Source organism: Phoenix dactylifera, chromosome 15, assembly GCF_051530095.1.
Source record: "Phoenix dactylifera cultivar Ajwa chromosome 15, Ajwa_hap1_PhDact_Kaust_v1.1, whole genome shotgun sequence".
In the NCBI taxonomy this organism is placed as follows: domain Eukaryota; kingdom Viridiplantae; phylum Streptophyta; class Magnoliopsida; order Arecales; family Arecaceae; genus Phoenix; species Phoenix dactylifera.
Window position 1 is genome coordinate 3,712,307 of NC_143204.1, and position 72,089 is coordinate 3,784,395.

The following is a 72,089-nucleotide window of genomic DNA, read 5'->3' on the forward strand; positions in this document are numbered from 1 at the left end:
ATTGATCATGAAGGAAAAAATCGAGAGTGCTCAGGCGCTCGATCAACTCAATCATGTACAATACATGATCAGTCACCAATGCTCCATCCTTCATCCGTGCGCTGAAAATAGCACAACTAGTCTGGTGCCTTTCAACGTCATCGGGAGTGCCAAAAGATTCGTTCAACACTTGAACAATTTCTTCGGGTTGGGCATTCTCGAACCGCGACTGAACTCGTCGCACATTCTAGCAAGTATAATGCATCAGACAGTAATACGGTCATTGAGCCACTTCTGATAAGTTTCTCTGATCGTACCCTGTGCATTACCAGCAGGCTGCTCATGTGTTGGATTCGTTATCACATAAAGGATTCGTTCATACTCTAGCATAATCGCCAGTTATTGAAATTGGGTCCAGTCAACTTGTCATTATCCAATAATGAACGAAGTGACAAACTAGTGGCCATTTCTGCACAAAAAGAAAATCGGCTATCAGTATATGAATTGACAATACCCTAAAGACTTGGACTTTAGTCTAAAGGTCCTCCCACTATTTTATACAAATTTGTAGCCTCTACCTCAAATTTGAAGAATTACACTTAAATTTTTAGTGAGCACTAGAACCCAATTGATCGCATATAGACCCGAGTGTGGCTCCGCCAACCCATATGCACCTATTGGTAGGTTCTGAACCAATTGTTTCACCAAACAATTTCTAGTGATAATTTTGCTCCAGTCTCTTTGGCAGGTGTGTGGCGCCTCCACCGAAGATTCTGGTTAGCTCCAACCATTAATGATAGGGTTCCGTATAATTAACTAATAGATGACCAAGAACGAGTGTGGCTCGGCCCATCTGACCACCTATTGAAGGTACACTCGACTCATCATATATCAAATGACAATTTCAATGGCCGATAAGCACCAGGCGTGTGGCGCCTCCAATGATTATCGAAACATTGGACTTATTATCATTTAACTTAATGGGAGGATATGACCTAGTTATCCCCATAACTATTTCATTTTAAGGACCTAATAATTTTAGAGGATTAAATTAGGATAGATAAGAAGATCCGGTTAACCTAAATTCTCTCATTGACTTCACCAAGTCAGATTATAAAGAATTAGATTCTAACCGGTTAAGGAGGCACCAAATCAGTCAAACTGATTTTCCTTACAGGCATGGGTTAACTCGAATCATTAAATGATCCAATAAAAAATGATTGACCAAATCAGCCTGGTAAGTGAGATCAGTGGAAGGGATATGCCATTAACTCGACAAAGACGCATCAGTGCGAGTAGCTCCCAATTAAAAACCACCGGTCGAGTCTGCCAAACTTACCTTAGACACCGATTGGTTAATCAATTTTGATTTTGACCATCCTAATGACTCGGGCTCAACCACGGAGCCTAAATCAAGTTCCATCTTGGTCTGATCAAAGACATGGAATTGATTAATCTACAACTATTGTATTTGACCTAGAGTTTTCTTGACCTAATCTAATTACTACTTAATTAGATTTGATCAATTAACTCTAATTGGACCATGTTTGATTCTAACCCTAGGTCTAACCCAATCTTAAGAACTTGATTTGAGCTAACCCAAATGCCCCATGAACTATGCAATGTCATTGAATTGAGTTCATAATTCTAGATCTAGGTTTTCATCATCACTTAATTCTTAATTAAGTGTAAGTTTATGAAAATTCAGATCATTGCATTATTCTTAATTACATACTAACTACAAAGTTTCAGTTCTTAAAACTTATTTTTCAAATTTGAGATTTATAATTAATCATGATTAATTCATGTTTAAATCTTAGATGATTTATGTCCATATATCACATATACAAACTCATATGAATTAAATTAAACAACATACACCATATGCATTTGTTTTCAGATTCGATTTGTCATACAAAATCAGAAAATAAATGAATTATAAATTTTACTTAGATCTAATCTAAACAAGTTTATGATTTCAGATTTATTCATATTCTTTATATCACATATATATCAACAAGAATTTATCTAGATCTCATGCATCACATGCATTCTATTTTCAGATCTAATTAATCATGTAAAAATAGCAACTAAATCAATCATAATTCTCTTTTAAATCTAATCTAAACATATCCATGATTTTAGATTTAATTATAAAGATTAAAACTACTTTTAATTTTCTTTTTGTGGTTCATCTTCAAGGATTGAATCACAATGGCAGCCTTACACGCCATAAGAGATCCCATTGAATGACAAAGAACCCTTCTTTCTCCTATGATTGGACGGCCTGGTGATCATTCCAATCAGATTACTTGACTACTAGGATTAGAAAACTTGTTTTAGATTACTTTGAACCTGGCTCTGATACCACTGTTGGAAATCGTGGTGGTTGCATGCATATATTTTTAAAAATTTTACGGTGGAAGCATGAATTAAACTATTTAATTCCTATGCATGCTAGAGATCATATCTCTACAACAAAAATAGATCCAAAACTTTAAACATTTATCCTAAACAAGTAGGCATGATTCTATGTCTAACATGTAGTCATGCAGAATTTCAGCAACCTAGTTGATTTCTAATTTTATTTTTTAATAAGATCAGATCTCATACCTTTTTGCTTTGAGAACTTTGATGATGCCTTGATCACCTTGTATAGCCGCAGACGTATCCGGCCTGTACCGATAGTCCACACGAAGCTCTAGGAAGATCCACAACGGCAGGAGTGCTAGCTCATGCAGAGGTGCTGCAGTGGCTGAACGTTTCTCCCTCGAAGCACTCAACTTTTGATTCTTCATCGAGAGGATGAAGGAAGGAGATGAAGGAGAAGAAGGAGGAGAGAAGGTGGCTGGCTCTTAGAATTTTTTCAGAATTTAGAACCCTTTCTAAAGACCATCTCAACAAACCCTAAGTGTGGGGGTCCTTTTATAGCCAAAAGACCCCCCACACCTCACACCTCTTTTGGCCAACGAATTTGGCTGATAAAATTCCCAAAAAATTCTAGTGAATCGGAAGCTAAGAGATGAACAAAGTTTTTTTTAATCTTGTTCCAAGAATCCTTAAAAATTAGGGGGTTATTGTGCCCCAAACTTCAGCTGCACGCCACCCTACTTGATGCATCATGCAGTCCCTACAAATTAGGGATTTGATTCCTATCTTTTTAGGAAGATTTGAGGAGCCATATTTTTCTGAAAAATATCCCCATGCCTCCTCTTTCCTCACACCAAAAATTGGCCAAAAATAAAAAGGATAGGCACCACTGCTTTTAGGGATAAGGTTGAGGTGTCTTTCTTCTCCAAGAAAGAAAGTTAGGGTCCTAAATTTTAGAAATTCTTCTCCATAATAAATTCTGATTATTTGGACTCTTAATCCTCATCAAATAAGGACTCTTAATTGACTTGAGTCAATCCCAATCCAATTGGGTCAAGTCCGATCAATTAGGTTATGCCCAATCGGCTCGGGTCGAACCCGATCGAATTAGGTCAAACCCTAATTGAGCCCAAATTGAATCTAATTCAATTTGGCTAAATTAAAGTCCAATAATTCAGTCAAATTGAATTTATTAGTAATCCAATTACTAATTAACCCTCCAATAATTCAATAATTATTTTAATGCAACTTTTGCTTAGGATAATTTGTTAATCGAATTGACCAAATTATCCTTGAATGATTCTTAATCATCAATCAGCTATTTGATCAACCTAGAAACTTTTATGTGTGTGACCTCATAGGTTCGAACCTAAGCTGGTAGCACAAGAACAACTTCTTGTACTAATCAAAATGACCATCTAGCAATGACACCCGACGTCCAAATAGGTCGAATGATTGCAAAGCAACATTCAAGAACCCTTGGACTATGGTTACCGTATAATTTATCCCTATGACTCCTAAATGCCAAGATGACTTCAGAGTTCTGTCAACTCTGTAATAAGTGCATCCATGATGTGATTCAACTTTAGAAATCCTGTGACTCCTCACAAGAATTATCCTGGCCAAAATTTTGCTAAATTGAACACAAGGCATTATCTTCTGTTTTCAGGAGGGGTCAATTCCATCTTGACTCACAACTGATTACGCAAGTACTTGACTGTACCCAGTGACCTTCCGTCATTGAATTAGAAATTCAGATAGTCCGGTACCAAAGTACAGTAAGTTGCTTGCTAGTCACAGGCTGCGGTCTCAGGTCAGAGGGCCAAACTTATACCCATATCCACTCGGAACATCTCTTGACAGTAGAGCGTTTCGGAATTGGTCACGTTCAGTGAAATGTACTCCTACACTTCACCTATGTGACATATCAGTGTCTCCACACTCCTTACTTAAGAGGACAACCAACGTATATGTCACACAACGACCTAATCTCGATAATACTATCGTCCTAGTAACAACATATCATTTGATCGCGAATAGTTTTAAGAACTTGAAGATAAATCCTTCTTTATCATAAAACAAGTCCTAAGGACTTCATCATATAAAAGTTCATTTGAAGATGTACAATGAAATGATGAATAATGCCAAATAACACTTTATTAATTTGTCAATTTATTTATAAAATTCAATCATGCTGACGATTGACATTTAGGATACAATTTCCAACATAATCTTCAAAGGGTCGACTCATCTTCTTCAGGAGTCGCCTCTTTAAACATAAGGATCGACTCATCTTCTTCAGGAGTCGCCTCTCTAAGCACAAGGGTCGATTCATCCAATAATTTTTCTGTATGACGTTGAGATTGAACTGGGGTTGACTCTTCAAATGCAAGAGTCGACTCTTCAATTTCGGAGGTCGACTCATTTGGAACAAGGGTTGACTCTTCAAATTTTGTCTCAGGCGGTAAAAGCTTTCTGTTTAATTTGAACTACATAAGGGTTGACGCATGTTTTGCGGGGGTCGACTCATTAACTATGCCACTTGAAGAAAACATACCAGAGTCAACTCAAACTTGTCCTTTTTGCTTAGTGATCGACTCAAGTTTTTCAAGCAGAAAACTTTAGTCTTCATCTTTGATCTCCATGGATTAGATTAAGATTATTTTTCTTTTAGAACATATCCAATGAAGTGTTTACGAAGAACTTATGATTTTGCAGTGCTTCATTTCTTCTGATTTTTCTTGACTTATAAAACTTTACAATTAAGCCAACATCATTAGTACACAACATTATCTTAAGTATTTTGTAATCATCAAAATTCATCCTTTAGGATTAATAGGGTACCATTGCTAGATTGTCACTTCGATTAGTATAGAAAGTTGTTCTTGTGCTACCGATTTAGGTTCGAACCTATGCGGTTACACGCATAGAAGTTTCTAGGTTGATCAAATGGCTGATGGATGATTAAGAATCGTCCAGAGGTGCATCAGTCAATTTGATTGACAAATTATCCTAAGCAAAAGTTGCAGTAAAATAATTATTGAAGGATTAATTAGCAATTAGATTGCTAATGAACTCAATTGATTGAATGATTGAGCTTAAGTTAAGCTAAATTGAATAAAATTCAATTTGTGCTATATCAGGATTTGACCTAATTAGATTGGGTTCGATCCGAGTTGATTAGGCTCGACCTAATTAATCGAACTTGACCTAATTGGATTGGGTTTGATCCGAGCCTGTTAAAAGTCCTTATTTAATAAGAATTCTAAGTTCAAAAATTCAAAAATTGATAAGAAGAAGAATTCCTAAATTTTAGGACCCTAACTTTTTTTCTTGGAGAAGAAAGACACCTCATCCTTATCCCTAAAAGCAGTGGTTCCTATCCTCTTTATTTTTGGCCAATTTTTGGCATGAGGAAAGAGGAGGAGTGGGGCTATTTTATAAAAAAATATGGCACCTCAAATCTTCCTCAAAAGACCCCCATGCCTAGGGTTTGCAATAGATGGTCTTCAGAAAGGGTTCTAAATTCTGAAAAAATTCTGAGAGCCAGCCGCCCTCTCTCCTCCTTCTTCTCCTTCATCTTCATCCTTCATTCTCTCGAAGAAGAATCAAACGTTGAGTGCTTCGAGGAAGAAAAACCTCTGCTCGAGCTAGCACTCCTGCAGTTGTGGATCTTCCTAGAGCTTCGCGTGGACTATCCATAGAGGCCGGAGGTGTGTGCGGCTACACAAGGTGATCAAGGCATCATCAAAGTTCTCAAAGCAAAAAGGTATGAGATCTGATCTCATTAGAAATTAGGATTAGAAATTAACTAGGTTGCCAAAATTCTGCATGACTACATGTTAGATATAGAATCATGCATACTTGTTTAGGATAAATGTTTAAAGTTCTGAATCTATTTTTGTTGTAGAGATATAATCTCTAGCATGCATAGAAATTAAATAGTTTAATTCATGCTTTGGCTGTAAAGTAATTAAAAATATATGTATGCGACCACTAGGGTTCCCAATAGTGGTATCAGAGCCATAGGTTCAAAGTAGTTTAAACATTTGTGCCTAAAACAAGTTTTCTAATCCTAGTAGTCAAGTAATCCGATTAGAATGATCACCAAGCCATCCGGTTATAGGAGAAAGAAGGGTTCATAACCCTCTTTTTCCATTCAATGGGATCTCTTATGGCGTGTAGAGGTGCCACTGTGATTGATTTAATTGCTGTTTTTACATGATTAATTAGATCTGAAAAATAGGATGCATGTGATGTATATTCATGTTAGTTTATGTGATATAGAGAACATGAATAAATCTGAAATCATAAACTTGATTAGATTAGATCTAAATAAAATTTATGACTTATTTATTTTCTAATTTTGTATAACAAATCAAATCTGAAAACAAATGCATATGGTGTATGTTGTTGAAGTTAATTCATATTAGTTTGTATATGTGATATATGAACATAAATCATCTAAGATTTAAGCATGAATTAAATCTGAATTTTACATGATTAATTGCAAATATCAGATCTGAAAATAAGTTTTAAGAATTGAAACTTTGTAATTAATATGTAATTAAGAATAATGAAATGATCTAAATTTTCATAAATTTACACTTAATTAAGAATTAAGTAATGATGAAAACTTAGATCTAGAATTGTGAACTCAATTACATGATATTGCATAATTCTTGGAATTTTGGGTTAGCTCAAGTCAAGTTCTATAATTTGGTTAGACCTAGGGTTAGAATCAAATATGGTCTAATTAGAGTTAATTGATCAAATCTAATTGAGTAGTAACTAGATTAGGTCAAGAAAACTCTAGGTTAAATACAATAGTTTGTTGTTGATCAAATTTCATGTCTTTGATTAGACCAAGATGAAACTTGATTGAGGCTCAGAAGTTGAGCCTGAGTCATTTGAGTAATCAAATTGAAATTAATTAACTAGTCGATGTCTAAGGTAAGTTTGGCAGACTTGACTGGTGGTTTTTAATTAGGAGCTACTCGCACTGATTCGTCTTTGATGAGTTAATGGCATATCCCTTCCACCGATCTCACTTACCTGACTGATATGGTTAATCATATTTTGATTGGATCACTTAATGATTCGAGTTGACCCATGTCTTTAAGGAAAATCAGTATGACTGATTTAGGTGCCTCCTTAACCGGATTGAATCCAGTTCTTATTAATCTGACTTGATGAAGTTAGTGGGAGGATCTAGATTAATCGGTTCTTCTCATCTATTCTCAATTAAATCAAATCCTCTAAAATTATTAGGTCCCTAAAATGAAATAGTTATGGAGATAACTAGATCATAGCCTTCCATTAAGTTGGGTGATAATGAGTCCAATGTTTTGATAATCATTGGAGGCACCACACGCTTGGTACTTATCAAGCATTGAAATTGTCATTCAATATATGATGAGTCGAGTGTACCTTCAATAAGTGATCAGTGGGCTGAGCCACACTCGGACTTGGTCATTTATTAGTAGATTACACGGAACCCTGTCATTTAATGGTTGGACATAACCAGATTTTTCGGTGGAGGCGCCACATGCCCGCCGAAGAGACTGGGGCAAAATTATTACTAGAAGTTGTTTGGTGAAACAATTGGTTCAGAACTTACCAATAGGTACATATGGGTTGGCCAAGCCACACTCAGGCCCATATGCGATCTATTGGGTTCTAGTGCTCACTAAAGAGTTAAGTGTAATTCTTCGAATTTGAGGTAGAGGTTATAAATTTGTATAAAATAGTGGAAGAACCTTTAGACTAAAGTTCAAGTCTTTAGGCTTTGTCAATTCATATACAAATAACCAATTTTCTTTTCATACAGAAATGACCACCAATTTGTCGCTACGTTCGTTATTGGATAACGACAAGTTGACAGGACCTAATTTTAACAACTGGCTTAGAAAACTTAAGATTGTGCTAGAGCATGAACAGATCTTTTATGTGATAACGAATCCGGCACCTAAGCAGCTCGCTGCTAACGCACGGGGTACAGTCAGAGACACTTATCAAAAGTGGCTCAGTGACCGTATCACTGTCCGTTGCATTATGCTTGCCACAATGAACGACAAGTTCAGTCACAGGTTTGAGAATGCACAGCCGAAAAAAATTATTCAAGTGTTGAATGAATCTTTTGGCATTTCCGACGACGTTGAAAGGCACAAAACTAGTTGTGCCATTTTCAGCACCCGGATGAAGGATGGGGCCTCGGTAACTGATCATGTATTGTACATGATCGAGTTGATAGAGCGCCTGGTCACTCCCGAATTTCCCCTACATAACCAATTGGGGAAAGATGCAATACTAAATTCCCTGCCAGGATCATACCGCCCATTCCTTACTCACTTTCGTATGACGAAACCTATAGTAAATTATCACCAATTGTTGGGTTTACTACAGACATTTGAGAAGGATCATCAGCTCTTAAAAAGGTCGATGAATTTAGTGGGAGGTTCTTTCGGAGGGCGTCGTCCCTTTTAGAAAAGAAAGAAAAATAAGAATCAAAAGAAAAAGATGCAGCCTGTTAAGAGATTTCTGTAGGCCTTTTAGCCATGAACGATTAAGAGATTTCAATAAAAAAAATTATTGTGATATCATTATGAATGGTGTTACTGTAATGCATGGATAATTGAGTAATGTCATTTACATATTGTCACAGCCTGTTAATATAATGTACAAGTCTAATAAGGGCTCTAGAATAGATAATGTCACAGATGTCTACCTTTGGCATCATAGGCTAGGTCATATTAACAAGAACAGGATGAACATGTTATGTAAAGAGGAAATTCTCAATGTTAATGATTGTGAATCATTGACAACATGTGAGTCATGTCTTCTTGAAAAGATGACCAAAACACCTTTTACCGGAAAAGGTGAACGAGCCAGTGATTTATTGACCCTTGTACATACTGATGTATGTGGACCAATGAGCACAAAAGCCAGAGGTGGATATTCTTATTTTATTACATTTACAGACGACCTATCTAGGTATGGATATGTCTATCTTATGTGACATAAGGCTAAATCATTTGAAATGTTCAAACTATTTCGTAATGTAGTAGAGAAACAAACTGGAAAGAGTATTAAAACTCTTCGATTAGACCGAGGAGGTGAATACCTCACCAGTGAGTTCATGACATATCTAGAAGAGAATGGTATTCTCTCTCAGTGGACTCCTCTTGGAACACCACACTACAATAGTGTGTCAGAAAGGAGGAATCGAACTTTGTTAGACATGGTTCGATCCATGATGGGCAATACTAGTCTGTCAATATCCTTCTGGGGATATACACTCGAAACGGCTTGCTATGTTCTTAATAAGGTTTCGAGTAAGTCTGTGACTAAAATACCACATGAGATGTGGACAGGGCGTAAACCAGTGCTCACTCACCTTAGGGTTTGGGGGTGTCCAGTTTATGTCAAACGTTTAAAAGTAGACAAACTCGAATCTAGGTTTGACAAATGTTTCTTTGTTGGTTATCCTAAAGAGACTAAGGGGTATTACTTCTATCTTGCTGAAGAACAAAAGTCGTTCGTCAGCAATAGAGCTGTCTTCTTAAAGAAGGAATTTCTTGAGGAAGAAAGTAATAGTTCAAATGTTGAACTTAAGAAAATTCAACATGTAGAAGAACCAACACCAACCACTGAATGTTTAGAATCTGAGTTTATTAAATCAAACCTAGAACCCATTATAGATGCTCCATTAAAGCGGTCAGAAAGAGTACCACGTCAACCGAACAGATATTATGGTTTCTTAATCCGGGATGGGGATCCTATCGAACTTGATGAAAACGATAAGGATCTGGTCACCTATATGGATGCAATGCAGAGGCATGACTCCGATAAATGGCTTGGAGCCATGTAATCCGAAATGGAGTCCATGAAGGTCAATGATGTATAGACATTAGTTGACCCACCTGAAGGAATAAAATCCATAGGGTGTAAGTGGATTTTCAAAAGAAAAAGGGGCGCAGACAGAAAGATGGAAACCTAAAAAGTCCGTTTAGTTGCCAAGGAATACCGTCGCATCATGGTATTGACTATGACTAGGCGTTTTCTTCCGTAGCAATGCTCAAGTCTATTCGGATTGTGCTTGCGGTAGCAGCATATTTAGATTATGAGATCTGGCAGATGGATGTAAAAATTGCATTTCTAAATAGAGATTTAGAAGAAGAGGTGTATATGATACAACTTGAAGGTTTTACATTTACAGATGAATCTAAAGTGTGCAAGCTTAAAAAATCTATTTATGGATTAAAACAAGCTTCTCGGAGTTGGAACATACGTTTCAATAAGATGATCAGAACGTATGGCTTCATTAAGAATGAAGAAGAACCTTGCATTTATAAATGGACAAATGGTTCAGTGATTGTATTTCTTGTTTTGTATGTGGATGATATTCTCTTAATTGGAAATGACATCCCTGCATTACAGGAAATAAAAGTTTGGTTTTCATCTCAATTTGTCATGAAGAATTTGGGAGAAGCATCTTACATCCTAAGGATGAAGATCTATAGAGATAGATCTAAAAGATTGCTTGGATTGTCCCAATCCACGTACATCGATACTGTGCTAAAAATATTCAGCATGATAATTTCAAGAAAGGCTATCTTCCGATGGGCCATGGAATTAACCTCTCTAAGAAGGATTGTTCGACAACTCCTCAAGAAAGAGAGAGTATGGATAGAATTTCATATGCTTCGGTAGTGAGATCTATAATGTACGCCATGACATGCACTAGACCAGACGTGGCATATTCACTAGGGATAGTGAGTAGATACCAGTCTGATCCTGGTAGCAACCACTGGAAGGTTGTAAAAACCATCCTTAAGTATTTGAGAAATACTAAGGATCAGTAGCTTCTCTACGGTGATACTGATTTGAAACTAGTAGAATACACTGATTCTAGTTTCAAATTAGATCGAGATGATAGTAAGAGCGTGTCGGGCTATATATTTACCCTGAAAGATGGTGTTGTCTGTTGGAAAAGTTCCAAGCAGTATACTGTGGCTGTCTCAGTGTGCGAGGCAGAGTACCTCAAAGGAAAATCTGGCCGACCCATTTACTAAAGTCCTCGGCACCAAAGAGTTCAACAATTACGAGTCGAAGATGGGTATACGATACTGTACCGATTGGCTTTAGTCCAAGTGAAAATTGTTGGAAATTGTGTCCTAAAAGTCAATCGTCAGCCTGTTAATGATTGAATTGTATATGAATTAATGGAATTAATAAAAGTTATTTGGCAATGTTTCATTACATATTTTGCATCTTAGTGAACTCAAGTAATGTAATGAAGTCCTTAGGACTCTAATAAACAATAAAGGAGGATTTATCTACGAGTTTTTAAACTAATTCGCGACCAAACGATATACTATTACTAGGACAATAGTATTATCAAGAATAGGTCATTGTGTGCCATATACATTGGTTGTCCTCTTAACCAAGGAGTGTATAGACACTGATATGTCACACAGGTGAAATGTAGGAGTACATTTTACTGAACGTGATCAATTCCGGAATGTTATGCTGTCAAGAGATATTCCGAGTGGATATGGGTATATGTGTCCCTCCGATCTGAGATCACCATGGTGACTAGCAAGCAACTCATTATACTTTAATATCGGACTATCTGAGTTTCTAGTTCAGTGACGGAAGGTTACTGGGTGTAGTCAAGTACTTGCGAAGTCAGTGTATGAGTCAAGATGGAATTGACCCCTCCTGGTGACACGAGATAATGCCCTTGTGTTCAATTTAGCAAAACCTTGGTCAGGATAATCCTCGTGAGGAGTCGCAGGATTAGTAAAGTTGAAACATATTTTTTGGATGCACTGATTAACGAGTTGACAGAACTCTGAAGTCATCCTAGGCATTTGGTGTCATAGGGATGAATTATACGGTAACCATAGTTCAAGGGTTCCAGAATATTGCTTTGCAATTATTCGGCCTATCCGGACGTCGGGTACCATTTTTAGATGGTCACTTCGATTAGTACAGAAAGTCGTTCTTGTGCTACTAGCTTAGGTTCGAGCCTATGGGGTCACACACATAGAAGTTTCTAGGTTGATCAAATGGCTAATCGACGATTAAGAATCGTCTAGGGGTACATTGGTCAATTCGAGTGACAAATTACCCTACGCAAAAGTTGCAGTAAAATAATTATTAAATTATTGAAGGATTAATTAGCAATTAGATTGCTAATGAACTCAATTGATTAAATGATTGAGCTTAGGTTAAGCCAAATTGAATAAAATTCAATTTGGGCTACATCAGGATTTGACCTAATTGGATTGGGTTCGATCCGAGTTGATTAGGCTCGACCCAATTAATCGAACTTGACCCAATTGGATTGGGCTTGACCCAAGCCTATTAAAAGTTCTTATTTGATAAGGATTCTAAGTTCAAAAATTTAAAAATTGATAAGAAGAAGAATCCCTAAATTTTAGTACCCTAGCTTTCTTTCTTAGAGTAGAAAGATACCTTATCCTTTTCCCTAAAAGAAGTGGTGCCTATCCTCTTTATTTTTGGACAATTTTTGGCATGAGGAAAGAGGAGGCGTGGGGCTATTTAACAAAAAAATATGGCACCTCAAATCTTCCTAAAAAAATAGGAATCAAATCCCTAATTTGTAGGGACTGCATGGCGCATCAAGCAGGGTGGCGTGCGGCTGAAGTTTGGGGTGCAATACCCCTCTTATTTTTAGGGATTCATGGCACAAGATTAAAAGAGAATTTATTCATCGCTTAGCTACCGAATCGCTAGAATTTTTTGGAAATTTATCAGCCAAATTTGTTGGACAAAAGAGTGTGAGGCGTGGGGGGGTCTTTTGGCTATAAAAAGACCCCCACGCCTAGGGTTTGCAAGAGATGGTCCTTAGAAAGGGTTCTAAATTCTTGAAAAATTTTCAGATCCAGCTGTCCTCTCTCCTCCTCCTTCTCCTTCATCTCCATCCTTCATCCTTTTGAAGAAGAATCAAAAGTTGAGTGCTTCGAGGTAGAAAAGTTCAACCACTGCATCACCTTTGCACGAGCTAGCACTCCTGCAGTTGTGGATCTTCCTAGAGCTTCGCGTGGACTATCCGTAGAGACTGGATGCATGTGCGGCTACACAAGATGATCAAGGCATCATCAAAGTTCTCAAAGCAAAAAGGTATGAGATCTGATCTCATTAGAAATTAGGATTAGAAATTGACTAGGTTGCTGAAATTTTGCATAACTACATGTTAGACATAGAATCATGCATACTTGTTTAGGATAAATGTTTAAAGTCCAAGATCTATTTTTGTTATAGAGATATGATCTCTAGTATACATAGGAATTAAATAGTTTAATTTATGCTTCCGCTGTAAAGTAATTAAAAATATATGTTTGCCCCCCTCGAACCTTAGAAGTTGGAGGCGAGCCGGCTAGAACTGGGAATGATCCCCATTGGGCTCCCACCTAGTGTATCCATTAGCTCCTTATGGCAAGGATGGTATTGCAGGTTCAGGCAAGGCTACCACCTTCCCTTTATCTACCACCTGTGAACTGTTCCCCTTCTCGGTCAGCGAAGAGGAAATGGTGTCCACCTTGCTGCCCAGCGCCTCTATCATCCTCATCATCTCGCCCATGCGTTGGTTGTATTTTGCATCATTCTCCTTGATTATAGACAAGAGCTCAGTGTTGGCCTCCATTGGAACGTCCTGCTCTGATACTAATGTAGAGAACCTAAATTCCCATGCAAGATATCACGTGAACAATAACAGAAAAAAGAAATGAAATGAAAGACTTGAGAAGATGGGATCTTTGAGGGTCCCGGCCTCTGGGTTTCGTCGAGGAACCACCCTCCAGGAATCTAATTCAAGGATAATAATTAGCATTGCTCATCATGGGACTATTGGTTCCTTATATATTCTCATCTCCACTAATTACGGAGATGATTACTACCCTCAACTCCTTCCTCATTAAGATAATTACAAATATCTCAACAACCTGATAACAATAAGAAAAATGAAAGGGTGCGCTTATTCAAACCCACGCAACTGCATGGTTTATTTCCAATCCTATGCCACCTGGAGAGGTTATGCAACTCGCCAGTTACGGAGAGGAAGTAGGGCAGTCACACTACACGATGAACCTCCGATCATCGCAATAAGGAGGAAGTCCCCATCACGATCAGAAGGGAGGAAGAAGACTATAGCTGGAGTCTTCCTCCCTATTGCCTCTCGTGCGTCGCACGTGAGGTTGGCCCAAATGTGGTTGGGCCGGTCTAGTGGACCAGGCTCAGTCCACCGGGTCTCACAACAATCCTATTAGTATAATATCAGAAAGATGATACTTGAAATTTAATAGTTTGAGCAATTATCTTCTTTCTAGCGGTAAAATTTTAGATGATGTAAAAGCCCATCAAGCAAGCTCGATCCAATAACAACCCTAGCCCTTGGAGATATCAATATTTGGCATTCATCAAATGCTTTTTAACAATACTTTAGATTTTAGCATTAGTTTCAATATAATACACAAAATTCTTTGGGTATGTCGGATGAAATTTTAGGATATTATTGATTTGCAATTAGTAATTATAGCACCGTATTAGTTGTTTAGATTGATTAAAAGATTAATTATACTAGCTACTGATATTGTGTAAAATCTATCAAATGTTGACCTTAAGAGAGAATAAAGAGCTCATACGGTGAAGTCACTTTGCAGTATCACAAAGTAATCCATTGGTTTAACCAAAGGATAAACATATGATGTGCAACTGGATTAGGGTATGATCTTTTCAAGTTCACCTTACATGATGGGGCTTATTATTTCATTTAATTCTAGTGGACTTAGGAATATTGTTAATTTTTCCTTAAAATTAGGAAATATCTGACTAGGAAAATTTTTATGAGTACTTAAAGAAAAAAGATTAGTATAAAAGGACTTTAAATTTGATTTTATTGCTCGCTTAGTATTTAGATGACTAACAAAGGGCATACTCCTGTATGCATATATAAAAATTCATTGGCATCTCTATTTGAATTTCAATAAACAATAGGTACATCTCAAATTTAAGTTGATTCTGGTTAATGATGTTGAGGTCACGTTAGTTTGAATATGTATTGTTTCGATTAATCTAGTCTAATGATGTGAAGGTCATTACATCATTTGGAATATATTCAGTTTAATAACGTGCATGGAAGTTAAATCTTATTGATCCTCATTTAGTTTAGTGAAATGATGGTCATATTATTTTGGATTTGTCCCAATTATTGATATGGAAATCACTTTGTTCTGAATTTGTTTGGTTTAATATAATGGTGGTCATAAAGATTTGGATGTCTAAATTAACAACATAGTGTTCCTTCTATTTTGACCCTTTTGGGTCAATAATAGATTGTATTTTTAAAAATTTATTTTGATATTCAACAAGCAATGGAGAAAGATAGTCAGACACTAGATGGATCAAATGAAAGGCTTCATATTAATTTCAAACCTCTTATCTAAAAGCCATAGTATATCATCAACTTCATATGATTTAATTTTGAACCTTTAAATAATTTTGATTTTTGAACATGTGACAAAAATCACCTTTATCTATCAAATACATTCAATGGATCATTTATTCGACTTTATGCTTTGAATTTATGTCCTTTGGGGATATAAACTTTCTAGATTCTTTGCAAAATTTAGTGTGTTTGAGTGAAATTCAAATAATTGTTGTGATCATTTCTACTTATAGATCTTCCACAAATTTGGTGATCTAGATACATTTGTTTTCTTGTTTACAAATTATTTGATGACCATTGACCAAAATGATAGATTGATGTTTATAACTCATTCACTTGATTGTGGTTCCTTAAATTTATCCAATTTGCTTGTTTAACTATTTATAAATCAAATATTTGACATTTACAAATCCACTGTTAGATCATTTTTAAATTTATTTTTCTTGAAGTGCTCTTGAAAATGTTTCATTTTCATGTCATAGAACATAGATTAGATATCATAGGAAAGAGATTCACTTGACTAATCAATCCTTAGATCAATTTGAAACTAAAAGCTTAAGTTGTCATTATTTAGTCATCAATGTTGCCCAAGGTGACAACCCAAGAGGAGGGATGAATTGGATTTTCTAAATTTTTAATCCTTTAATTAAGTTGTTGGATGTATTGGTAGTTTAGCGTGCGTTAATTATATATATGTGCAGTGGAATTAAAAAGCACACAACACAAACACACAAGAAGTATAGTGGTTCGGTGCTCTCCTAAGCACCTATGCCCACTCCCCAAGCACCCCCTTGGAAATTCACTATAATCCCGCGGATTATAGTTGGATTGTTTTCCGAGCTCACAATCCAAAAACCTCTACAATTTGGTTTTTCGGGATCACCAATAACCTATGTTGGTTTTGTAGGCTCACCAACAACCTACACCGTTGGTTTTACAAGCTCACCAACAAACCTTACAAGTAATTTGAAAAGAAAGAGTTTGTAGCTCCCAAATGAGCAAATATGACAAGTATGAACTAAAAGAAGAGATAAGAAATAGTTATCGCATTGAGGATGCTCTTCTCTTCTTTGCTCAGGTTACTTCACTTCACAAGAGGTTGTTAGAGCTGTTGAATGCACTTTCAGATTGCTCAATCACCTTCTTGGGAATTTGAATGAAGCAACTTGATAAAGAACACTTGGACTTGCTTTCTCTTGAATATGCTCTTGATTTTTGCAAAAGATGCTTTCCCCTTGAAAAATAGACCTCTTAAATACTTTTCCAACCTCAGATGATCACTCCCTAGGTGTTGGAATGGAGAAACTAGCCGTTGGAGACTCAAAAAGTACATCTGCAAAACTAGTCGTTATGCTGTAAGCCGTGCTGGGGTCGACCCAAGCTTTTCTAGGGTCGGCCCAAGTTACTGTTTATCCACCTAGGGTCGGCTTAAACTTTTCTGGGGTCAGACCCTGCTACAGTGGGATCTGGCTTCTCAGAAAATATAGAAACTTGTTTTTCTGACTCTTCTCACTAGGGTCGACTCATACTTTCTTGGGGTTGACCCATGCTACAGTGGGATCAACCCAAGCTACAGTGGGGTCGGCCCTCTCAGAGATACCAGAGACATGGTTTTTGAGTACTTATCTTAGGGTCGGCTCATGTTCTCTTGGGGTCGGCTCCACTGGGGTTGGCTCAAGACTTCCTAGGGTCGGCTCAAAGATTCTTAGGGTCGACCCTCTCAGTAATTTCCAGAGAGTTGTTTTCTTTGAGTTCACAAGTTGGGGTCGGCTTCTACTCTTCTGGGGTCGACTCCTACTCTGTGCCATATTTGCAAGGATGTGCCAGATCGTGCCAAAACGTGCCAGGGTCGACTCCAGCTCTTCTGGGGTCAACTCCTACTCTATGCCAAGTGTATTACTCCATGCCAGTGCATGCCATATATATCAGGGTCGACTCCAAACCTCTTTGGGGTCGACTCAAAATATAATTATCTACATCATAGAGTTAGACTAGTTCATAGGATTAATAAAACATATTCCAAATAAATTTGAGTGTATAGCACGATAGAGCTTCATACTCTTAATAATAAAAATTACAGTTTTGCCCTTTAGAGTATACTTAATTTGAAACTTTTGCCGAAATGAATTTAAAAGCTTTCTATCATTCTCTACTATGAATTTTATCTCGTTGTTAATCTTTGATAGTTATTTTAACCGCATTTTCTTAATGTATCGTGAACGTATCGAGATTGTGCCATTCCTTAATGATGTATCGAGTTAATTTGACTTCTTAACTTGATATGGCCTTAATTGTTGTGTTAATCATCAAAATAACATTATTATCCTCAATCTCCCTCTTTTTGATGATTACAAAATAGTGAGTATGCTTAAGTTGGCGTTTATACGTGGATTGAGGTTTAAAGTTTAGAAAATATTTTAAAAGCTGAAAATTCAGAATTTTCTAAATTAAAGAATGTGCCAACTAAAATCTCCCCCTGTCTAATCCAAATTTATGCCAATTGAAGCTTAGTTTTGCTCCCCCTTACTTTTGTATTTTATTGAAGATAAGACTTCAAGATTTTGTACCAATACAAGAGTTTCAAGTTATGTATCGAGACAAAAGAAGCATGTGCCATTAATTCAGAATCTTTGATTAAATTTCAGATTTTCTTGTTTAGAAATTTTAGGGCGCAGAATTTTTTCATTGTTATACATCTCTCCCCCTTAGGTATATATTTTCTTCCAATTTAGCTTTGTTTAAGGATGCATGTATTCCAACTTCTCTTACTTCTCTCTCTATATTGCAACTTCTCCCTTCTCTTACATCTCCCCCTTTTTGTCATCATCAAAAGAATATGTAATACAAAGATCATAAAACATAATAAGACATTGCATTTTATAAGAGCCAAAATTACAATGTTCTAATAAGCCAAATACAAGATGTAAAGATAACATCGTTTACATACAACAAAAATCAAGATGCACAGATGACTAGAGTGACTCTAGGCGCTAATCTAGATGATCTCCTGCCATGCTATCAGTAGGTCTAATGGCATCCAAAGGCTGGGATCTGGCTCTAGATCTTCTAGTGTAGGTGGCGAGAGGAGGTCTGGACTGATATGACTGTGAGAGTCTGTGAGCCCTATGAACTGGCTGGCTCTGTGCCAAGATCTTTGACTCAGCTGCTCGAACTCCCTGATGACCATGAAACTCTCTCTCTAAAGCTCTCATCCCGTCTGTGAGACTCGTCATCTGAGCAGATACTTCCCTGATCTCAGCCGTCATACTGTCCATCCTACTCATTATGCTATCGGAGAGACCCCTCACCTGAGCTAACACGATCTCAGTCATCCTACTCCAATACTCCTTCGTACATCCATTAGGTATGGATGATGAAGGTCCTGCCTCCTCATGTGTTGGAGGGTGGTCGACAGGTACCTTAGGCTCGGGAATGGATTCTCCAGGCTCTGGTACATCAGGCTCTGGTGCATGTGCCCCTGCACCTCCACGCACTCATTGACCGTCCACCTTCTCGTACCCCATTCGCACAAGTGATCATGCAGTGTAGGTGTCGGTAAATAATAAATCTCTGAAGATCTCTCCCTCTAAGCATATGTCATGATGTCTAAAAATCAGTGTGAGTACCATACCGTATGGTAAAGAGACTCTCGATCTAGATATGGCCTCACGCATCTGTCTGATCATTATGGCTGGAAGATTCAGGGTAATACCCTGAATAACATGCTCCATAATAGCCAGATCATTCTCAGACACATGGTCGAAACTTCCGCTCTTCGAAAATAGTATCCGACCAATGAAGTTATGAAGCAACCTCATCTCAACAGGAAGAGAGATAGCTACCAAATTTTCTAAGTAATCTATCTCATCTCTCTCCAAAATCAGCTGTAGAGCTCTGATCTTGTGTTTTGATTTGTTTGGTATAGCACCCTCACATGGGAGATGAAGCAATCATCCTAGGCTCTCTTCAGAAACACGGACTCAGACTTCACAAACCTTGACACAAGCCCTCTGGACCGACCCGTAGGAAAGCATAAAACTTACGAACTAATCCCGGATAGGTCATTAAATCTAGGGAGCAAAGATATTCCCATCCTTGTTGTCGGATCCAACCACCCAACCGAAACCCCTCTTGATCCAAAAACTCGGAATGAATCCTTCTACCTGTGGTAACCGGTCTCCCCGCATACCTAGCAAGTTGAACTGATGGGGAAGGAGGTGGAAGAGGCTCTACACGTGGCTCAGCTCGTGGAGGCACTGTAGATGACCCTCTAGGATGCTCCTCTACAATGGATGGGCGTGACACCCTCCCGGCTCGCTTGGCCACTGCTCGTTTGGGTCCCATTTTCACCAAACCCTTTTCTAGAACTTGATCTAACGGCTTGGGAGAGCGATCTACTACTGTTTGGAAGTGATTGGATGGGATTGGAGAGTAGAAAATAGGGTTTGTTGGAGGGTACAAGGAATAGAAATGCCCTAATATTGCTCACGACACCCCCTTAAAAATGGGGGTCCCGCCGTCCGGTCGACCCCAAGTTTTGCTTGGGTCGACTCAAGGTGGGGTCGACCCCACTCTGGGCTCAGGTCGGCCCCAATTCAGGCTTTCAATTTTTTTTTTTAATCTTCCTTCTTTCTGATCCTTACTAGATTTTTATGAGACATTGATATACATGTAGGGAATCTATAAATCAATGATTTAATCAATGTTTCATAGAATTTATGAAATGAGAGGAGCGTATCATGAGACAACTCTTCTTTCTAATCAAAGGGATCACACATTCCCAATTCTCTCCTAAGCATGCAAAATCTATCTTCACTGAGAGATTTATGCTCAATACTTACATTTTCATTTTGCATATGATCTCTAATGAAGTGATACTTAATTTCAATGTGCTTTGCCTTAGAGTGCTGAACCGGATTTTTAGTGAGATTGATGGCACTAGTGTTATCACATTTTATAGAAATTTTGTCAAGCTTGATTCCATAGTCCTCTAGTTGTTGCTTGAGCCATAGTACTTGGGCACAATAACTCCCAGCTGCGATGTATTCGGCCTCAGCCGTCGACAATGCTACTGAATTCTGTTTTTTACTAAACTATGACACTAAATTATTTTATAAGAATTGACATGTTCCACTAGTGCTCTTCCTATCTAACTTGCATCCAGCAAAATTCGCATCTGAATATGCAAGCAAATCAAGACAAGAATCTCTAGAATACCATAATCCTATGTTTGTGGTTCCTCTTGGTATCTAAGAATTCTTTTGACAACACTTAGATGTGATTCCCTAGGGTCAGATTGGTATCTAGCACATATCCCTACACTAAACACAATGTCGGGCCTACTAGCAATAAGGTAAAGCAAAGATCCAATTAAGCCTCTATAGAGTTTCATATCTATGCTCTTCCCTTTTTCATCTTTGTCTAGCTTACTAGTGTGTTCATCGGAGTACCTATTTCCTTGTGATTTTTATTTCCAAACTTCTTTAGTATTTTCTTTGTATACTTAGTTTGATGAATGAAAATCCATTTCTTAGTTTGCTTGATTTGTAATTCGAGAAAAAAATTAAGTTTTTCCATCATACTCATCTCGAATTCTTCTTTCATTAATTCAACAAATTTTTTACAAAGACTATCATTAGTGGCACCAAATATGATATCATCTACGTATATTTGTACCACTAGCAGATTTTTGTCTTTTGTCTTAATGAAAAGTGTTTTATCTACGTTTCCTCTACTAAAATCATTATTTAACAGAAATTTACTTAATCGATCATACCATGACCTAGCTGCTTGTTTCAATCCATATAGTGCCTTATGTAGTCTAAACACATAATCAGAAAATTCATGACTTTCAAAACTAGGAGGTTGCTCTACATAAACTTCCTTTTCTAGTAACCATTTAGGAAGGCACTTTTTACATCCATTTGATATAGTTTGAAATCCATAAAGCATGCAAATGCTAGTAGTAGTCTAATAGCCTCTAATCTAGCTACGGGAGCAAACGTTTCTTCAAAATCTATACATTCTTTCTGATTGTATCCCTTAGCTACAAGTCTAGCTTTATTTCTTGTAACTACTCCATTTTTATCTAACTTATTTCTAAAATTCTATTTTGTTCTAATTACTGAATTATGCTTTGGTATTTTAGTTAGTGTCCATACATTACTTCTTTTAAATTGGTTTAGTTCTTCTTGCATGGCATTAATCTAATTTATGTCATGTTCAGCATCTTCATAAGTTTTAGGTTCTATTTCTAAAACAAAAGTAAGATAATTATTCAAATTTCTTAGAGAGGATTCAGTTCTTACCCTTTGTGATGGATCACCAATAATTAAATATTTAGGGTGTCCATGTGCATACCTCCATTTCTTTGGCAAGTCTTGATATTGTGGTGGATTATGATCATCTTTCCAGACCAGCCATGCAGTCTAATAGATAGGTGCTCGAACTCCTTTTGATAGTCCTTCAAGGAACCCGCTTGCTTGATCTTCAAAAGAGCTTCATGGTAGTCAACATAATCAGTGGGTTCAAACCTCCTCAAGAGCTCTTTGACAAACCTCTTCCATCTCAATTCCTTCCTTTGGGTTTTGTAGATCTTTCTCATCCATGGCCACCATTGATTAGTTTCACCTTCTAGGAAGTAGGCAGCATAGGACACCTTTGCTTGACCTTCCATGGGATGGTGCTCAAAGTATTGCTTGGCTCAGCGCATGTGCTAGGATCGTCCCCATTGAACTTGGCAAAACCCATCTTAGGCATAGCTGTCCCTCCCCTTGGTCTTCTCTCATATCCTCCTCTTCTCTCCCTTTGATCCTCTTCATCTTCTTCACTCTCTTCGGAAGACTCCTCCGCTTGGCTTGAAGATGCTTCACTAGATGAACTTGAACTTTCTAACCTTTCATGACGCCTCTTGCCCCTAGATCCCTCGGATCCTCTAGGGCTTTGGTCCCCCTTGGCTCTTCTTCCTCCTTGTTTGTTCATGGACACCATGAACTGAGGGAGCACCTCTTCAACGCGGCCTAGTCTCTCATTGGCCACAACATTTTGAGACTCTAAGGTTGCTTCTAAGGCTTCAATCCGCTCCCTATGAATTGGTTGTCTTTCGGCCATGATCTTCTTCTTCTTGGCATCAATGGCTTCCTCTTCCTTGGATTGGATGTCTCTCAACAAAAGCACCAATGATGGAAGCCCTCAAACGATGGATGGTGGGTAATGTGTTGATGGTATGTTGGGTGGCTAGGATTCACTAAAGTGTTGGATGAATGCCCACGATAGAATGGCTCGTTGGAGCTTGATGGCATGATGGATGGATGGAATTAATGAACCACCTCGAGGCAGCACCAAAAATCAAAGGATGACGATCGAATTTGGAGATAAGACTAGCTCAAGCTAGCACCTATTTCCATGGATCGGTTTAGAGCTAATGTCCAGAATTTTTTATTCATTCAAAAGATCCTTTCAAATTACATGAGAGGCTTACTTATAGGACCCTTAAGAATCTCGGCCATCTTTTCAAACGAAAGACAATTCAAACTCAAATTTCAAATTCAAAACAACAACTCCAAGGCCTAAAGATCCTCATCCTTTTAAAGGATGACCAAGTCAACCTCCAAGCCCATGCACATGTCGTTAAATTCAAATGGCTCATCCGTATACCTTTTAATTTAAATTCAAATGGCTGATTGCTCCCTTTAAAATTTAGGAAGCCACACGTCATGCTCCTCCTTATATGCTATGCCACCTTGGCCTTGCACGCCTCCTTTCAATTTAGGCTCGCACCAATTGCAATTGGTCCATACAAGCCCCCTTCCAAATCTTGTACACAACCAATCACTACTTGTTTTAATTTCTTAGCTTCGGCTCGCTTTGCTTTCCTTGCTGCATTTCTTATGGCATTCCTCATGTCTTCATCACCACGCCACAAGATATTGAGACCTGAATTCTTAGATTTGCAAGTACTTTTTTAAACAACATATTTTAACCAAACTTAAAACTTTTATCTGATCAAATAACCTAAAACTATTAACTTGGATGGCCAGGATAGATTAAATGAAATCCAATAACACGTCTGATGGAAAATCCATTGGTGATTCTATTGAAAATAGGGAGTCCAAAAATAAAAAAAGAACAGGGAGAACCATTGATGCAGATTAACTTGAAAACTATAATCAGTCTCTTATTTTGTGTTGAAGTCTCATGCAATTATGCAACCTGCAATTTGCCTTCAATCTAGTACAAACTGCCTGCAACACAAAATTTGCAGCAGAGTTCAGATATCACTTTTTAAACAACTGAAGTTTAATTACAGGTTTACATACCTCAGAGAACACATGGCAGCATAAATCAATCTATTGATGAAATTCAAAATAAAGAAGTATTAAGCTCCAAAACTTTATTCTACATTTAGAATATTAAATTGATTAAAAAGAAAAAGTCAACGATCTTGAACATTTTTTTAAAGGAGCCTAAATTATTTGAATATGAGGGCATCGCGACGGGGTCCAACACCAATGTAATGAATGGGTACGCCAACAAGATCCTCTATCCTCTCCACATATTGACGAGCAGCTTGGGGGAGATCTTTGTAGTTTCTGATGGAAGAAATATCACTCTGCCAACCAGGCAGCACTTCATAGTCAACCTTAACCAGAAGGAAACAACAGGTATGTCAGAACCTAGAAGTCCAAAAAGTAGTTAGTTTCTGATAGAGAATTCAGCCATCAATTGGAATCAGGAGACCAATTGGTGAGACTTGTATGGAATCCTAATCCATTCAAGCCACATTTAGGATAAAGAAAATGTGCATAATCCTTTTATCTCAAGGGTCAACAAATTGAGAAAAGTTTAGAAGCATAACTACCAGTTCCTTGACTTGCATGCTCTTATGATATGTTGACATCGAAAATCTACAGCTATCAAACATGCTAAAACTAAGTGATATAACAAGGAAAAATATAAATCAAATACAAAAGCACATGTTAAAGAAAGAGATAAATTAGGTTCTATAAGAAAAACAGAAAAGATGAAGAAGAAGGCCGACAAACATTAAATTGGCAAAAGAAAAGCACCAGACAGCTTTAAAGATATCTAAAAGCATAAAATTTCACCTTAAAAAAAAATAAAAATCTAGAAGCACTTTCAGGTAGAAACTGTTAAGATGGAAAGCTTATCTGAAGGACAAAAAAGGAGTTTCAGCCAAAAACTTTTCTGCGTAGTGCTCCAACCATATCTTTGTAATTTAAACATGTGCAAATTTGGCAATAAAATATAATCGAGATTACCGGTAGAAGTGGAAAACAGGACAATAATTTGTGTTCATTAAAGCAAATCCACCAACTGAATATTGGATTAACAGAAAATTCCAAATGACAAACTAGTTTAACAGAAAACCCTTATGTCTATCACAACATACCAGTATTTGCTCCAAAACTTGACCATCTGCAGGGAATGATTCCACTCTTTTACCACCAAGTTTCTTGTAAGAAACTCCCAGCTTAATTTCCGAAAACTTGGACAAGACATCAAGTTTAGTGAGATTGAGAGCCGAAAACCCATTGACCTGGCAGCAATATTTAAGTGCAACTATATCAAGCCAGCCACAATGTCGAGGACGGCCTGTAGTTGTTCCAAACTCCATTCCGGCAGCCCTAAGGAGATCACCACCTTTACCTAGGATTTCAGTTGGGATAGGACCTGAGCCAACTCTAGTTGTGTAAGCTTTTACCTGCAGAAAAAGGGGGGAAGAAGAGATTCAATATGAAAAGTAATAACACTCGAGCATAGGAAAAGGATAAAAAAATAGATTCTGCTCACCACTCCAATAAGGTCACCTATGGATCTTGGAGCAATCCCAAGACCTGTGCAAACCCCACCAGCTGATGGACTCGAGGAAGTTACAAATGGGTAAGTTCCAAAATCAATATCTAACATAGTTGCTTGACCGCCCTCAACTAAAACTTTTTTGTTCTGCAAGATGGATTCATTGATGAAGTGCACAGTATCAGCAATAAAGGGTTCCAACCGCTCAGCAAACCTCTTGTACCTTTCAACCTCCTCTTTAAGCATGTCAGCACTATAATTAAATCCCTTCAACTGTGACGCTGCATCTCTCAATATGGTATCAAGCTTCTGACCAAAGGTGTCCATATGCCTCAGGTCACAAACTCTTATTCCATTCCTTATGACCTTGCTCGAATAGCATGGTCCAATTCCTCTCTTAGTTGTCCCAATAAATGAATGTGCAAGCTCTGCTTCTCTAAATCCATCTACAGCTTGATGGAAATCAAACAACAAATGTGCACGATCAGATACCAATATTCTTCCCTTGCAAGAAACTCCATTGGACTCCAAACCATCAATTTCTTCAAATAATCCAGGAAGATGCACTACAGCTCCATTACCAATAATGCAAAGAGTTTCCTTACTAAGGATTCCTGATGGAACAAGATGGAGAGCAAACTTTTTGCCCTCGGCATTATAGATGGTATGTCCAGCATTCGCTCCACCCTGAGGCCAACAGAAATGAAGCTTTAGGATAAGTGAACAACAAATAAGCACCGCTACAACAAACAGAAATGAAGCAAGGTTAGTTTTGTCAGGATATTAAATGGCTCTTCTAGTTGAGAAGTCAACCTTATGTCAGCAGAGATGATAAGCATGTTGAATTTACATAAAAAATTCTCCCTGAGGCAAGCAGCAAACATAAACTATTACTTCCAACAAATTATGTCAATTATCTTATAGTTGATTTGGTCAATATTTAGATCAAATTTTTGTACATTATTTAGCATGGAATTTTTTTATATAAAAACAACAGAATCCATGAACGCTGGGATAGAAATGTGGAACACAGTGAAAATTTTGCAGGATAAGGGTCTAAAAGAATTTGCAAATCTTGAATAAAGTGCATGGATTGCAATTGATGATTGAGGTCCCATTAATACCTGATGACCAAGAAATACTCCAATGTGATCATTTTGCTGATTAGATATAATGTTCTATAAAAGAATAGAGAGAGGTGAAGACATCTAATAGAATTAGGGTGCAATGATGATGCTGCAGGAATGTTGTGCGAGAATGACATGCATAAGAAACTAACAAGAGAATTTTATGAGACAACAATAATGCCCACAAAGTTTTCTAGATTAAATTGTGGAGCAGCGAGGAGACTCATGCATGAGATTTTAGAATTTTGGGGTGGGCATGAAGTAAAAAATTAGCAAGTAAATTAGAAAAAGTGTAAAAGTTGGATCAATCAGCATTAAAATGGTAGAAAGATAGTTCCAGCATGAGTAATGTGAATCTGACATTGCAATCGTATGAGAGGTGACTAGCTTGGCACTAAAGGATCAAGGAAAAGGAACAGACCTGTGCTAATATGGACTGAAGTTGTAAGAACAGATTTGGAGAAGCTGGCAATGTTGAATTGCGTAGCTCTTAAAAGATTGAATCTTTAAGGATTCAGAAAGCCAAGCCAAAACACAACAGTTGTCATTAGGTTTGTTTTATTGTCTCAGATCTGGTGGATGAATGCCAGCTCATGAGTTTGTATTACTAGTTGTATATATTGATATGTTTGTTGACCAAACATTTGACAACCATAATACAATTGACTGGTTTGCACTTAGGGTTTGTTTTGATCTCTGGAAAACTAAGGAAATGGTACAGGAAAAGATTTTCTAGGGAAAAGGAAAAATCTAGTCAAGTCTAGAAAATCTGTTTCTGTTTTATTTTAGTTTTCCCCCCATCCAAACAGCTAGAAAACTCAATAGTTAAAAATTCTTTAGTTTTCCAGGACCTTTTCCAAGAAACAAAACATAACCTGAGCTTAAAAGTTTTAATGAAATCAAACATAACAAAATCCAAGACAATAAATATTTCTCTAATTAACCAAACAGGAAGATAGATGTATCTTTGCAGGAAAGCAACACATATCGAGTCGAAAGGAAAAAAAAGCAGCATTAATATGTCTAAAGCAACTACAGCAGCCAAAAAACTTGGAAAGAAACAACATAAACACACAAGCATGATCCATCTCCAAACACCATTATATCAAGAATGCATCACCCACAAGTAGCTTTACTAGTTAAGGGAAAAGAAACAGCATAAACACACAAGCACGATGCCATGATCCATCTCCAAACACTATTATATCATGCATGCATAACCCACAAGTAGCTTTACTAGTTAAATGGTCAGCCAGTTCAAACCTTCATCACCCTAAACCACAAATAGTGCATATACTCCAACTTTATTTGGGCCAGGTTAACAACAAGGCTAGAAGATACATATCATTTATTCTATTTATGAAAAGAAGTTCATCTAGTGATCATATGATGCATGAGTCATGATATTCCAGAACACCTGATACTTTTCTCTTAGGCATTATGATGTTGTGGATCATGATTGAGGATGACAGTGTTATTTCGATGATTGGCACAACCATTGAGGAAATATCAAATTAATAATACAATGAATATGGCACCCTCGATACATTAAAAGAATGAGATCAAGATGTCTTCCAATGATTAACAACAAGATAAAATTTGTAATAGAAAAGGGATAGAGAATTCTTAATTCTAATTCAGCAAGGTTTCAAGTGAAATATACTCTTAAGGGCAAAACAGTGATTTTCATTGTTAAGAGTATGTAGCTCTACCGTGACATACACTCAAAATTGCTTGAAATATATTTCATTGATTATATGGATTAGTCTAACCTTAAGATGCAGCAAACTGTGAATTGAGTCGACCCCAACATAAGTGGTGTCGACCCTGGCACACCATGGAACCATCTGGCATGCCCCTGCAAAAATGGCACAGATAAACAGTAAGTGGAGTCGACCCCATGTATGCTTGAGTCGACCCTAGGAGTGGAGCCGACCCCAAAGAACCTTGAGTCGACTCCAGCTTCAAGCCTCAAGAAAATAACTTTCTGGAATTTACTGAGAGGGCCGACCCCAAGAACCTTGAGTCGACCCCAAGCTTCCTTGAGCCGACCCCAGCTGGAGCCGACCCCAGCTGGAGCCGACCCCAATAGAGCCGACCCCAACTGAACATGAGCCGACCCCAAGGATATATGCTCAAAAACCATATCTCTGGAATCCCTGAGAGAGTCGACCCCAATGGAGTTTGAGTCGACCCCACTGTAGCATCGGTCGACCCCAAGATAGGTTGAGTCGACCCCAGTGAAAACAGCCGAAAATCCAAGGTTCTGTGGTTCCTGAGAAGGCCGACCCCAATGTAGCAGGGGTCGACCCCAGAGTAAGTTGGGTCGACCCAAGCCTAATGAACAGTAAGTTGAGTCGACCCCAGGAAAGCTTGGGTCGACCTCAGCACGGGCAAGGGCAAAACGGCTAGTTCTGCAGAAGTACTTTTTGACCTCCCAACGGCTAGTAACGGATAGTTTTTCAAATCTGACCAATGGGGAGTGACCAAAAGAGGTGGGAAAGTATTTAAAGTGATACTATTCATCAGAGCAAACCATCTTTTGCAAACAAATCAACGTTCATTCAAGAAAAAGCAAGCCCTAGCCTTCTTCAATCAAGTGCTTCATTCAAAGAGCCAAAAAAAAGTGGTTGAGCAGATTCTAAGAGGCATCAAGAGCTCCACCAACCCTTGAAGAGTGAAGCAATCTTGACAAAGAAGAGAAGAGCCTTATTAAAGCGATAACTATATTCTAAACTCTTCTTTGTAGCTCATAATTGTTATATTTGCTCATCTAGGAGTTTCAAATTTCTTCTTCTCCATCATTTTGTAAGGTTTGTTGGTGAGCCCGTAAAACCAACGGTGTAGGTTTGTTACTGAACCCATAAAACCAACGGTGAAGGTTTGTTAGTGAGCCCGTAAAACCAACATAAGTTTTTGGTGATCCCGGAAAACCAAAGTGTAAAGATTTTTGGATTGTAAGCCCGAAAAACAATCCAACTGTAATCCGCGGGATTATAGTGAATTCCTAAGGGATCGCTTGGAGAGTGGACGTAGGTGCTTAGGAAAGCACCGAACCACTATACTTCTTGTGTGTTTGCATTGGGTATTGTTCTAACTTCACTACACGCACTTAATCAATATTAACTAAATCACTCACTTATCAATTAACTTAATTAAGAAATTAAAAATTTAGAAAAACCAATTCACCCCCCTCTTGGCTTGTCACCTTGGGCAACAAGTGATATCAGAGCAAGGTGCTATCATAGTATTTGTTGATCTCACGATCAAGAGTCAAAGATTATGACAACCCAAGTAGGATGTTCTATGAGCGAGGGACAATCCATAAATAGACCTTCTCTGTTTAATGGCACTAATTACACATATTGGAAAGCTAGGATGAGGATATTCATTCAAGCTCTAGATTATGACTTGTGGAATATCATAACTAGAGGACCACACACACCCACAATTAGTATAGAGGGCACAATCATTCCTAAACCAGAAATGGATTAGAATGAGAGTGATAGAAGACTAGCACAATTAAATGTTAAAGCAATTAATGTACTTTACTGCTCACTAGATGTAAGTGAATTTAATAAAATATCTACATGCATCTCCGCGAAAGAAATTTGGGATAAACTAGAGTCACACATGAAGGAACTAATCAAGTCAAAGAGTCAAAAATAAATATATTGGTACATAGGTATGAATTGTTTAAAATGGAATCCACAGAGTACATAACTGAAATGTTCACTCGATTCACGGAAATCATAAATGGATTAAAGAGTTTAGGAATGTCTTATTCTAACTCTGAACTAGTGCGAAAAATTTTCAGGTCTCTACCAAGAGTTTGGAAGGTCAAGGTAACTGCAATTCAAGAAGCAAAGGACCTCAATACACTACAATTGGAAGAACTTCTAGGATCACTCATGACACATGAGTTGACCATGAAGCAAAACTCAAAAGAGGAGGTCAAGAAAAAGAAGACCATTGCCTTGAAGTCTACAACTCCAAAACAAGAAATTGAATCAAAAGAGTCTGATGATGAGGAAGAATATGATGAAGAAGGAATGGCTATGCTCGCAAGAAAATTCAGAAAATTTATTAGAGGAAAGAAGAAATTTCATAAAAGGAAACCCTTCCTCAAAGGTAGTTCGAGCAAGAAAAAGAAAAAGGACAAAGAAAAAGAAAGGAAAACGCCAATTTACTATGAGTGTAACAAGCCCGGGCATTTCAAGATAGATTGTCCGAAATTGAAATGGATGGCAAGAAAGCTTAAAAAGAGGAACTTCATGGCTGAATGGAGTGAAAGTGAGAAGTCAAGTTCGAAAGAGGAAGATCAACAAGAAACGACCCAAATCTGCTACATGGCCAATAACGATGAGGTAGATTCTGAACTTGAATGTGATTTTACAGTAGAAGAGTTACATGATGCATTTTTAGAACTCATGGAAGAACACAAGAAGCTAATCAATAAAAATAAAATTCTAAAAGATAAAAATCAATCTCTTATCAAAGAAAAGCTAAAACTATCTAATGACTATGAAACGTTAAGTAGGAAACTCACTAATGAAACTAAAAGTCTAATTGCTGAAAATATAAAGCTAAAAGAAGATGCAGAAAAATACAAATCCTTAGTGGACAAGTTTACACTTAGCTCAACTAAATTAAGTATGATTTTTGATAGTCAAAAAGCTGTATATGATAAAGCTGGGTATGGATAAAAATAAATAGGAAGCAAAAATACTTAAAGAACATATTTGTGAAAACCAAAACTGAAAATATAACTTATCATTGCTGCAATAAAGTAGGACACAAAGCATATGAATGCAATTTTAGAAAGTCTAGCTATAACAAATTGAGTGATAAGAGTAAACTAAAATCCAAGAAAATTTAGGTTCCAAAAGGAACGTCAAGTACTAACCTTAAAGGACCCAACATGGTTTGGGTACCTAAAGCACATTCTTGACTTTGATTGCAGGAATGTCTTACAGCTAATAAGAGGGATAAACGATGGTATCTAGATAGCGGCTGTTCAAGACACATGATAGGTGACATAGAACAATTTGTCACTTTGGAATCTAAGGAGGGTGGAGTGGTAACCTATGGAGACAATAGAAAAAGACTTATCATTGGAAAGGATAAAATTTATATTACTCCATCCACTTTTATAGAAAATATTTTATTAGTTAATGGTCTGAAACATAACTTAGCATAAGTCAATTTTGTGATAAAGGTCTTAAAGTCACATTTGAAGTCTCAGTATGCATAATTACAAATCCTAAAGACAATAGCATTGTACTTATGGGACACAGGCATGGAAACATTTATATGGTAAACCATCATGATTTAGGCAAGAAAAATGGATTTTGCTTAATCACTAATGAAAAAAGGAAAAATGAAATAAGTTGGCTTCGGCACCGTAGACTAGGACATGCTAGTATGGACTTAATATCAAAACTAGTCAAGAAGGATTTGATAAAAGATGTGTCAAAATTGATCTTTGAAAAAGACAAAATCTGTGGACCATGCTCATTAGGAAAGCAAACAAAATCATCCTTCAAATCAAAGAATATAGTATCAACCACTAAGCCTTTTGAACTCATACACATGGATCTATTTGGGCCTACTAGAACTGCAAGTTTAGGAGAAAAAAAGTATGGACTAGTTATAGTAGATAATTTCTCAAGATATACATGGGTTTCATTTCTTGCATATAAGAATGAAGCATTTTCAGCATTCTTGAAATATTATAAAAATATTATAACTGAAAAGAAGCTCATCTTAACTGCAATTCGAAGTGATCATGGAACTGAATTTGAAAATCAACACTTTGAAAAATTTTGTAATGAAAATAGTATTTCACATCAATTTTCAGCACCTAGAACGCCTCAACAAAATGGGATTGTTGAAAGAAAAAATAGGACCTTGACAAAAATGGCATACACGATGTGTGAGTCAAATCTTCCAAAGTACTTTTGGGCTGAAACTATAAGTACTGTTTGCCATATCTAAATCATGTTTTAATATGACCTATGACCAAGAAAACTCCTTATGAACTTTGGAAGAATAAGAAACCAACTGCTAAATATTTTAGAGTCTTTGGATGTAGATGTTTTATTTTAAACAATGGCAAGGAGGATCTAAGTAAATTTGATGCCAAGTCAGATGAAGATATCTTCTTAGGATACTCTACATCTAGCAGGGCATACAGAGTGTTCAACAAAAGAACTCTTGTAGTTGAAGAGTCAATTAATATCATTTTTGATGAATCTGATAGTGAGTCTCCTAGAAGAGAAAATAGTTTTGATGATGATGCAGGAATTATTGAGCTTGAAAAATTGAATCTTAATGACGTGCCAAATCAAGATAAGAAAGATGATCGTGTGCCACCACAATCTCAAGACTTGCCAAAGGAATGGAGGTACGCACATGGACACCCTAAAGACCTAATTATTGGTGATCCATCTCAAGGGGTAAGAACTCGATCCTCTCTTAGAAATTTAAATGACTATCTTGCTTTTGTTTCACAAATAGAACCTAAGACTTATGAAGAAGCCGAAAACGACATAAATTGGATTAATGCTATGCAAGAAGAATTAAATCAATTCAAAAGAAGCAATGTATGGACATTAACTGAAAGACCAAAGCATAATTCTGTAATTGGAACAAAATGAATTTTTAGAAATAAATTAGATAAAAATGGGATAGTTATAAGAAATAAAGCTAGACTTGTAGCTAAGGGATACAATCAAGAAGAAGGGATAGATTTTGAAGAAACATTTGCTCCCGTGACTAGATTAGAAGCTATTAGATTACTTCTAGCTTTTGCATGCTTCATGGACTTCAAATTATATCAAATGGATGTATAAAGTGCCTTCTTAAATGGCTATATAGAAAAAGAAGTGTATGTAGAGCAACCCCCTGGTTTTGAGAATCATGAATTTTCTAATCATATATTTAGATTACATAAGACACTATATGGATTGAAACAAGCACCTAGGGCATGGTATGATCGACTAAGCAAATTTCTGTTAAATAATGATTTCAGTAGAGGAAATGTAGATAAAACACTTTTTCTCAAGAGAAAATACAAAAATTTGCTAGTAGTACAAATATATGTAGATGACATAATTTTCGGTGCCACTAATGATAGTCTTTACAAAGAATTTGCTGAATTAATGCAAGGAGAATTCGAGATCAGTATGATGGGAGAACTGAATTTCTTTCTCGGATTGAAAATCAAGCAAACTAAGGAAGGCATCTTTATTCATCAAACTAAGTAAACAAAGGAAATATTAAAGAAGTTTGAAAATGAAAATTACAAGGGAATAGGCACCCCAATGAACTCTACTAGTAAGCTAGACAAAGATGAAAAAGGAAAAGGTGTAGATATGAAGCTCTATAGAGGCTTAATTGGATCTTTGCTTTACCTCACTGCTAGTAGGCCAGACATAGTATTTAGTGTGGGAATATGTGCTAGATACCAATCAGATCCTAAGGAGTCACATCTAAGTGCTGTCAAAAGAATCCTTAGATATTTGAGAGGAACCACAAACATAGAATTATGGTACTTTAAAGACTCTTGTCTAGATTTGCTTGCATATTCTGATGCAGATTTTGCTGGATGCAAATTAGATAGGAAGAGCACTAGTGGAACATGTCAATTCTTAGGGAATAACTTAATATCATGGTTTAGCAAAAAGCAGAATTCAGTAGCATTGTCAACGGCTGAGGCCGAATATATAGCTGCCGGAAGTTGCTGTGCTCAAGTACTATGGCTCAAGCAACAACTAGAGGACTATGGAATTAAACTAGATAACATTCCTATAAAGTGTGATAACACTAGTGCCATTAACCTTACCAAAAATCCGGTTCAGCACTCTAAAGCCAAACATATTGAAATAAGGTATCATTTCATTAGACATCATGTACAAAATGGAAATGTATGTATTGAACATGTATGTACCGAGAAACAATTAGCTAGCATATTCACAAAACCTCTAAGTGAAGATAGATTCTGTATGCTTAGGAGGGAATTAGGTATATGTGATCCCTTTGATTGAAAACAAATGAAAAGAACAAATTGTCACATGATACTCTCCTCCCATTTTGAAAATCCCATAAAACATGAGTAAAATTATTCATTTATAAATTCCTTACTCACATATCAATGTCCCACAAAGATTTGGTAAGGATCAGAAAGAAGGAGAAATTAAAAAAAAAAAATTTGGCCTGAACTGGGGCCGACCCGAGCCAGAATGGGGTCGACCCCCCCTTAAGTCGACCCAAGAAAAATCTGGGATCGACCCAACGACAGGACCCATTTTTAAAAGGGGACCCGTGAGCCATTCTAGAGCACTGTTTCTCCTTGTCCTCTTCCTAAGATCCTATTTTCCACTTTCCAATCCATTCCAATCATCTCCAAACAGTACTAGATTGCTCTTCTAAGTCGTTAGATCAAGACCTAAGGAAGGACTTGGTGAAAATAGGGGACCCAAGCGAGCCGTTGCTAAGCAATCCGGGAGAGTCTCACGGCCAACCATTGTTGATAGGCATGCTAGGGATTCTTCTACAGTGCCTCCACAAGGTGAGACACGTGCAGAGCCTCCTCCACCTCCTTCTCCTTCAGTTCAACTTGCTAAATATGCGGAAAGACTGGTAACCACGGGAAGAAGGATCCATTCCGAGTTTTTGGATCAAGAAGGGTTTCGGTTGGGTGGTTGAATTCGAAGGCAAGGATGGGAGTATCTTTGCTTCCTAAGAGAGTCTGTGCCCCGAGGAACAAAGATCAGTCAGGTTCGCATTCTGCAGACACCTACCTGGGCTTAGTTCGTGAGTTCTATGCCTTCCTAAAAGTTGGACAGGGAGGGCTGTGTCTGAGGTCCGAGGAGTGCGGGTTCGTGTCTCCGAAGAAAGCCTAAGTGAGTTGCTTCATCTCCCCTGCGAAGGAGCCACACCAAAAAGATCAGAGAGCAAGTTGAGGGCTCTACAGATAATCTTTGAGAGAGATGACTTTGACTACTCCGAAAATGTAATAGCCAGCTCTTTATCAACTGAGATGAGGTTGTTGCACAACTTCATAGGTCGGATTTTGTTTTCGAAGAGTGGGAGATTTGATCACATATCTGAGCGAGACATGGTCATTATGGAGCATGTCATTCAGGGTATTTTCCTGAATCTTCAAGCTATGATGATCAGGCAGATGAGAGAGGCCATTTGCAAATCGAGAGTTTTCTTGCCCTACGGTATGATACTCACCCTGAAATTCCAACAGCATGACATATCTGTGAAGGAAGAGATATCCAGGCATCTACTATTTACTGACACCTACATTGCACGGTTCTTAGTTTGCATGGGTTATGAGAAGGTGAACGGTCAGTGGGTGCGTGGAGGTGCAGGAATACATGCACCGAAGGGTGATACACCAGAGATTGGAGATTCTATCCCTGAGCATGAGATACCTGCGGATCATCCTACAGCACCTTCAGAGGCAGGACCTTCGTCATCCATACCTACGGGATGTACAGAGGAGTTTTAGAATAGGATGACTAAACTTGTGTCAGCTCAGGTGAGGACTCTCTCTGATAGAATGATGAGCAGGATGGATAGTATGACTGCTGAGATTAGAGACCTCAGAGACCAGATGGGAGCATTACAGAGAGAGAGGCTCATGGTCCATCTGTGCCCCGAGCAGCTGAGTCAGAGGTTTCGGCACAGTCACCAGCTCACCGAGGTCCACGCCAGACTCAGTCCCATCAGGCTCGACCTCCCCTCGCCACTTATGCTAGGAGGATGAGGACTAGATCACAGCCCTTAGATTCCCCCTAGGCCCGATGTTAGCACTACAGGAGTCCATCATGACTAGTGCCTAGGATTTATCTAGTTCTCATATGCATTTTACTTGGTTGATGTACTTTGCACCTTAATTGAAGAACATTGTACTTTTGGCATTAATGTACTACAATATTCCATTTTGATCAATAAAATTTGAATTTTTATCATTTACTGCTTCTACTTATCCATTGCTATACACTCGTTTGATGATAACAAAAAGGGGAAGAAGTAAGAAAAGAAAGAAGTTGCAAAATAGAGAGAGAAATAAGTTTGAAAATTATAGGAAGAGATAATATTCACTTAAGGGGGAGCAATATGTAACAATGAAAATTTTTAAAACAAGAAAGTCTAAATTTTCAATCATAATTTCTGAATTTGGCACATACTTCTCATGTCTCGATACATAACCTAAAACTCTTGCTTTATCTAAAATTTTTGAAGTTTCATCCTTAATAAAATACAAAAGAAAGGGGAAGAAAATCAAAAGTTCTAATTGGCAATATTTGGATGAAAAAGAGGGAGTCTTCACTTTCAAATTTGAAAAGCTGAAATTCAGCAACTTGAGCTCTTTCTAAAACAAAACTCCTAATTTTAATATAAGTATCAATCTGCTCATACTCAATGTCCTGTAATCATCAAAAAGGGGGAGATTGAGGATGATAGTGTTATTTCGATGATTGACACCACCATTGAGGAAATATCAAATTAATAATACAATGAATACGACACCCTCGATACATTAAGAGAATGAGATCAAGATGTCTTCCAATGATTAACAACGAGATAAAATTTGTAATAAAAAAAGGACAGAGAATTCTTAATTCTAATTCAGCAAGGTTTCAAGTGAAATATACTCTTAAGGGCAAAACAGTAATTTTCATTGTTAAGAGTATGTAGCTCTACCATGGCATACACTCAAAATTGCTTGAAATATATTTCATTGATTATATGGATTAGTCTAACCTTAAGATGCAGCAAAGTGTGGATTGAGTTGACCCCCAACATAAATGGAGTCAACCCTGGCACACCATGGAACAATCTGGCACACCCCTGCAAAAATGGCACAGATGAACAGTAAGTGGAGTCGACCCCATGTATGCTTGAGTCGACCCCAGGAATGGAGCCGACCCTAAAGAACCTTGAGTCGACCCTAGCTTCAAGCCTCAAGAAAACAACTCTCTGTAATTTACTGAGAGGGCCGACCCTAGCTGGAGCCGACCCCAACTGAACATGAGCCGACCCCAAGGATATATACTCAAAAACCATGTCTCTGGAATCCCTGAGAGAGTCGACCCCAATGGAGTTTGAGTTGACTCCACTGTAGCATGGGTCGACCCCAAGATAGGTTGAGTCGACCCCAGTGAAAACAGCCGAAAATCCAAGGTTCTGTGGTTCCTGAGAAGGCCGACCCCAATGTAGCAAGGGTCGACCCCAGTAAAGGTTGAGTCGACCCCAAGCCCAATGAACAGTAAGTTGAGTCGACCCCAGGAAAGCTTGGGTCGACCCCAGCACGGGCAAGGGCAAAACGGCTAGTTCTGCAGAAGTACTTTTTGACCTCCCAACGGCTAGTAACGGATAGTTTTTCAAATCTGACCAATGGGGAGTGACCAAAAGAGGTGGGAAAGTATTTAAAGTGATACTATTCATCAGAGCAAACCATCTTTTGCAAACAAATCAAAGTTCATTCAAGAAAAAGCAAGCCCTAGCCTTCTTCAATCAAGTGTTTCATTCAAAGAGCCAAAAGGAAGTGGTTGAGCAGATTCTAAGAGGCATCAAGAGCTCCACCAACCCTTGAAGAGTGAAGCAATCTTGACAAAGAAGAGAAGAGCTTTATCAAAGCGATAACTATATTCTAAACTCTTCTTTGTAGCTCATAATTGTTATATTTGCTCATCTAGGAGTTTCAACTTTCTTCTTCTTTATCATTTTGTAAGGTTTGTTGGTGAGCCCGTAAAACCAACGGTGTAGGTTTGTTGGTGAGCCCGTAAAACTAATGGTGTAGGTTTGTTGGTGAACCCGTAAAACCAATGGTGAAGGTTTGTTGGTGAGCCCGTAAAACTAACATAGGTTTTTGGTGATCCCGAAAAACCAAAGTGTAAAGGTTTTCGGATTGTGAGCCCGAAAAACAATCCAACTGTAATCCGCGGGATTATAGTGAATTCCCAAGGGGTCGCTTGGGGAGTGGACGTAGGTGCTTAGGAGAGCACCGAACCACAATACTTCTTGTGTGTTTGCATTGTGTATTGTTCTAACTTCACTACACGCACTCAATCAATATTAACTAAATCACTCACTCATCAATTAACTTAATTAAGAAATTAAAAATTTAGAAAAACCAATTCAACCCCTCCTCTTGGCTTGTCACCTTGGGCAACAATGATAAAAAGTGTAAATCACCCATTTGTCTCATCATTAACTTTTACTACAGGAAATAACTAAGTTGGCCATGCGCTGTGAATGTTACAGTTATTACCCTCTCTAATATCAACTAATCCCAAGGTAGCTTCCTTCATTCTCACTTTGTTTTTGCTATTTATTTGATGTGCACTCAATTAGGTGTTACAGTGCATAAACCTCAGGGGAGGCTCCTAGACTCTTAGAACTATCCTATTGGTTGTGTGGGTGTTGTGTGAGTTGGAATTTATTGACTAATTGAAGCTTTCCCTGGCTGTAACCTGTAATTGAGCTTTCCCTGGCAGTGGCTTCATAAATAAACAGACATTCTTGTCTTGTCCCTGCTCCTTGGTTTCTTATGTTTTCCTTGAAATATATATTTGGTAGATCTTTAAAATGAGGGGTGGTTCTGCAAAAGATCTAGGAACTGATTGCATGTTTTGTTCTTTGCTTTCAGATGTCTTGGAAGCATTAAAAAATAATGAGTTAGTTGGTCTTATGAAATTAAAATCTGACATAAACATTCTTTTCTCTCAGTGACAGAAGTTTATCCAGTGGTCCCTTCCATCCTGATCGTGTTCTTCTTTGAGATTATGTAGATATGCTTGACCCAGCCAATTCCCTTAACAATCCCTGATTGTCACATCCTTGATCTGATTTTCAAACATGGACCTACCAATCATCACAAAAAGGAAAAAGGGAAAAGAAAACCAACATAGGAGCTCCAACAAGGAACATGCTGTCTTTCCTACTTGACCAACTGCTTGGCACATGCTTGCATGCTGCCATGTGTTAATGTTAGTATTGCAGTTTATATTACTTGATCATGTTTGCCTTCTTTTAATACAAGTGACAATATCAATTCTGGTTTTCTTTTATATAATATTTTTTTCTTAAGTAATTTATGTTATGCAGTTTATTATTTTGTAGTTTAAACTACACAGTCAAACTAAATTTTTACCACGTCAAGCTACCTTTTCTATAACCAAAATGATCACATGCAACATGATCACTTCAGGTATTCGTCCTATACATGCTCAAGCAACAGATCTCCTATCTGGTAAGTAGAAGGATAGAAATAATTGTTACATCGACACTCTAGAACCATCGGCAATCTTGTTGGACCAAGGAGTTTGTGTTATTTTATAAATGCTATCTACAGTCTAAGTATTTTCCTGTCACAAACAAATTATGCAAGGAGCTTTGGTCTATTTTTATTGATAGTATAGTCACTTTACAGTATGCAGTGGGTTCATCTACCCATGCAGACCCTGCACAATGTAATAGAATAATTAATGATGAAAACTATACATGATTGTTGGTCAATTAGCTTTTTGATGACATCATATTATTGCTTAGACATCTAATCACGCCCACCTTGGGTAAGAATTCTTTGGTCCTATCTGTCTGGGTCCTTCAACCAAAGCATCAGCAACATAGTGCTCTGGCAAAAGTAAGATTATTTCCTCTTATTCTACCGTGCCCTGAATAAAGACATCACCTTGATTGCATGTCTCCTGGAACTCAACCATATATTCCTATGCCTATGGAACATCCAGTTCAAGTGATTGGCAATCCACCTCAGTGCGTTGTATAACTACAAACTCTTGCAATTGAATATTGGCATGGATGATAGCTTGCTGACAACCAATCTCTCACATTAGATTCCTCATACTTATGCATTTGACAATGCACTCTTCTGTTTTCACACTTCCATTTAATAAGGATTCGTCCAACAAATGCTTGATTACTTGATGTAAGTCTTCTATCAATCTTAAAGATGATGCAATCTGGTTCACTAAAAGATGTAAGTTGAAGATTTTTATGCATCACATATGGATTATTAGTTCCTAAACATGACATCAATGAAGCATCTTTTTTACTATATGTAATGAGAGTCTAAAAGAATGCATGAATTAACTAGCTTTTCCACAATATAAAATGAATCAGCTTGTCTGATAGTTTAAGGAATACCATTTCCCAAACAGATTATACTAGTTGAGGTTTTCAGAATTTGTACCTAGGTTTCAGTGGATGATTGAGATTAAGTGGAAAGACACAAGGCTTTGCACCACCTTTCCATCATATTGAAAAAGATAAAGAGCATGTTTTCATTGGGCAACAAAATACTTTTTTCAAAGCATGCACTTGGGTACCAATGAAAAATAGTAGTGTCTGCAATCCCTAATATCAAATCCTTAAAGTTTGTTCGAAACTCGATATATCATATCTAGCATTTCCAATAAACACAATGACCTCTACTTAGACCGCAAATATTGTGATTTTTTTCCATTCTTTGTAAAGGTCATATGACCACTATGAGATTTTTCCATCTTCCAGCATTTCCAGCATGGAAGTGTCACACTGTTCCTCGATGACTTCTTTCAGCTATAAATTGCTTTGTTTAGCTTCGAATCTGGGAACTGATATATAACCCAGTGTTTCTCCTCTCCTCCAAATGGTGAGTTTCGGATTTGGAAGAAGGGAGAGGTGTTTCCCCACTTTCAGGAGCCAGAAACTTTTTACCAAGTTGGCTCCTTCCATATTAAAAAGAAGTCTTGCACATATATTGTCTTCTCAGTTTGATAGCTTGGTGAACTCAAGTATGCTTAGTGTTTTAGGGAAAGTATTGATCAGGTGAAGATTGTAAAATACCCTAACTCTCATTGGCCACTGCAATAAAGTTTTTGCTGCTTTTAGCTCAATCTAAACATAGTCAACTGCACAATGTCTATCCATTAGCTACTTGTTTAGCGTTATATCTTTCTGTGGAATGCTTGTTTAAATTCCTACAGTTGAAAAGGAAACATGATATCTAAAAGGGGAAAAAATCTATAGTAAAAACTCATTTAGACTCCTATTTTTCTATGGATAGATGCGCAGTTATTATATGTCTTAAAGTTTATGCTTACTAGGCACCAAAAACACAGAGCTTATGCCTAGTCTTCTATAAGTTTCTTCCGTTTAGGATGAGCAAGTGCATTCTTACTTCGTATAGGTATTCATTTGGTGATTATAAATGTACGAGCGAGCGAGCGAGCGAGCGAGAGAGAGAGAGAGAGCGAGAGAGAGAGAGAGAGAGAGAGTAAACAAATTTCCTAAGGAGATGAAGGCATAATTTCAGTAATTTCATTTGAATCAAGGCCTGCCATACCATCCCATACAGGGTGTACCATACTATACCGGGAGATAACTGGTACGAAACACACTTTTCAGTCGGTACAAACACTATACCACCCGTATCGAGATGTACCACCCATACCGAGGCATACCGAGGTATGTACCAGTCTATAACAAGGCGTACGGAGATAAAAATTGAGAAAAATGGTTAGAAAGCTATTTCAGCAAAGATGTATACCATACCGTACCATACCGATAAGGTATCGATACGGTATCTAGTACCGAGATTGCAGACCTTGATCTGAATAATGAGAATTTGCTTGATTGGGTGATAATGGGGTTGTAAAAGGACTTTTCTATAGATTTTACATATATACCTTTTTTTGCCACTTTGCATGTGATTTTATCTCCCTAAATAGGAATATTTGGTGAATGAGAATTCATAAAGCTGACCCCAAATATGTGGAACAAGATTTTCTGTAATTCTTTCTTCTTTGGACTAGAATATGCTACTTTATTTATTTTCTGATGCTTTATACCAATATAGGACATGCATTAAATAAATATTATTTATTCAATTTGTAGAAAATTAAGGTCAAAATCTTTCTCATATATGCTATTTTTACTTCTTGTTACATGCATAGCATGCATTTACAAGATTTGTCATAGAAACTAGCATTGCAGAACTATGCGTGCATGTAAACAACACAAATAGGGTCAAAATCAATAATTAAAGATACTAAGGAGACATGTAGCTATATTTACACACTGACAACATATTATGTGGCACAAAGTTTATTTTGATACTGACATAAGTCGTTATAAGTTACTTTTATTTCTTAACTACTGGTATACTATAGAAGAATGATCTTTTTTGGTTATTGCCATACCTGATACGTAGATTTGGCTTCAAATAATTTAAAAAGGACAAAACGAAATCATTGTAAAAGAGTTCTATAGTGTAAACTAAAGAATAAGGTTGCTTAGGATAGTTGAGCATAGCCTCGAAAAAAGAAAGCAGAATGCAAGCTCATATTAGCATGGACTGATATGTGCCAATGTGCATTCACTCCATATACTTGAAACAGGCCACTGTTCAATGACGCAGGCCATCCTAAATGTTGCATAGATACAGATGAGTGCTTAGGGTATGTTTGGTCCCAAAGAATTCCAAGGAAAAGGAAAAGGAAATATACAACTTTTCCATAGAAAAGGAATTTTTTAAAAGAAACTAGTTATAACCCAAATTTGTCATTCTAACGAAACCAAGACTTTTAAAGACTGAACTTTAGCCAGTTTGGCAGACAATTTAGATCAAGATTAACTGAGATCTGAGTTTATCTCGGTCAATATACAAAATAGTTAATTTTTAAAGAATTTTTTGTATGAATACCCTCCTAAATATCGAATTTTGCATGAATACCCTTTCACAATTGATATTTGCATGTATATCCCGTAAAACACTTATTTTGTTATTCTATCTTTTTTTATTCTTATTTTTGGATATGTACCCATGTCATCTAATGCCATTAAAGAATTAATGGTTTCAAATTAAAATGACTAAAATACTCTTAATGGGTAGATATGCAAAAGAAAACATTAACAAGGCGATCACAATAGACAAAAAATAATTTCAAAATTTTATTTTATTTTTAATTAAAATAAATATAATTTTTATTAACGGTGTTAGAAGAATCGTTATATTAGGGGTATTTGTGCAAAAACAGTATTTTATGAGGGTACAAAAATAAATATAAATTTTAAGAGGATATTCATGCAAATTTGAATTTTTAAAAGGGTATCTATGCAAAAAATCTATTTTTAAATAAATCATGATTATCCGAGATATGGTTGATACTTTAAGATCTAGATATCAAAATCGCAGCGCATATGGTAAATAAGAAATATAAAAAAATAAATTAAGATACTAATCTTGAATTGTATTCCTTAAATTAAAAAATTGTCAGCCTATATCTGTATATCATTTGAGCTAATATATTGGGAGTTCTCGATTTATACCGGCCAAGATATTTAGGCCTGAAATATGACATGTCGTATCGGGAGCCCATACAAACCAAGATCTCGACCGAGATGAAAACCTTGAATGAAACAAATGGAAAATTAGAGTTTCCAAGAAACAATAATTTAAAGACTGAGATTTCAGTCATTTCGGCAGGTGGCTTACAACAAGATTAACTGAGATATGAGTTTATCTCGATCAACATACAAAATAGTTAATTTAAAAAAAAAATCATGATTATCCGAGATATTGTTAATACTTTAAGATCTAGATATCAAAATTGCAGCCCATATGGTAAATCTAAAATAAAAAAAATAAATTAAGATACTAATCTTGAACTGCATTCCTTATATTTACAGAATTGTTAGCCTAGATCTATATATCATCTCAGCTGATATAACGAGAGTTCTCGGTTTATATCGGCCAAGATATTTAGGCCCGAGATATGATATGTCGTATCGTGAGTCCATACAAACCAAGATCTAGGCCGAGATGAAAATCTTGAATGAAACAAATGAAAAACACTGAGATTTCAGTCATTTCGGCAAGTGGCCTAGACCAAGATGAACTAAGATCTGAGTTAATCTCGATCAATATACATAATAGTTAATTTTTAAAGAAATCATGATTTTTCGAGATATAGTTGACACTTTAAGATTTTGATATTAAAATTGCAGCGCATATGAAAAATCCAAAATAAAAAAAAATAAATTAGGATACTAATCTTGAACTGTATTCCTTATATTAAAAAAATTATCAGCCTATATCTGTATGTCATGTCAGCTGAAATTATCAGCCTATATCTTCAAGCCCGAGATATGATATGTTATTTCAGGAGCCGATACAAACAAGATCTAAGCTGAGATGAAAACCTTGAATGAAACAAATGGAAAACTAGAGTTTCCAAGAAAAATATTTTAAAGACGGAGATTTCAGTCACTTCGGCAGGTAGCGTAGACCAAGATGAACTGAGATTTGAGTTTATCTTGGTCAATATAAAAAATAGCTAATTTTTCAAGAAATCATGACTATCCGAGATATGGTTGATACATTAAGATCTAGATACAAAAATCATGGCCCATATGGTAAAATGCGAAATAAAAAAATCAATTATGATACCAATCTTGAACTATATTCCTTATATTGAAAAAATGTAAGCCTATATCTGTATATCCTCTCAGCTGATATATCGGGAGTTCTCAACTTATATCGGCTAAGATATTAAGGCTCAAGATATAATATGTCGTATCGGGACTCGATAGAAACCAAGATCTCAGCCGTGATGAAAACCTTGAATTAAACAAATGGAAAACTGAAGTTTGCAAGAAAAAATAATTTAAAGATTGAGATTTCAGTCATTTAGGCCAAGTTGAGCTAAGATCTAAGTTTATCTCGATCAATGTACAAAATATTTAACTTTTAAAGAAATCATGATTATTCGAAAAATTGTTGATATTTTAAGATCTAGATATCAAAATTGCAGCCCCTATGGTAAATCCAAAATTAAAAAAAAAATAAGATACTAATGTGGAACGAGTATTTCTTATATTAAAAAATTGTCAACCTATATTTGTATACCATCTCAGCTGATATATCAAGATTTCTCGGTTTATATTGGCCAAGATACTCAGGCCCGAGACATAATATGCTGTATCGGGAGTCGATACAAACCAAGATCTAGACCAAGATGAAACCCTGGAATGAAACAAATGGAAAAATAGAGTTTCCAAGAAAAAATAATTTAGAGACTAAGATTTCAGTCATTTCAGTAGGTAGCTTAGACCAAGATGAATTGAGATTTGAGTTTATCCCAATCAATATACAAAATAGTTAATTTTTAAAGAAATTATGATTATCCAAGATATGGTTGATCCTTTAAGATCTAGATATCAAAATTGCAACCCATATGGTAAAAACAAAATTACAAAAAAATAAATTAAGACACTAACCTTGAACTGTATTCCTTATATAGAAAAAATTGTTAGCCTATATCTGTGTATCATCTCAGCTGATACATTAGGAGTTCTCGGTTTATATCGACCAAGATATTTAGGCCCAAGATATGATATGTCATAGTGGGACTCGATACAAAGCAAGATCTCGGCTGAGATGAAAATCTTGAATGAAATAAATGGAAAACTAGAGTTTCCAAGAAAAAATAATTAAGAGACTGAGATTTCAGCCATTTCAATATACCAAATAGTTAACTTTTAAAGAAATCATGATTATTCGAGATAGTTTTATACTTTAAGATCTAGATATCAAAATCGCAGCCCATATCGTAAATCCAAAAGAAAAAAAATAAATTAAGATACTAATCTTGAACTATATTTCTTATATTAAAAAAATCGTCAGCCTATATCTATATATCATCTCAGCTGATATCTGGAGTTCTCGATTTATACCAGCCAAGATATTTGCGCCCGAGAAATGATATGTTGTATCGGGAGTCGATACAAACCAAGATCTAGGTCGAGATGAAAACCTTGAATGAAACAAATGGAAAACTAGAGTTTCCAAGAAAAAATAATTTAGAGATTGAGATTTCAGTCATTTCGGTAGGTGGCTTAGACCAAGATGAACTGAGATCTGAGTTTATCTCTGTCAATACAAAAAATAGTAATTTTTAAAGAAATCCTGATTATCCGAGATATGGTTAATACATTAAGATGTAAATACCAAAATCACAGCCCATATGGTAAAATCTGAAATAAAAAAGTAAATTACGATACTAATCTTGAACTAAATTTCTTATATTGAAAAGATTGTCAGCCTATATCTTTATATCATCTCAGCTGATATATCGAGAGTTCTCAACTTATATCGGCCAAGATATTTAGGTTCGAGATATGATATGTCGTATCAGGACTCGATACAAACCAAGATCTCAGCCAAGTTGAGCAAAGATCTGAGTTTATCTCGATCTATATACAAAATATTTAACATTTAAAGAAATCATGATTATTCGAAAAATTGTTGATACTTTAAGATCTAAATATCAAAATTGCAGCCCATATTGTAAATCCAAAATAAAAAAATTTAAGATACTAATCTTGAACTATATTTCTTATATTCAAAAAATTGTCAACCTATATTTTTATACCATCTCAGCTGATATATCAAGATTTCTTGGTTTATAATGGCCAAGATATTCAGGCGTGAGATATAACATGTTGCATCGAGAGTCGATACAAAACAAGATTCAGACCGAGATGAAACGCTTGAATGAAACAAATGGAAAACTAGAGTTTTAAAAAATAATAATTTGGAGATTGAGATTTTAGTCATTTCAGTAGGTAGCTTAGACCAAGATGAACCGAGATCTGAGTTTCTCGATCAATATACCAAATAGTTAACTTTTAAAGAAATCATGATTATCTGAGATATGTTTGATACCTTAAGATCTAGATATCAAAATCACCGCCCATATGGTAAATCCAAAATAAAAAGATAAATTAAGATACTAATCTTTAACGGTATTCCTTATATTAAAAAAATTGTCAGCCTATATCTGTATATCACCTCAGCTGATTTCTAGAGTTCTAGATTTCTATCAGCCAAGATATTTACGCCCGACATACGATATGTTGTATCAGGAGTCCATGCAAACCAAGATCTAAGTCGAGATCAAAACCTTGAATGAAACAAATGAAAAACTAGAGTTTCCAAAAAAAATTAATTTAAAGAGTAAGATTTCAGTCATTTCGGCAGGTGGCTTAGACCAAGATGAATAGAGATTTGAGTTTATATCGGTCAATATACAAAATAGTTAATTTTTAAAGAAATTATGATTATCCAAGATATGGTTGATACTTTAAGATCTAGATATCAAAATCGCAACCCATATGGTACATCCAAAATAAAAATAATAATAATTAAGATACTAATCTTGAATTGTATTCCTTATATTGAAAAAATTGTTAGCCTATATTTGTCTATCATCTCAGCTGATACATTGGAAGTTCTCGGTCTATATTGGCCAAGATATTTAGGCCCGAGATATGATATGTCATATTGGGACTCAATACAAACTAAGATCTCAGCCGACATGAAAATCTTGAATGAAACAAATGGAAAACTAGAGTTTCCAAGAAAAATTAATTTAGAGACTGAGATTTCAGCCATTTCGGTAGGTGGTTTTGACCAAAATGAACTGAGATCTAAGTTTATCTCGGTCAATATACCAAATAGTTAACTTTTAAAGAAATCATGATTATCTGAGATATGTTTGATACTTTGAGATCTAGATATCAAAATCGCAACCCATATGGTAAATCCAAAATAAAAAAATAAATTAAGATACTAATCCTGAACTGTATTCCTTATATTAAAAAAATTGTCATCCTATTTCTGTATATCATCTCCATTGATATCGAGAGTTCTCGATTTATATCAACCAAGATATTTATGCCCGAGATATGATATATTGTATCAAGAGTCGTTACAAAATACAAACCAAGGTCTAGGTCAAGATAAAAACCTCGAATGAAACAAATGAAAAACTAGAGTTTCCAAGAAAAAATAATTTAAAGATTGAGATTTCGGTCATTTTGGCAGGTTATTTAGATCAAGATGAACTAAGATCTGAGTTTATCTCGGTCAATATACAAAATAATTAATTTTTAAAGAAATCATGATTATCCAAGATATCGTTCATACTTTAATATCTAGATATCAAAATCATAGCCCATATGATAAATCCAAAATAAAAAAAATAATTAAGATACTAATCTTGAACTGTATTCCTTATATTAAAAAAATTGTCGGCCTATATCTATATATCATCCCAGCTGATATATCGGGAGTTCTCGGTTTATATTGGCCAAGATATTTAGGCCCGAGATATGATATGCTGTATCGGGAGTCAATACAAACCAAGATCTCGGCCAAGATGAAAACCTTGAATGGAACAAATGGTAAACTAGAGTTTCCAGGAAAAAATAATTTAAAGACTGAGATTTCAATCGTTTCGGCTGGTGGCTTAGACCCAGATGAACTAAGATCTGAGTTTATCTAGGTGAATATACAAAATAGTTAACTTTTATAGAAAGCATGATTATCCGAGATATGGTTGATACTTTAATATCTAGATCTCTAAATCATAGCCCATACGGTAAATCCAAAATAAAAAAATAAATTAAGATACTAAATCTTGAACTGTATTTCTTTTATTAAAAACATGTCAGCCTTCCGTATATTATGTCAGCTGATATATCGGGAGTTCTCGGTTTATATCGGCCAAAATATTTAGGCCCGTGATATGTTGTATCGGGAGTCGATACAAACCATGATAACCTTGAATGAAATAAATGGAAAACTACAGTTTCCAGGAAAAAAATAAATTTTCCAAGCAAGTTCCTCTAGTGACTCCTAATGGTAATTGGCACTAAATGAACTTTACATGTGTCAATCTCTGTTTGTCAGTTGTCATAGATAGTGGCAAGAAGTATCACATATGTCGATTTTCATGTAAGTCACAAATTATTCTTGTACATGACCTGATCGATGGCAACACAAGCATTACAAATACCATCCTGTCCCCTAAACACCATAAACCCATCAACCTAAACCCATCTAAAGTATCAAAATAGTATTCTTTATATAAATTACACAAAGAGAGAGAAATAAACAAATAGGCATTGAAAAAGAAACGAAGGATGAGATATTACCTGACATCGGGCGATAATATCAAAATGCCCGGAGAGAGAATCGACGAGCTTCCCTTTGCCCTCGTCCCCCCACTGGCAGCCCAGCACGCCGGCGACCTGGCTCAGCGATCTCACCCGGTCGATACGGCCGCCCTTCTCCACCTCCGCCGGCACCGGCTTCGCCGAGGCAGTCAACTTGAGGGAGCGCGAGGCAGCAGGGGTGGCGGTCGCCACCGCCGCCCTCCCATACCGCCGCGGATCCCGCAACGGGAAGACAGAAGAAGGTGCCCATGCCGTACTCTGTGACCTCGCGGAACTCCAGTTCCCGCCTCCGGTGGAAGTCCCCCGCCGGCGGATGTAGACGGGGACGGGGTCGAGCCTGAGAGAGGAGACGCCCATGGCCTTCTTAGCGGGAGAAAGAGGGCGAGAGTGCGAGAGACTAGCCAACGTTTTTGGGTTGTATACTGAGGACTCGGGAAACCGGACATGTTTGTTGAAACCGCGAAAATCCGCCGAATCTTGGACGCCAGTGGTTTATAAAAACTGGCCGGACTGCTCCCTTTGAACTCCAGTCTATCTGCAAGGAAGCCTTTTATTTGATTCAAAGATAGAAAATGAAGCGACCGAGGCGCGAGCGGGTGTGAGCGGGTGTGTGCTTTAAGATTCGTGAATCGAGCTGGAGTCACAGGGACGTTTTGTCGAACGGGTGCGGGGTGTGTGACATGGCGGATCTTGGAGCGGGAAAATCGGCTACGTCGGCACCGGGGAAGGCAGGTGGGACTCGGCCACCTGTCCCTGGGGAGGGGGCGAAGGCTCCCACTTGGTCGGAGGTGGCGAAGGGTGCTCCGAGGCAGTCGGTCTGGACGAACCATCGGATCTCTCCACGGGAGCTACTGGCATTGCAGAGCAAGTTCCCGGAGATCCTGGAGGTGCCGGACCAAGAGCTGGAGGGGGCGAGGTCGGAGTGGTGGAGCACTACAGTAATTGTGCAAAGTATGGGAAGGAGTGTTCCGGCAGTTTGGGTCGCGAAGGAGATTCGCAGGGTGGGCAAGCTGCAGTATGATGTCGAATGTTTCTCTCTAGTGGATGGTCTCATCGTAGTGAGGTTTGCCAACGGAGAAGATCGGGAGGCTGCTCTGTTGAATGGCCTATGGTCAGTGGCTGGGCAGCTGCTAGCCATGGAACGGTGGCGCCCCAACTTCGTTCCGGGTGCCGGTGGGTTAGACCGAGTGGTAGTGTGGCTTCGGCTCCCGGGGCTTCCTCTGGACTATTGGAAGGGGCCGACCCTGTTCCGGATCGCCGCGAGGGCCGGTGAACCACTGGCAGTGGACAGCTTCACGGAACAGGGGGGTCGATTTGGCTTTGCAAGGGTCAAGATTGCGTTGGATTGCTCCGCCCCACCGAAGCCGGGGATCTTTCTGAAGGGGAGCTCGGAGGGAGTTGAGGATAAATTTTGGCAGGCGTTCGTCTATGAAAATCTGCCGGCCCCCTGCTCCAAATGTGGCAGGATTGGCCATCCTACGAAGGAATGCGGTTCCCTCTTTCCGGCGATGGGGGGGGATGGTGTGGAGGGGAGCTCGAACACAGGGAAGAAGATGGCTGGGGAGAGCCATTCGGAGCCTTCGGTGGTGGCGGATGGGGAGGTAGGCGATTCGGGGGAGCAGGGTGTCTTTGGTCCTTGGATGGTCACGAACCGCCTCCGCGTCCATCGTCCGGCCAACTTCCCCAGGCGGGGGATGGAGACGTCCGAGCAAAGGGGGAGGCCGGACTCGGTACCTTCTCCCGCTCGCGCTGCCCCGAGGCCCACCGGAATTGTGCCGGCCTCCAGCACCTCCCCAATCGATCTCGAGGGGTGGCAGAAGCCTTCCAAGTTCACCCGGCGGCAGACGTTGGAGAAGGACATCTCGGTTGCCGGAGGAGGGGCGATCGGGGAAGGACCGAGTCAACCCGACCATCACTCAGAGCCGCGGGCTGAGTCGGGGAGTAAGCCGAGCTCGAGTGGGGCCAGCACTTCGATGGGCCAGGCTGAAGGGCCCAAGCAGGCCTTTCGTTCCAGTGGGCCAAGCCCTAGTCATCTGAAGCGTTCGAGAGCCCCCGCGGGAGGCCGGGCCCAGCTCGGCGGGGGGCAGCAACCATCGGCGGTGCTCTCCGGAAGGCTGGAGGGTGTCCGACGTTGGAGAAGCCGGAGTTCTCCTCCGCCTCAATCTGTGATGCGCAAGCGGCCCCTGAGGGAGGTTCCGGAGCACCGGGGAGGTGGGGGGGTGTCTGGCATCGGTGGTGGGGTGTCGATCGGGCGGAAGCTGACGCGGACAGACAAGGCGGCGACAGCGAACTTGGCAGAGACGGTGGTGGTGACGTCGACTGGTGCTTCCACGGTGCCGGCGGCGTCGGATCGGAGGATGGAAGTCGAGCATGAGGCTGGCTTGGTGGGAGCGATCGCAAATGAAATCGGGGAAGACACTGCTAGCACAGCGTGCCATTTGGCATGGGCCAACAGTGACCCCAATCTTGTGGCCAACCTCTTTCAAGGGGAGGATTTTAAGGGTGATGGCGGCCTCTTGGGTGTTGGAGATCTGATGGGGATTGACACAGAGCCTGGTTTGAGGGCTGTGGCTATGGTAGACAGGAAGGGGAAGCACAAGAAGGTGGTGTCCCAGTTGATGGCGTCTGTGAAGGGGGTGAGTTCCGAGGTCTTGTGTGGGCAGCGGGATGCTGAGGCAGCCGGTAGTAGTGGTCCCGGGGAAGTGGGCCACGTCAATTTTGTCGGGTGATTTATGAAGATTCTCTTATGGAATTGCCGTGGAGCGGGGAAGCCGTCATTTATTCCGGCATTTCGTAGGTTGATGCACCATCACAGTCCTGATATTTGTGTCCTTCTCGAGACCCGGTTATCCGGAAGGGGCCTTCAGAAGGCAAGAAGGGCAGTACCGAGAGGGTGGGGATTCTTTGCAGTTGATTCTCAAGGGCTATCCGGTGGTATCATTGTTACTTGGGCTCGGGGTGCTGTCAATTGGATATTTTCAATCTTTGCAACCAAGAGGTGATTATGGTCATCTCGGAGGGGAATAGAAACCCGTGGATTTTGGCAGCGGTGTATGCGAGTACAGATTATAGGGTGAGGAGGATCTTGTGGGAGGAGGCCACCCAGTTGATTAGTCAGGGACATCCAATGTTGTTGGCGGGTGATTTTAACTGCATAGTTGACCCTCAGGAGAAGATGGGGGGAAAGCCTTTCTCTTGTGAGAGGAAGATTAGGGAGTTCCAGGACTTCCTTATGGTGAATGGTTTGGTTGATTTGGGCTTTTCTGGCCCAAAGTTCACATGGTGTAATAATCAGCAGGGACAGGCCAGAGTTTGGGAGCGGCTAGACAGAGCCTGTGCCACTGCTGGGTGGATACAGTGTTTTCCCGATCACCAGGTCCGTCATCTGCCGAGGATTGCATCGGACCACTGTCCACTATTGGTCAGTACTGATGCACTTGTTCCAGCCCGTTCCCCTTTTAGGTTCGAGAAGATCTGGCTCAGTTATCCTCGATCCTGGGAGATGGTGCGGGAGGCCTGGAGGGTGCCTGTTAGGGGAGATGCTATGTATCGAGTGACTCGCAGATTGGAGATGACGAGGAGACGGCTTCGGCGATGGAACCGTGAGGAGGTGGGGAACATCTTTAGGAGGGTGGAGGATCTAGAGGGGGTGATTACCAGACTACAGCTTCAGGAGTCCCAGGGGGGGCTTATCAGAGGAGGAGGTGGGGGAGCTCAGATCCCACTTGGCACTGCACGACTCTCTTCTTAGACAGCATTAGATATTCTGGAGACAGAAGTCTAGGATACAGTGGTTACTGGAGGGGGATCGGAATACCAGATATTTTCATCAGGCGACAGTTATCAGGAGACACCAGAATCGGGTCAGAGCTATCAGGGGCGAGGATGGGCTGATGACGGAGGATCCTGCTCAGATTCGTCGGATTGTGGAGAGCTTTTTCAGGACACGGTGGACTGAGCAGTTAGGGGGTGGGAGCTCAGAGGACATTCCAGTGCCTTGGGTTGGGGTGTCGGAGGAGGAGACTGCAGCGTTGATCAGGCCGGTTTCGGAGAGGGAGGTTAGGGAGGCGGTCTGGTCCCTTGAGGGGGATAAGGCCCCGGGGCCAGATAGTTTTCCACCATTATTTTTTCGGAGGTACTGGATGATAGTCGGGCATGATGTGACGGCCTCCATTCAGCAGTTTTTTTGCACGTCTGCGATACCTTCCGAGTGGCAGCGGACTTTCATCACATTGATACCGAAACTGCAGGACGCCACAGAACCGGGCCATTTTCGTCCGATTAGCCTGTGTACGACCTTGTACAAGGCTACGGCGAAGATACTTGCCGCTAGGTTGAGGGATATTCTTCCGAGGCTGATCAGTCCGGAGCAAGGTGCTTTTTTGGGAGGGCAGAGTATTTCAAATAATGTGATGATTGCCCAGGAGTTTATGTTTGACTTGCATAGAGCCCCGATGAGGAGGAGCTTGATGGGGATCAAGCTTGATATGGAGAGGGCCTACGACAGGATGAGTTGGGATTTTCTTCGGCGTTCCATGCAGGGGTTTGGCTTTCATGCGACATGGATCAACTGGGTTATGGGATGCGTGAGGGCTCCTTCATTTGCCATCTTGGTGAATGGCTCGCCGTCCCGCTTTTTTGAGTCTGCTGGAGGGCTTCGACAGGGATGCCCCCTCTCACCACTCTTGTTTATTATGTGTGCGGATGCGCTATCCAGAGCTCTCAGACAGGCGATGGACACTGAGGAGATGGAGGTTTATAGACCGGTGGAGGGGGCCCCTTCGTTGTCTCACCTTCTTTTTGCCGATGATTGTTTATTGCTTGCTCGGGCTACGAGACGGACCGCGGAGGTCCTTCGCAGGATCCTTTGGCACTATTGTGAGGTATCAGGACAGAGAGTTAACCTGGGGAAGTCTTCTGTATGTTTCAGCCCGAGGATCAGGCCGGCAGTGAGGATTTCTATTTTAGAGATTTTAGGGGTGGGCGAGCAGGAGGGTATGCTGAGGTACCTGGGGGTCCCGATTTCTGGTCGGCGGCTGCGGAGCAGGGATTGCTTATCACTCGAGCTCAGTATCAGACACAAATTGGAGGGATGGCAGATGCATACTCTTTCCATGATGGGGAGGATCACATTGGTTCGGTCAGTCCTTTCTTCGATCCCCGTCTATTTATTGTCCAATTCCTTTATTCCAGTGTCTCTTGTGAGGACTCTTGAGCAGACCTTTAGGAACTTTATCTGGGGGAGGAGTAGGGGCAGAGGAGGTATCCATTTGGTGGCATGGGAGGTGGTGTGTCAGCCGATCAGGTTCGGCGGGCTGGGGGTGCAGTCTCTGATGGCTAGGCGGGAGGCGCTAGCGGCTCGACATGCGGCGAGATTTGTGTTAGAGCCGGATAGTATGTGGTCCTCGTTGATGAGGGCCAAATATGGAGCTTTGATACCTGGGGTGCGTGGTGGCCGCTCCCATTCTCCGGTGTGGAGGGAGATGTGTGCTAGAGCAGCGCTGGTGCTACCGGAGTTGAGATGGGCCATTGGAGATGGGCGGTCGATTGACGTTTTGGAGGATAGGTGGGTGACTGAGCAGCCGATCAGCCGACTTCCGACCATGGTGGACTCGGCGAGGATTGTTGGATTCAGGGTCAGTGATCTGATGGACCCAGAGGGGGGCCGCTGGAGGGAGGGTCTGATTCGGGAGGTGTTTGGGGAGCAGTTGGCTGAGTTGGTCATGGATATTCCGATTCCCAAGTAGGAGGTGCCGGACAGGTTAGTCTGGTGGCCGACGGGCCGAGCGCAGGTGCGAGCTCGGGATCTCCATACCTTGATCAGTAAGGCACCAGATCGGTGGATTGAGGGTAGATGGATTTGGCGATTGCGATGTCATCCATGGGTGGCGCTCTTCTTCTGGAAGGCGGCATGGGGATGTCTACCGACCAGGAGCATGCTAGCTAGACGGGGCATGTTGATCTCTTATTGTTGTGAGCTGTGTTTGGGGATTGAGGAGACCATTGACCATGTTCTATTGCAGTGTCCCAGGGCTAGGAAGGTATGGAGTAGGTCCCCTGTTCTGTTACCCCTTTCAGTGGAGACGACTCAGGACCTGATGCACGTATTGAGAGCCTCTATACGGAGCCCGTGTTTTGTTCAGGCGGGCATCATGCTGGCACACATGACTTATCATATCTGGTTGGACAGGAATGCTCGCCTATTTGAGGGGAGGAGGTGGTCCTCGAGGATGGTGGTGGATCGAGCTGTGCTACATGCAGGGGAGATCGACGCGGCCTCTGCTTCTTTCATCTCTGGGATGGCCAGGGACATCTGGGGTACTCTTTCCGCTGTTATAGCGCCCAGGTTCGCCCTTGTTTCTTGGGTACCCCCACCTCCTGGTCATCTCAAGGTGAATTTTGATGGTAGTCGGTCGGTGGATGGTGTCTCTGGAGGTGTGGGATTTGTGATCAGAGACTGTGGGGGTAGACTGATAGCCGCTGGGGGTCGTAGCATTTCAGGACCTACCGTTGTCGGGGTAGAGCTGCGTGCTGCTTGGGAGGGCTTATCCTTTGCGAGGAGGGTTCTCGGTGCTGCTCGGGTGCTTCTCGAGGGAGACTCTTCAGTAGTGATCGACTGGATTCTGGGGGTGGATAGGTACGGTGATGGCCATCCACTCATCCTTGAGACTAGGAGACTGGCTCAGGAGATGGGTGACTTTCATGCTATACATGTGTATCGGGAGGCGAACAGAGCAGCTGACTGGGTCGCCTCCTATGTTGCCCGGCACTCGGGAGGGTTTCTTTGGACATCAGTAGCTGATAGTCCCACCCCGTTGTTCTCTTTACTCTCTTTTGATATGGTTGGATGTACTCGAGTTAGAGTTATATGAAATGCCGTTTTCACCAAAAAAAAAAAAGATAGAAAATGACGTGCACACTCCCAAAGCTGGGGTCAATTTCCGTCTACTATGCACTTTATGAGTCAAAGTTAGAGTTTGGTCACGTGCTATGCCCATGAATGGATGGCAATTATAGAGCATTGTTCATGTTTGAAATGAAACTATTTCTGAATTAATAATATAATGATTCTAAATCATATAGGTTGGAGCAAATAATGACCATTATATTGATTGGTAACCGTTTTGGTAAAGTCTAAATAACAAAAGAGAGATTGCTATGTGGGCTTGTGCGGATGCATATAGCCAGTATACTCATCATAGAAATTCGAAATCTATCTTGTATTAAAAATGATTAGATTAAAACTAGATTTACGGGTTAAACCGGTTTCCATCCCTTTCTCTCCTTTTATTTTTTTCTATTTCCTTCTTTGCTTTCTTGGTACAATGATTTCCTTTCTCCTCCATCTAGATTACAAACTCTTGTTGACATACTCTCTATATTTGGAAACTATTCGAGCTATAGTCAGATATTGCTTTTACTTTCATCACATCAAAAACCTGCCTTAGCCGCTGCCTGCCATCAAATCGCTCTTTAATTTTGGACTTCCAAGGTCCCAAGCATGGGGCACATCTAAGGTTTGAGTAATTTGAATTGCAATTTTTTTGATTATTAAATGAACCACAAGCAAATTAAGCATTTAATCCCTTCAAGTATATGCCTCTAAATTAAGCTAATTTAGAGTGATTGACTAACAAACTAGATACGCTTAGACTTACAATTTCTTGATCCTATACTTTTTTACATCGAGTTCTATGATAGAGCATCTCAAAGGATTGAAACAACGAGTCAAAAACTACTAAGGAAAAATAGATATGGATGCACCAGAAGTTGTATATATTGAAATAAGATCGAAGCTGATTCCAAATCCTTTACTATCACAAGAGCCCTAGGCAATCTTTGAAGCCTTTCATGACTGATTAGAATTTAGAAGGAGGATATGAAATGATAATTGACTCATAAGTGTTCAATGAGTTTAAGCTTTATATGCTATACCAGTAATTGGTCAAGTTGCAATCCAAAAAACATCCTTCTCAAAGATGGAATTACAAATATTAGTACAAGATGAACTAAGCTCAAACCACTTCCAAGAGTTTGATGTTGCCAAATTTGATTTGTAATGCATGTTGAATCACTTCAATCAATCTCAAACATGGATGTTACACTCATTTTATTGAAGATTTGTCATGTAGATGCATTGTTGGCAAAGTTTAATATAATTATGAAAGTACCATTCCATGGTCTACTAATGTAAGGATGATTTTTCAAAGTTTAGTCAATTTTTCTTCTTGTTTCTTCTAGAAGCACCTGTTAATTTGAATTCTATTTGTTGCCCTTAAGGCAAGATTTATTCTAGAAATCTTGTTTCACAAGTTAGTCAAGTTTGTGTTATGTTTAAAGGGATCCCAAGCTTCCTTCAATGTAAGAGGCCTAAACATGTAAATACTCCTGTTCGTCCGATTCCTGTTTACCTAAAAATATGCTAAACAGATCGTTGTTAGAACCGACAAACAAAGTTTAATTTAATTTTACTCTTACCTGTTCTACTCGAAGAATAGTGGTTGTAAGAGGTCGATCCACAGGGAGGCGATTGGAGTTGCTTAAAAATAAAAACGTTCACTCGGATTCAAAAGCGATTTTTGAATAACTAAAGAAAAACATTATGTCGGGGATGTTGATATGATTTTCTAATTGAAACTAACTAAAAGAAAGGTACTCAGATTTGAAAAGCATTTATTTAATTAATCAAAGAAGAGTTTTGGCATAAATTAAAATGGATGAAAACAAGAAGATTGAGGCGAACACAAATTGCATGAAGGAAGATTTAATTGTATTGCATAAAAAGAAAAATTACAGAATGTGAAAAACATAAATTAAGATTGCAAATCTAAAGCTCTTAAAATAAAACTCTTCAGTAAAATTGCAACAGAAAGAGCTACAAATAAGACTCTTAATTAAATTTAAAACAACAATGCTCTTAATTAAACTAAAACTAAAAGAACATAAAAAGAAAAAGAAGAACAAGTAACATGCTCTGTTTGAAAACAGAGCATGAACTTTTTCTTTCTCTCTTCTTCCCCAAACCGAACCTCCCTCCTCCCCTGTTTCTTTCTTGGACCCGCTGGCCACCACCCAGCCAAGCTCCTTCCTCTCCTCCTTTTCTTCTCTATTCTCTCCTTTATATAGATCTCCCCTATCCCTTGAAGCCGGCGGTGGATCCCCTGATGGAGGGGTAACGGACGCGAGTCTTGTGCGATTTGCTGACACAGGAGGGCTGAAGAAGATGGCTGGATCGGTGGAGCTGGCCGCGGGATTGCTTGGAGGAAAACGTGGATCCGCCACGGAGATGGCTGGGATCACGGCTTGCAATCGGATGGTAGATGCTTGATTGCGGATGGTTGTGAATGCGGACGGAAACGGGGGTCCTCCGAGAGGCTGGGAATCATGGATTAGCGTCCACATCACGGGCGCAAGCAGAGGCGGAGGAAGGGGGAGACGCGGGCTGAGGCGCTGGGGATCCGGCGGAGCTGGCATGGGTGCTTGGCTCGGATCTGTGAGGCGGAATGGCTGGGATTTGCTGCTTTTGAAACGGACGGAAGAAATGGGAGCGGACGTCGGATGCTGCTATCATGGGGATGCATTGAAATGAATGCCGACGGGAAGAAGGGGCTGGCCGCTGGGATCGTCCGGCTTGGATCACGGGAGAGGGGGACGGTGTGGGCGGATGCTGGGAGAAGGCATTTATGAAGCGGAAGGAGGGATCTGCGGGATGGATGCTTCACGGATGGAAGAAGATGGATCCTCTTCTTTGGCCTACGGACGGATGCGAAATCCGTGATGAATGCGGACGGGCGCTGGAGACGCACTGGGGACTCCCATGATCGCACGGAATGGGGCGCGCGTGGGATGCTGTGAGGATCTGGAAGCTTGGAGCTGGGGAGGATGGACGACCGTGATGCACTGCGGGAGGCTAGGTGGCTGAGAAGAAAATGATCGCAGGGCCTTGATGTGGGACTGATTTGGAAGGTGATCTGATGGATGGCGCGGGATTTCATGCTTGTATGGCAGCTGGAGAATTTGTTGAGCTCGAGCTGCCGGGCATTGGGCTGAAACCCAATGTTATTGGGTCTCTTGGATTCCTTGCACTCAAACACAAATACAATGTTAATTAATTAATTTTATCATTAAAAATTAACTATAATACTAATTAAGATGGTACGATGATTGTACTTTTGTGCTCTCATCACACCCCCCAACTAGCTTATTGCTAGTCTCTAGCAATTTAGTACGAAAATGATAAGAGTGCAAAAGTGTTATTTATTATATAAATATACTAAGATAAATACTCACTTTCGTAGAGCATTACGATTGCACTTAGCACGTGCAACAAGCCGTTAAACCCCTAGGTTACCCTAGTGGACGAGTGTTGTCTCGTGAGGGTTTGCAGAGAAGTTACCCACAAACTTCATTAGTTAGGGATTTTCAAATTTTAACTCGACATTTGAACAAGTATTACTATATGAAACTAGAATTGCAAGGACAATAAAGACTTATAGCTATCATATTTAAGCAGACTTTAACTCAAGTTTCATTACACCCCATCTATCGGCTAACAAGTCAAGAATGTAGTGAGGTGCAAGATAGTATCATAAATGAGTGGCTTTCACTTACTTCCAACATGATCACTCCAATTTTCAAGACTTTCTAGAGTTAAATGGTAATGAACACCCCGGATTTATTTATTTATTTATTTATATTTTTTTATCAGACTGAATGCTAAGAAGAATGACTTGTGCAATATCTAGCCTTATTAAGCTTTCTAGCTGACCCATGTAGCGAGTGTTAGGCCAATGACTCCCGATCCAGATGGCTCAAGGCACTAGGTGTAGAGACATCCTAATAGGCTTAATAACTCAAGTTAACTAGGCTTCAAGGCCAAATTAGTCACTCATAGTTTAATCTCAATCATCCTCACCTTTTTACGCGAACACTCGCTGCTTGCCAGGCAAGAGGCCCGGTTACTCAGTGATAAGACTTAAAATAAACTTATTATTTTATTTTATTTTATCTTCTTTTTTTTTTGATTAGGGTGTTCATCACACATATAACTTTAAATTATCCCGAAGATTAAAAGTATTCATATTAGTTGCAAGTATACATACCCCACTATTCATGTGCTTACGTGTAGGTGCTAAATCATCTTGTATCATGTTAGCAGAAGATAGGTGGGACAGAAACTCAAGCTAGAACTGCTATCATATTCCTTAACTCAAAGCTATTGTCAAAGCAATTTCTGGTTTGTACAGCCAAAAAGATTAGAGTTTGAGTTAAAAATTTGAAATTCTTTTTTTTTAAATTTTTTTTTAATTACATAAAAAAAATCAAAAATATTCTCACCCCCATACCTAAATCTAACATTGTCCTCAATGTTAAAGAAAATTTAAAGCAGTAATAGGACATAGGAGAAGTTACCTGATATGGGTGGATAAAGTGACAATTGGGGCCAAAAAACTCCAAACCTGCATGTTAGTAATGTATTGAATTTTTTTTTTGAAAATTACATGTTGGGTTGCCTCCCAAGAGCGCTAAGTTTTATGTCTTCAGCCAGACAAAATGTAAATCCCCCTTTTTTTTCAACCATTATCTAAGAATGGTTTTGGAAGAGTCCGATGAAGAACAGTCGGCTGATGACGATCTATGCTCATAAGGGGAATAGAACTAAGGGGCGCATGCTTGACCCCTTCCTCGGAATGGGCAAGGTAAGCTTCTAAAGGGTCCTTATTATAAGTTTGTAAGAAAGTCTCCTGAACCAGACTTTCAATCATGTCAACTTCATTGATTTCTTTGTCATCTGGAAGTTGTTTACTTATGTTGAAGACATTAAGCTCGACTTTCATGTTGTCAAAAGATAACTTCAGCATCCCATTTCGATAGTTGATCACAGCATTTGCTGTGGCTAAGAAAGGTCTACCTAAAATTATAGGTGTGTGACTGTCTGGATATATTGCAGGTTCAGTCTCAAGGATAACGAAGTCCACAGGATAGTAAAACTCGTTTACTTTCACTATTACATCCTCTACAATCTCCTTGGGGTACTTCACTGTCCTATCTGCTAAGGAAAGGGTAATATTTGTAGGCTTTAATTCCTCCAAACCTAACTTTTGGTATACATAGTAGGGAAGTAGGTTCACACTGACTCCTAAATCTAATAGAGCTCTCTGGATGATCGTCTCTCCTATTTTTATTTCAATGGTTGGGCAACCAGAGTCTTTGAATTTCGGGGCAATCTGTTGTTGAATGAGAGATAAGGCTTGTGCAGCCATAACAGCTTGCCTAGGAATGCTGATTTTTCTTTTGACCGTGGTGAGGTCTTTCAAGAATTTTGTATAGGAGGAAATTTGTCGTATGGCATCGAGGAAAGGTATATTTATTTGAACAGTTTTAAAGACTTCCATTATTTCATCAAAGTTAGATTGTTTCTTGGAGTCCCGAAGTCTACTGGAAAAGGGAACCTTAGGTTTGTATATTTCTATGGGTTCTTCCTTTTTTTCTGATTTATCCTGTTCTTGACCTCTCTTCTGAATAGGGTTCTTATCGGATTCATTTTTATTTTCTTTTTCATGTTCAGAAAGTTGGACTTTATTGTCCACTTGCTTGCCAGACCTTAAAGTGGTAATTGCCTGAACTTCATAGGTCGGATTTCCATTAGAATCGATTTGATACTGACCTCTCTGACCTTGATTTTGTTGTCTACTAGGGTTAGGCACTGGTTGACTAGGTAGTTCACCTTTCTTTCTATCCCCTAGAGAGTTTGCTATTTGGCTTAGACTAACCTCAAGTTTTGCAATCGCTTGCGCATGGAATTGGTTAGTCTGGGCTTGGGCTGTATTAGTCTATTGTTGTTGCTTGATAAAATCTTGTTGTTGTTTCATCATATTAGCCATCATGGTTTTTAATTGTGAAGGTTGTTGTGGGATAGGGGCATTATAAGGAGGTACAGATGGAACCAAAGGTTGGTTCATTTGTAATGGACCTATCCTGAGGTAGTTGTTCTGAAAACCTGGTGGACCACCTTGATGCTGAATAGGTTCGTTCTGTTTGTATGAAAAATTTGGGTGGAACCTATTATCAGGATGGTAAACTAGGCTGAACGAGTTGGGAGTGGGCTTCTTAAAGGCACTATATGAATTTAGAGCATTTGCTTGCTCGGCCTTTATGGTGGGCAGATTAGGGCAGCACTCCACTAGATGCTCCGGACTGTTACACAAGACACATAAACTATATGACTCGTGATCCACTTTCATGACGGGATTTGACTCTTTATATGATCCTGAACTAGTGGACACAGTGAAAGCATCAAACTTTTTGCCTAAATTGTTTACTCCAGTCACCAGATTGGATATAACATTTTTGAGATCTGGGTCTGCTTTTATTTCATAATTACCTGATTTTCTAGATCCGAACTCATCTCTATTTACTTCCTCGCCATAGCTACTCTAATTTTGGGCATTCTCGGCTAAGTCAACAAGAAATTCATAGGCTTGATCTGGGGTTTGGTTCATGAACCTACCCTTGTGCATGGACTCAATCATGTTTCTATGTGCCGGAGTTAGTCCTTTATAAAAGAAGTGGACTAGATCAGTCTTATCAAGCCCATGGTGCGGGCACTTGACCAAAAGATCATGGAATCTTTTCCAAAGTTGGAAAAATTTCTCTTCAGATTTTTCTCTAAAAGTTCTGATGGTATCCTTAATTTTTTCAGTTTTTACCATGGGATAGAACTTAGCCATGAACTTCCTAGATAGTTGTTCCCATGATGTGATGGAATTTGAAGCAAGGGAATACAACCATGCAGCAACACGATCCCCTAAAGTCATGGAAAATAACCTTAATTTAATACCCTCTTCATCTAAGTTTTGATTTCTAAATGTTTGACAGATTGTCAAAAATTTGTTTAAATGAATATAGGATTGTTCACTCTCGAACCCATGAAACTTGGGTAACATATTTATTGTTGCAGCCCGAATCTCGAATTGGGCTGCATTATTAATTGGTAATACTATGCAAGTAGGGGGACTAGCAGATGCGGGTGCGAACAATTCATTTAGGGTTCTAATATGATCGCCCATTGTAGAGATTGACGGTTGGTTTACAGTTCGCAGGTTGTGATGAAAAATTCTGTCAATCTCAGGATCAAATGGGGTTAACTTATCCCTTAATGACCTTCTACCATGCATACATTATCAACAATTCATTAGATTTGACTCCTAAAATAAACAAAATCCTAAGAGAAGAGAAGGGCTAGACATAGATGACCACAACCAACACCACACAACAAGTTGACCCTATTAGTTTTAGAATTAAGTGAGGTTTAGTAGTTTCTTAAATCTAGTTGCACAGAGATTTATCAGGTTAAAAAGTTCCTGAAATTCTCTCTAGATTAGACAGCTCCTAATCTCTCTTTCAGATTAAGCTTGAGCTTACCAGTTAAGCGATCCAGTAACCAGTGACCAGAAAAGTCCCGGGGTGTGTAGTGGTGCCAAAAGGGATACACCGATACCACAATATCCATAACAGTTCTCACTGTTGTAAAACTTTCCTAGACATCACCAATTACTAAATCCTCACTGGAGTGGCTTTCAGCCGCTTCTTTCCAAGAGCCTAATTGAGCTCGAAAACCCTAAGGCCAACGTTTAATTGATTTTAATTTAATTTGGCTTAGGATATGTATGCAAGTGATAAGTGCTGATTAATCTATAATTTAATATTCTTTTTCCAGCACTTATCAATGTTCTTAAACGGATAACTACTTGTTTTACCATGAAATTGAATAAACAATGAAATAAATTTAAATCATGGTAAGAGGTAAATAATACTTTTCTTAAAACAGACTCTGAATTTGTCTCTCTTCTGGTTGAGATCTTTCATAAAAATATATAAGGAGGAGATTGTGTTGACCCGAATTATTAACCTGATGGAGTTGCAATCAAGCTAAGGGTATAATTCAATGGGCTTTGGTCCTGGTTAGATTGAAAGTTATAATTATATGGAAAAATATTTGATTAACCCTTTTATTAAGTCACGGTCTGATCTGGTTGAGTTCAATCTGAAGCGGTATAGTAAGAATTAAATGTCATTGGGCTCGAGAACAAATTCAAGTAAATCAACAATCATGACCCACCTCAAACCCAAAGTCAATTCCCAACCAATGCCTTGCGTGCCTTCATATAAAATTTATAATTTTAAAATAAAAAAATAAAAAAATAATAATAATAAATAATAATAATAAAATAATAAAATAAATAAAAATAATTTCGGGAAGAATTACTGGAAACACTGTTCATATGAACAGTATCCCGTGAAAACACTGTTCATATGAACAGTGTTTTTACAAATATATATATATATATATATATATATATTTATGTATATATATAAATCAAATAATAAATTAATAAATAATATCCACTGTTTATCTTCTTCTTCCCGATATCCCACTGTTTATCTTCTTTCCCCCCTTCCCCGCAGTGCATCCGGGCCGTTCCGCTTCTTCCCGTTGATCCCGCGTCGATCCGCCGCCCGTGCCAACTCCCAGCAGCCAGCGATGCAAATCCTCCACGCGGTACAGCCGGCGACCAGCTCCTCCGCGATCACCGTGCGTGCAGCCAGCACCCCAGCCCAAGCGCTCGTCCGCGTTCATCACGGATCTCGCATCCATCCGTGGGCCAAAGAAGAAGATGGATCTTCTTCCATCCGTGAAGCATTCCTCCCGGCGATCCCGCAGGCCTTCATCTCTCCCATATCCGCCGATTCAAGAAGCCGTTTCAGCCGCCCGTGATTCTCCCCACCTTCCGCATGCGTTCCCCTCTTCCGTGATCCGATGATCCCGCATCGCGTCCCCCTCTTCCGGATTCGAGAGCCCCTGCATCGTGTCCCCTCCTAGCTCAGCCTCCTTCGCATGATCCGCTCGTCCGCGTCACTGCCAGCAGCCCAAGTTCCCATCCGTACTCATCTTCCACGGATCAAGCCTCCACATCCAAGCAATCCCACAAATCAAGCTCCCGAGTCCGCCTCCTTTGAAGCCAGTGATGCATCCCACGCTTCAAGCCTCCGCGTCTGCAAGCACCATGATCCAAGCACCCAGCGGCTCATCCGAGATCGGCTCCTCCTTCCGTTTCCAAATCCCAGCCCCCAAGCAATCGGATCCCCATCGATCAAGCATCTGTTACCCCTCCATCAAAGGATTCGTCGCTGTCCATCAGGGGGTGGGCGACCTATTTAAGGGGAGGAAGAGGGAAGGAGAAGGGGGGCTCGGTTGAGAAGAAAGAAACAGGGGAGACCCCCTGTTTCAGTGAAAAGAAGAAGAAAGCCGAAGGGAGTGAAGAACAATTTTTTTATGAAGATGGGAGGACTTCCGGCCACCATGAGCAGCTAAGCCTCGGTTTAGGGGTTTGATGAAGCCATAGAGGAGTATTCGTTTCATTTTTATTGATTTGAGTTTGTATTGTAAGATGATTGCATGATGAAGAATTTATCAATTGATCTTATGATTTATCCAATTTATGTGAATCATTTATCTTGCATAAAATATTTTACATAGATTGATCTATTTCATCGAATCCAACACCTGTGGTTTGGAGGAGATATTCATGTGACATCGATTTCATGTTTAATGACTTAATGATCAGATGCATCATGCTAGGTTAGACAGGTCATGCTTATCGTAAGAGTAGATGGTTTGTGCTAGACTTAGATGATTCATGCTGAGAATTAGTTATAATTTTCTTTTGTGATTGCTTTGGCTTGTAGTCGGAAGCAATCAAGTCTTACATACAACTCAATCATTGAAAGCGTCACGGATATAAATCTATCGGTGGAATCTAGCCCTAAACACCTCTCTCCATAGATAATTCATACTACTACACCCATATTAATGATTAGTTTTCATCATTTACTCTAGCTTATCCCCTTTGAAGTAATTATTTAATTAGAAAAAATAACTTGTCTCCAATCCCTGTGGACCGACACCCGTAATCACTATCCTACAGGATACGTGCTATTGCGTGGTTTATTTTTGAAATTGAAATAACCGATCAGCAAGGTGGTGATTTTTGGGCTAAGGACAGGTAATGACTTTCCGACCTTATCTTTTTAATGGATTTTGCCCTTAAATTCTTTTATGCAAATGCTTAATACTAAATGCAGCAAATAATCAATAATTTTTTTTTAAAGTTTATGCAATGTCATTAGGTTGTACTGATTAAATGAGCAAGCAAAATTTTTTTTTAATATACTATTTTTTTTTATTTTTTTAAATTTTTGTATTTATTTTTATATAGCAATAACTTGAATATAAACTAAACACAATCCTTATGTGTCAGTCAATCTCCGAATGCCCGTTGAATAAGCTCTGGAGATTACTCTGTGAGGAGTCCCAATAGAGGTATGATAACCTCGGAGGATTGCACCTTATCAATTACTAGCAAAAATAATATATATATATATTTTAATTTTTAATTTAATTAAATTTTTTTTAACTTTTTTTTAAAAAAATTTTAAATTTCAAATTTTGAATTTTAGAATTCAAATTTTCAATTTAAATTTTTTTTGAATTTTTGAATTTTGGAATTGTTCTTTTTTTGAAAATTTTTAAATTTTTTTTTGAATTTTAAATTTTGAATTTTAAATTCCAGAATTTAATAACTACGAAATTATTAACTAGAAATTATCAAAATAAGAAAAATTAATAAAAATAAAAATAAAAACTTACTACCGGAGTGCGTTCACTCCGGACATCCAAAATTCGATTTGATCTTCGTGATCATTCTTGCTTCTCGATTTGCCTCTCCGGCAACAACACCAAAATTCTGTTCGTCCGATTCCTATTTACATAAAAATATGCTAAACAGATCGTTGTTAGAACCGACAAACAAAGTTTAATTTCATTTTACTCTTACCTGTTCTACTCGAAGAATAGTGGTTGTAAGAGGTCGATCCACAGGGAGGCGATTGGAGTTGCTTAAAAATAAAAACGTTCACTCGGATTCAAAAACGATTTTTGAATAACTAAAGAAAAACATTATGTCGGAGATGTTGATATGATTTTCTAATTGAAACTAACTAAAAGAAAGGTACTCAGATTCGAAAAGCATTTATTTAATTAATCAAAGAAGAGTTTTGGCATAAATTAAAATGGATGAAAATAAGAAGATTGAGGCGAACACAAATTGCATGAAGGAAGATTTAATTGTATTGCATAAAAAGAAAAATTACAGAATGTGAAAAACATACATTAAGATTGCAAATCTAAAGCTCTTAAAATAAAACTCTTCAGTAAAATTGCAACAGAAAGAGCTACAAATAAGACTCTTAATTAAATTTAAAACAACAATGCTCTTAATTAAACTAAAACTAAAAGAAAATAAAAAGAAAAAGAAGAACAAGTAACATGCTCTGTTTGAAAACAGAGCATGAACTTTTTCTTTCTCTCTTCTTCCCCAAACCGAACCTCCCTCCTCCCCTGTTTCTTTCTTGGACCCGCCGGCCACCACCCAGCCAAGCTCCTTCCTCTCCTCCTTTTCTTCTCTGTTCTCTCCTTTATATAGATCTCCCCTATCCCTTGAAGCCGGCGGTGGATCCCCTGATGGAGGGGTAACAGACGCGAGTCTTGTGCGATTTGCTGACACGGGAGGGCTGAAGAAGATGGCTGGATCGGTGGAGCTGGCCGCGGGATTGCTTGGAGGAAAACGTGGATCCGCCACGGAGATGGCTGGGATCACGGCTTGCAATCGGATGGTAGATGCTTGATTGCGGATGGTTGTGAATGCGGACGGAAACGGGGGTCTTCCGAGAGGCTGGGAATCATGGATTAGCGTCCGCATCACGGGCGCAAGCAGAGGCGGAGGAAGGGGGAGATGCGGGCTGAGGCGCTGGGGATCGGGCGGAGCTGGCACGAGTGCTTGGCTCGGATCTGTGAGGCGAAATGGCTGGTATTTGCTGCTTTTGAAACGAGCGGAAGAAATGGGAGCGGACGTCGGATGCTACTATCACGGGGACGCGTTGAAATGAATGCCGATGGGAAGGAGGGGCTGGCCGCTGGGATCGTCTGGCTTGGATCATGGGAGAGGGGGACGGTGTGGGCGGACGCTGGGAGAAGGCATTGATGAAGCGGAAGGAGGGATCTGCGGGATGGATGCTTCACGGATGGAAGAAGATGGATCCTCTTCTTTGGCCTACGGACGGATGCGAAATCTGTGATGAACGCGGACGGGCGCTGGAGATGCACTGGGGACTCCCGTGATCGCACGGAATGGGGCGCGCGTGGGATGCTGTGAGGATCTGGAAGCTTGGAGCTGGGGAGGATGGACGACCGTGATGCACTGCGGGAGGTTGGGTGGCTGAGAAGGAAATGATTGCGGGGCCTTGATGCGGGACTAATTTGAAAGGTGATCTGATGGATGGCGCGGGATTTCATGCTTGCATGGCAGCTGAAAAATTTGTTGAGCTCGAGCTGCCGGGCATTGGGCTGAAACCCAATGTTATTTGGTCTCTTGGATTCCTTGCACTCAAACACAAATACAATGTTAATTTTATCATTAAAAATTAACTATAATACTAATTAAGATGGTACGATGACTGTACTTTTGTGCTCTTATCAACTCCCTACGTACTCAAAATTGACAATCAATAAAGTCTCTTTTCTCTTAGTTCATGTCAACTCATATTTACTTTTAAAATCTTTTGCATGATGGATTCTACGCATGGTCTATGGATTCTAGATCAACTTTCCAAGGATAGCAACACGGTTAGTTGGTAAAGTTCTTGGTTGAAGCGCACTTTAAGATGGCTTGGTAGATGTCAAATGATGGTGAAGCCATCTTGGTAGCAAGATGAAAAGCTACAATTAATCCCTCCTAGTTACTTTAGCTTCTAATTTAGCTTTTGGTTCTCTTTCTTCTAGTTTTCTTTTAAGCTTCTAGTAGATCTTTATTTGCATCGAGTTTACTTTAAAATCAATTCTTTTTTCTTTTAACTTTCACTGGGCCCTCTAATGCTCATGCTAGCCTCCTAGCCTTTGTTAGTGGTCTAATTAAAACCTCTACTCTTATGGAAACATTATATCATTATGATCAATGAAGATCTAGAACTCTCTAAATTTATTTTAGGCTCTGCATTTTTGATTCTACAAGGTTATAAACCCATTTGTAATCCACTTATGGAAATTTCATCATTCCTAATCTCATTGTGACAAATCAATAAAAAATAGTGTTGGGTCTTTTTGGATTTGATTTTTCTATTTTCTATGTTTTGTGATATGATCAATAGATGGGATGCACATTCTATTCTTTATTATGAGGAAGGAATATATGAAGAGGAGCTAAGGTAATTAAAACTTTTAAAAAATTATTCTTGATTTCCTCATTTTGTCTTCACAACTATAGTTTCGATAAATAGGGGGATCTTTCATGTGGGAGGGTGGAAGGTTGAAGGTGAGTGGTAGTGGGGCCTCGTTTCGAGTTGTCGAGGAGAGGGGAGTGGGGTAGGAATCAAGAAAATAATATTTGTGAAAGTTTTGAAGATAGTAAGATTGATTATATTAGGTCTGAAGATCTGTTTACAACTATAGCAGCCAAGGAGTTTTTTGCTCCCATGAAGAAAGTTGAACCTATCCAATTGAGAAGAAAAGGCAAGAAGTTGGAGTTGCCTATGCATTAGTGACCAAAGAACAAGAAGGCGACCGAAAGACAAATCTATTAAATAAAGAAGACCTCTTTGATTTTTAAAGGAGATGAATGCAAATATGCAAGAGGAGACTAAATTCTATGGTGTTTATGTTAGTCCAACTTTTTGCACAGATAAATTTGAAGGTTATTACATCACAATTTATGTCGACTTTTGAAGAGCCAAATCTTTTAAGCGAGAAAAAATGATACAGTCAAAGATTCCCATATCTACCATCTATGGCGATATCAAAGTGATTCGTATGATAAAAGATCACCAAAGCTTTAAAAAGTTCATATTTTAAAGTTTATCTTTAGTCATGTTAGAAAAGGCAATTCAATATACATTGATCCAAAATGAAGCTTTACCAACATCAATTTAATTAAAATATTCATTTATGCACTTCAAAGATGTTCAATATCAAGCTACCTTTCGAATGCATCTTAACCCAAAATGGAGGTCAAATGAAGAAATCATTAACGATTTACTGAGGATATGCTAGTGTTAACAAACTCCTGAAAATTACGAAAATGCCATTACGCTTCAAGAGGGCAAAACCACTTGGCATAGAAAAAGGATGGAGCATTAGAGGGATAGGAAAACCACCACACCAACATCCTCATCATCATGCGCAACCACACCAGTTGGACAAAGAGTTGTGGCAAAGGCTAGCAACTACAAGGATAAATCAATGGATGGAGACTATGGCGATAGTAGCTACTGACCATGGTGGCATGGGTTAGGTTTCCACAGAGGAGGAGAGGAAGGCATGTGCAATCAAGAGAAGATAGGAATTTAGTACGCAACCATTCGAGAGAAGAAAAGCAAGATCTTCCTTAACTATAAGAGGGTTTGCAAGGGGCAAATCACTTTATAAAAAAATAATTTCCTGCAAATAGCTTACAGGTGGTGGGCAAACATACAAAATTTTGGATGTAGGTCTAAAATTATTCTTGACAAGTGAAAATACAACCCCAACATGCATTATATATTATCCTGCAGTGTCTTTCTTAAGGGCATGCTTTTTATTTTTCCTAGTACTCTACAACTTATGTGATGCAATACCACACGAATGGATATAGACCTATCCAGCCTAGCCTACAGGCCTACTTTCTAGGTCTAAGCCTGAGTCTTACTTGGATTTTGTGCTTAAAGCTAGACTTTGAACTTCTTGATCATTTTTTATTTCAAAAATATATAAAAATGCTAAATATGAATAAGTAAATATTTTTATTTACAATTTTAATACTTAATAATTAAAATAAGATACTCTAAGATTCTAGATCTTCTCCAATTAAGTTTACACATCAACAAAGCCTAAAGTTTAATCATAAAAATCTAAAGTTAAAAATTTTAGGCTACGCTTAAATCTGTAAGCATGGGTATTATCTATTTAACAAACAAGCTTATTTTCCAATTTTAGCCAAGCTTGTCGGGCTTAAAAACTTTAGGCTTGAGCAATTTGGATCGACCGCCTAACTTGTGAATGGGTCTAATCAGACAAGCAAATTATTTATAGCAGTAATTATCCAAATGGAGCAATAGAAATTATAAGCCTTCAATTTTCCCTACATGCTTGTTTGACCCCAAGGATTCTCTAACAGTCTCAATAGCCA

The 72,089-nt window shown here is 38.9% G+C and overlaps 2 protein-coding genes across 2 annotated transcripts; one reads left to right on the top strand and one right to left on the bottom strand.

The window, feature by feature from the left end:
- Window positions 1–23,973: 23,973 nt before the first annotated feature.
- LOC148699830 (adenylosuccinate synthetase, chloroplastic-like) lies at window positions 23,974–50,340 on the bottom strand. The gene is made up of 4 exons (XM_088711461.2): window positions 49,792–50,340; window positions 25,637–26,329; window positions 25,236–25,547; window positions 23,974–24,464 (listed from the first exon to the last, which is right to left on the bottom strand). Exons 1-4 carry the CDS (start codon window positions 50,167–50,169, stop codon window positions 24,294–24,296), a joined length of 1,554 nt encoding a protein of 517 aa, XP_088567587.2. The 5' UTR covers window positions 50,170–50,340; the 3' UTR covers window positions 23,974–24,293.
- Window positions 50,341–52,816: 2,476 nt separating this feature from the next.
- Window positions 52,817–53,563, top strand: LOC149751194 (uncharacterized). Its single transcript, XM_089927606.1, has one exon. It carries the CDS (start codon window positions 52,817–52,819, stop codon window positions 53,561–53,563), a length of 747 nt encoding a protein of 248 aa, XP_089783732.1.
- Window positions 53,564–72,089: the final 18,526 nt, after the last annotated feature.

Coding starts and splice junctions, on each gene's coding strand:
- LOC148699830 (XM_088711461.2), bottom strand. CDS start 50,169: ATGGGCGTCTCCTCTCTCAGGCTCGACCCCGTCCCCGTCTACATCCGC. Junction 26,330..49,791: donor ATATTATCGCCCGATGTCAG/GTAATATCTCAT, acceptor TGTTGGCCTCAG/GGTGGAGCGAATGCTGGACA. Junction 25,548..25,636: donor TAGGTGACCTTATTGGAGTG/GTGAGCAGAATC, acceptor CTTTTTCTGCAG/GTAAAAGCTTACACAACTAG.
- LOC149751194 (XM_089927606.1), top strand. CDS start 52,817: ATGGTCATCTCGGAGGGGAATAGAAACCCGTGGATTTTGGCAGCGGTG.